The sequence below is a fragment of the Papio anubis genome, chromosome 13 (assembly GCF_008728515.1).
Source record: "Papio anubis isolate 15944 chromosome 13, Panubis1.0, whole genome shotgun sequence".
Classification (NCBI taxonomy): domain Eukaryota; kingdom Metazoa; phylum Chordata; class Mammalia; order Primates; family Cercopithecidae; genus Papio; species Papio anubis.
In genome coordinates, this window is record NC_044988.1 from 54,140,520 (window position 1) to 54,212,608 (window position 72,089).

Consider the following 72,089-nt stretch of genomic DNA (forward strand, 5'->3'; position numbering starts at 1 on the left):
AAGGCCAAAATGACTCCAAGGTTTCTGAGTTAATTGACTGACTAGAAAGTGATTGCAAAGGTGCTATATAGCATAGAGGTTAAGCCCAGATTCTGGAGACTACCTGAGTTTGGACCCCAGCTTTGCCACTTAAGTGCTTCAATTTCTTCTTATGTGTAGTGGGGTAATAGCTACCTCAGTAAGCTGTTGAGAGGAATATATAATTAAGTGTATATGAAGTGCATAGCAGATTGCCTGATACACAGTTAACTCTCAATAAACGTTACATACTATTCACTGAGAAAAGAGGAACAAGGATACGGGAAAAAGTTGGTGAGTAGAAATTGAGGCATGTGTAGGATGAGGTTCACTTGAATCAATGGGTCTCTAGAATTCAGGAGAGAGGTCTATGCTAAACAGACAGATTTTGGAGCCATTACCATATAGACAGTTGTTGAACTCTTGTGTTGTGAGAACATAGTAAAATAAGAGAAAAGCAGCATTTTAGTGATGAGGAGAATAAAATACTGAGAAACAATAATTAGAGAAGGAAGAGAAGAAGTCAAGAAAAGAATAGCTTGTGAAGTGATTAGGCGCTAGATATCATCAAATACTACAAAGGTTAAGATGTGCATGTCTAAGAGGCATTTCTAATGTAACTGTCCAAAAGAGATGTTTGTGATTGTTCCAGCCACTTTCCCAATCTCAGTAGATGGCACTAGTATTCTTCCAGGGGGTAAGGCCAAAATCATGGCGCCATTCTTGATTTTTTTTTCTCACTTCAATCTTGCAGCAATCAAACCTTCAAAATACAAGAAATAAAATTTTGAACTAACTCCTCATTGCCTACACGACTAATCCCCAGTCAAAAAAATAATACACAAATGTTCCTTTCTGTTACCGAGAACATAATATTAAACAAAGTCGAAAGCTCCATAGATGCTAAACCCCCAACTTAAGCTGTTTTCCTGGATTCATAGCATATAACAGAGTTCTAAACTAATAATAAGCATCCTGGAAATATTTATTGAATTTAAAATTAACCAGTGTATTACATAATGATGAGGAGATATAAAATCTTTATAGGCTAGTTAATTTTGGCCAAACAATATTTCTGAATTTACAATAATGCTAAACAATTAAAAAAAAAAACTTTGACAGACCAACATGCTTCTTAAGCATCTCAATAAATTGTTACAATGTGCAAACATTTTATTGAGAATTTTTGTTACCCAGAGCATCCTATTTACAATTGAGTTTATAATTTTTTATATATTTATTTATCTTAAAGTGTAGTTAGTATTTCTGCTTTCCAATAATTTAAATTATTTTTGCTTCCCTTTGATTCTGGCTTCCTGAAAGCTTAGAGAAAAATATGAATAGCATTTCTTGTGTTGACCTACTTTGAAATCTCTTTACTTGGTTCTGATGTCACATATTTTACTAGTTTATTAAATACACCTTTTATTACAAGCTAGCTAAAATTCCCTGCAGAAGAGGTACATTACAAGCAAATATATTTGACTTTTTAAAGTCCAAGAGGGAGTCTTGCATGAATCAATGCTGAGACACATGACTGATTGAAGAAAGGGTTATTATGTGACAGCTCTATAGTGGCCTTCTCTGTGCTCTGGGCAGATGGTGATTCCGAAATTAGTACAGAATGCTCAAGGACACCTAACAGGAAAAAAAGCAAAAAGGATTTTTTTCAATGACCAGGGTTTCATGAGAAAAAATATTTTTTATATATACATACACACACACACACACACACACACAGGCACGCACATACATATATATATAAAACACGATAAACAGGATGAAGTCTATACATATTTGATATGCTGTGTCTCCTAAAAGAAGCCAGATCATAGGAAAGAGCACTGGGTCCCCAAGGAAAACTCTGGCTAAGTTGGAAAGGACACTTGTGTAATGAGCCAGTCACAGCTGCCCAGCCTTGGAGGTTCTGGAGAGGGGTGGATTCTAGGTAAAGTATGAGCTATATTTGAAAGCTCTCCAACTCAGTCCCCAACTCAGCACCTGGACATCCTGGGGAGAAGATATGTGATACAACTTAAAGACCTGTGTAGAGGCACTGGCCTTCTAATTTTGTACCCCCTTTCAAAGGAGCTCATCACCATAACAGAAAGCCACTTCCTTGCAGATTGGAAAGAGGAGTAAACGCTGGAGAAAGAATGAGGTACTACAGGTATCTAGGAGGTATCACCAGTGAGAACAGATGTTTCCCTGTTTGGGAGACACCACCGGAGGCATGTTTGGAAAGTGTTTCTGGATCTGTCATTAAACGTAGAGGTAATAAGTAAGCAGAATAAAGGAGAAGTCACTATGATGACCTTGCATAGGACTCAGAAAGTCAAAGCCTGTGGGAAAGCTTATTCTGGAGATATATAGCAAAACCTTATAAAATCAGAGTGAGTTCTCATTTCCCATTCACTCATTACCCCACTGCAACCCTGCGTTTTTACTTTCATAATAAAATATTCTAGTAGTGGTCACTAATGGCCTCTCATTGTCAGATCTAATGGATTCTTTTTTGCAGTTTATTCAACATGTATTTATGCAATGCTTACTAACTTTCTGGAAGTGTTCTGTGCATCTGTAATACAATATATAATAATCTAGTGAAGAGGTTAGAGAGGCAGAGAATTGAAATTGTTTTTCTGGTAGATTTTTTTTTAATTGGTGGGCTTGAGTTTCCCAAAATTATATCAGATGTGAGGGAGAGATTATTATGGCATTTTGATATGTTCTTCAACAGCTGCTTATTTAGGTAGTAGTTAGGATTTACTTATAAAGGCAAAAGGAACTTAAGGCTATGTTATCTATTTTATATTTTCAATTTTTAAGCCATTACTAATCCAAAATATTGCTAAGTGGACTATAGATTATCCTTTTCCACAAGGACTATAGGTGTTTACCTAGTTTATTTAGGTTACGAAGAATCAAAGGTAAAAATAAAATTTCGAATGAAGAGTTAGCTGCTGCATGGGTCATACACCATAATTACTCAATAAAAGAGCTAGAGACCACTCCTGTGCAATATGTGTGTCACATTTTCTTGTGGGCATCATCAATCTTAAAATAATTGAATTGCTTATAATTTTTTCCCTAAAGATTTAATCACCTACAGCTATGTTCATGTGAATTCCCCATGTCTACTCACAGTAACCCAAGAGTTAAGTGTTCTACTAAGATACAGGAATTGTAAACATAGATTTCTAATATACAATTCTTGATCTAAAGGTTACAAGTTCAACTCCAATATAGATTAGTAATGATGTATTAACATTATACTTTGAAGGTCACTAGAAAGAAGTTGACAATTTGATGCTAGTTTCAGGAAACAAAAAGGTTACAGGGGTTTTCTATTTATCAGTAAAAATTGCCTAATATAACATAGCAAACAGGTTTCATTGAAATAGTGGCTAAAGCCTTAGAGAGCTCAAATTAGAGACAAGGATAGGAAAAAACATCAATGGCCAAGCTCTCACTGTATTTATATAAAGATGAATAATTTTACTTAACCTGTTATCAATACACAACCTCAGATGGAAGATATTTAACTTTTACTATATTTAACTGATACTGTACTATACTGTTTATTTACTAATAACCATCTAGTATTGCAAACTTACATTATTTCTCCATTTTAAATATTTAAAAAAAACATATACAACATGCCATAGGATATAAGTCTCTGGAAACAATCCAGTTGGAAACTACCTCTCTTCAGTAATCCGTGGGGAAATTAATCAAGTTGGCAGACTCAGTTACTCTAGAATTTATCAAGAGATAAGGTTTATAACCAGGTAAATGGTTCTAAAACTATAATTTTTCTTTCTTTCTTTTTTTTTTTTTTTTTTGCTTGAGATAGAGTTTTGCTCTTGTCACCCAGGCTGGAGTGCAATGGCACAATTTCGGCTCACTGCAACCTCCACTTCCTGGGTTCAAATGATTCTCTGGCCTCAGCCTCTGGAGTAGCTGGGATTACAGGCAGTCACCACCACATCAAGCTAATTTTTGTATTTTGAGTAGAGACAGGGTTTCACCATGTTGGCCAGGCTGGTCTCAAACTCCTGACCTCAAGACATCCACCTGCCTCGGCCTCTCAAAGTGCTGAGATTACAGACACCACAACTGGCCTAAAAATATGACTCTCAATTTGGAGCTGTGGAAACAACTTAATTGAGAATAACCAAACTACTATTGAAGAGTTTTATAACAATTTACCAAACTATAACTTACATGCCTTTATAACTAATTGCATTATATTTAGCACAAGTACAATTTGTATGCCTTTACCAACTCCTCCCAATTAAATGTTAGTAAAATAGCAATAAATGTAGGAAAATACCAATTCTATGTGTTACCCACTTGGCCTCATATGAGTCAATCACCTTTTTCTGTTTGTAGTAATACTCCTTGAAGCATAGTGAATCCAGAAGCTTTTAAAATTATGTTAGAATTTACATAGAATCGCTTTTCAATGTGGGAAGCATTTGCCATAAAAACTCGTGACATTGTATTGAATGTGTTACCCTTTATCTTATTCTATTTGACTACAAGGTTAAAATTATTAACTTATTAATTAAATACATCTGAGCACCTGTTATGTGTCAGTGTTCTAGGGGCCAAACATATAAAGTTAAATTAAATACAGACCCTTTTCTTGAGATGCTTAATCTATGGTTAAAAGGAGATAGAGAAAGGCTGGGCGCGGTGGCTCACACCTGTAATCCCAGTACTCTGGGAGGCCGAGGTGGGCGGATCATGAGGTCAGGAGATCGAGACCATCCTGGCTAACACAGTGAAACCCTGTTTCTAGTAAAAAATACAAAAAATTAGCCCGGCGTAGTGGCGGGCGCCTGTGGTCCCAGCTACTCCGGAGGCTGAGGCAGGAGAATGGCGTAAACCCGGTAGGTGGAGCTTGCAGTGAGCCGAGATCGTGCCACTGCACTCCAGCCCTCCAGCCTGGGCGACAGAGCAAGACTCCGTCTCAAAAAAAAAAAAAAAAAAAAAGCAGATAGAGACAGAGAGGTATGGGCAAGAGAGAGACAGTGTGTGAGTGTGTGTATGTGTGTTTGTGTGTGTGTGTGTGTAAAGTCTATGGAAGCCAAAGGAAGGAATGACTGTACTTTAAAATTGGGAATAAAAAGTGTTAAAGCAAAACATTTTCCTTCAGATTTAAATATCAGATTTAAATAAAAAATAAAAAGTTTCCAGAATAGACAAAGGGCAAGAGAAAGAAGTTATTCCAGAGATAGGAAATAACATTTTCAGTCTGAATCCCTCCTATTTGTACCATGTGTATTTTAGTACTCATATGCAATATTAACCAGTGGGAAACATAAACCTGAATTATATTCTTGTGCCATATTTTTTGGTAGTTTCTCAAGATTGTTCTCTTACAGCCACACTCTCCTAAGGAGCTGTCTCAGAGCCCACACCCTTAGCCTTTCAATGGATATCCAAGTTACTAAGCTACTTCATGGTCTTGCCAACTCTTCTAATTCCACAAAGCACCAGTCAGTCACCACTCTGGACTCATGGCCAATGACGCCTCACCTTGACCACCACACCTAACTTAAGGGGTATGCGACAATTATCCTTCCCACTTTTTCTCGGCTAATTATTCTTCTGGCTGTAGCATCCTGCCCTCTTAGAGTGACAATCGCATTCAATGGCTTTTTTGCAAAGGTGGGCCTCTAGAAAATTGACAATTGAAAGGCCATTCCCATGGCAAAGAAAAGAGTTTTATGTTTATGGTCTTTTATGGCCTTGTATAATATCATTTTTCTTCTCTTACATTTGAAGGGAACTTAGAACAAGTAGTCAAACTTTAAAACAAAACTTATTAACATCAAAAGTGCTGCTTCTTTTACAGAAGCAAACTAACAAGTCCTTAACTTGTTCATGTTCCATTTTATGGAGTTTATATGACATTGACTTGAAATGAAGAAAAATCAGTGTTCATGTGTAATATCTTTAAAAGATTTAAAAAATCACTAAAACTGGAAATAATGTATATATTATGTTACATATATATATCCATGCACATATTTGTATGTATGCATATCATAGACCAAAACTGATAGAATATCACATTTTAAAAATGCTGTTAATAGTACCAAAAACATTGAAATTGGTATATAGATAGAGACCTTTTTATGGTTAAGAAGATAAAAAGTTATTAAGTGAGGAAGGCCAGTGATTTTCATTTAATTTTAAAGGTCATATTCTATATAATACTCTTTTGACCATTATGATTTCTTATTTTGATATTTCAGCAACATATTTTATTTCATTCTATTTCTTATTTCTATTTACAATTTTTAATAGACACAATTCTCAGTCACTGGTTTCTCTTATAATGATTTTAGCATTCATATATTGGCATAGTAATCTCCACTTTGGACAGTTCTTTTTCTTATTTCTATAAGCTAGTTTCTTGAACATGTCTAAGTACTTCTGGAATATTTGGGTAAATGACCAAAGCGTACACTTCGAGGTTTTAAGTTTATTCATATGGCAGCCCTTTATTTTTGGTATCTAGTAAATATACTCATCAAATTTGAAGTCACAATGTAAAAGTATTAAAATTAATTTACATGTAACTCCCATCCTTCTACCCACACAAAATACAGAAATGGTACTAGGTAATATGTGGCCGAATTGTAGTAAAATTCTTTCTACATTAGTACAAGTAGTCCTTTAAATGCTAAGAATTCAATTCCCCCAGCTCCCTGGTATATTAGTTTTTAACACTTGCTATTAATTTTAATGAAAATGATTGAAAGTAATATTCACTAAATGTTTTGGAAATTTTCCAATCTGTGTTAATACTTAATTGAAATGTGCCTGAGGCACTTAACATATATTAGCCTTACACTGATGGTTGTTTGGTTAGGCATAGGACTAAGAAAAATTGTAAATAACAGCAATGCCTTTGGGCAAGGAGGTTGGAAATTACAAACCTAAGGCTAATGAAAATGACCTTTATGTACAAATGTTACCGTTAGAGGTAAAAACAATGAGTTATTTGCTAGTTATGAAAAATAAACAAAAAATAAGAAGTGCTCCCATATTCTTCTCTTATTTTCTATGTCTTGACCTTTTATTTCTTTTTTATTTGGAATGCATTCACTCTGTACCAAGTTTTGTTCTCACTTGTAGCATTCTATTTGTATCTATTTTCCATAGTTTTGAGTTCAAAATATTTATATTTATATTAATACTATATACTTTATAACATGCTAAAAAATTTCCTTTTAGGCCTTCTATAATACAGCCATGTCTGAGATTTTCTGACCAAATGTTATATAAAATAAATTGTGATGAATTGTGAATTATGCTTCAGTGACACAGAATTAAGATAAATAGAAAGGTACGTATATGTTGAGGATTCTTTTGCATCCATTTAACATTGTGTGTATAAACAAAATTCAGTTTATTATCATATCTCATGTGTAAGGTATTAGGCAGAGACATGGCTAATTTTTTCTAAAAAAAGGTCTCTGTCCTCAATAATCTTATTGTTAATTGGGTAAAGAAGATATATGTACTGAAGCAACTAGGGAATCAGCTAAAGTATTTAAAAGTAGCACAAACCAAGTAGTTCAAATTAGAGGCAAACTTTGTTCCTGACTTTTTCTTTATTGCTATGAAAAGAATTGTCTTAATTACTAAGTTTAACAAATCACTGAAAATAGTCTTAAGAAAATTGAAGCACAAGAATTCTGCAAGACTTTCTTATTTAGTTAACAAAAGTAGCCTTCCATTTAAATATTAAAGTTACCAAAGTCTATTATTATTGTAGACATGTACTACTTACTAATTTTTTGGAAGCCTTAGGAATTTTCCTCTAAACGATGCTACTCATTTAATTAGAAATGTTTGGGTTCATTTGAGATATCAAAGCTCTTGTTAGCACATCTTTTGTGCAAAGAACAACTGTGTTTATAATAGAATATAAAATTATATACAAGGCAGTTGAGAAAGTGTCTACAAAGATACATAAAATTAAAAGGGGCACATATGCTCTAGATTTTTCCTGAAATAACCACAAATGACATGGACAAATGTGTATAAAAAATACAAAGATATTTTTAAAACCCCATCTCTACTAAAAACACAAAAAACTAGCTGGATGTGGTGGCATGTGCTTATAGTCCAAGCTACTAGGGAGGCTGAGGCAGGAGAATCGTTTGAACCTGGGAGGCAGAGATGGTAGTGAGCTGAGATAGCGCCACTGCACTCCAGCCTGGGTGACAGAGTAAGACTCTATCTGAAAAAAAAAAAAAAAAAAAAAAAAAGATAGCCTTTCACCCGAAAAATCATCTGGGTGGATACCTTCTTTAAAATTTCAGGTCCTCTTTCTCTAACAGAAGATGCCTTTTCTTTCCTTTAAACCTCACCAAACAAGATCTCTTTTTGTTATTTGTCTTCAAGAATTATATTCTTAATTTTTATTCTTCTGGAAATAATAATGGCACCTTCTTCATCTGAGTATCTACCACAGTAACAACAGTGAACACTAATTCTTTTTATCTTATCATCGTCTTGTTCACATTCATAATCATCACCACCACCACCATCATCGTCATCATATTCATCATTATTCTCGTGTACCTTTCATGTGTTTGTTCATAAGTCTTTCATTTTCAAAGAATTTTCAAATGCTTACTTGTTGAAAAGGGTAACAACATTTTAAATCAGATTATTAATTTTTCAGAGGATAAAGAATAGCCTGAGGTACTTAGAAATATGTAACAATACAATGTTTCCTGAACTTAAGGTGTTCAAATTTCATAAACACAAGAACTGAAAAACATATGCTATGGGCTTTCAGATAGGATTTGCAAACATATGGATTAATTTTGAGTAATTCTTTACCAATACTCCTTGATGTATGTAAGGTTTTTCTCTTCTAAATTTCCTTCTTTAACAAGTCACCTGAGATGAAGGTATACTAATTGAGGTATAATAATATGAAAAAAGTAAAAGTCTCCTTATAACCTCTTTTTTTAGCCCTCAAATACCCCCACTGAGCCTGTGTTAGTAAAAAAATGCTCATGTAAAAGTACAGTCAAATAGGTACAGTACAAATAAGACACTGTGTTAATGTTATGTCTTTTAATCTTTACCATTTAGAAAGATAGATGTTATTGTCCTCCAAACACCGCATGTTCTCATTCATAGGTGGGAATTGAACAATGAGAACATTTGGACACAGGGTAGGGAACATCACACACCGGGGTCTGTCATGCGGTGGGGGAAAGGGGGAAGGACAGCATTAGGAGATATAGCTAATGTAAATGACGAGTTAACAGGTGCAGCACACCAACATGGCACATGTATATATATGTAACAAACCTGCTCGTTGTGCACATGTACCCTAGAACTTAAAGTATAATAATAATAAAAAAAGAAAGATAAACGTTATTGTTTTCTATTTATCCAAGGAAATAAAAAAATCAAAAATATTAAAAATTTGGAGCTATATTCAAATTCAAGTTTAGTTTTTAATCCTCTATAAATCTCCAGTGACCAATGAAACCAAATGTTAAGCAAAACAAAATTAAATCTAACATAAAAATTAAAATGTAGGCCAGGTGCGGTAGCTCACACCTGTAATCCAAGCACTTTGGGAGGCCTAGTCGGGCAGATCACTTGAGGTCGAGTTTGAGACCAGCCTGGCCAACATGGTGAAACCCCACATCAACTAAAGATACAAAAAATTAGCTGGGCGTGGTGGTGCATGCTTGTAATCCTAGCTACTAGGAGGCTGAGGCAGGAGAATTGCTTGAACCCCGGGGGACAAAGGTTGCAGTGAGCTGAGATCGCGCCATTGCACTCCAGCCTGGGTGACAAGAGTGAAACTCCATCTCCAAAAAAATAAAATAAAACGTAAAAATCCATTTATGTAATGAAAGCACAACATAATAAAATCTTGGGCTTTTTAACCTCTTTGCAATGTTTGGATTAAACACATAAGATGGAGGTTTAATATGATGACCAAATACATTCATTTCAAAACAGATAAAGAGTTGTTTCTCAGTAATCAAATGTTAACTTAGTACACAAAATCTATATAGTAACAGGTTTTGGAGATTCTGTAGTTATCCATGCAATTTTAATTAAAACAGGCTACCTAAAATTTCATGATATAGGAAGAAGTGACAAATGTCAATTTAGTGTCATATCAGAAATAGCAGCAATGGCAACAAATACAGCTTTAAGAAGCACATGAAATCCTGATATTCCAAAGCTTCCTTATTTGCTTAAGAATTTAAACAGTAACCTTTTACTATAATTACTCTTGCTCCAAATTTATGTCCAACATAAAATAAAAACTCTTTTGCACATCATAAGTCTTTGACCTATGCCTTTATGCATTCAGGCCTCATGTAAGACATCCTCCAAACCAATGAGTTAGGCAAAATATATTCAGAGATCTTGAAGATAAAACAAGATGGAAATCCTAAGACCTTTTGGGAACTCATGTTGCAAGCCATCTTGGCTCAGTATCAATGAAAATGGTAATTTTTATCATAACACAAATATAATGTTAATCATTTCATGATATTCAATCTAAATTCTATTTTATCATGTCAATAAATTTTAAATCTAGCTTGAAAGACAAAAAAAATGGCTTTTGTTTATACATGAAACAATGACCATCATGTCTGCTTACTAAATCAAATCACTTCAAGCTGTAAGGTCAGGAGGTCTTGACAGAGTTGGAGTCAGAAACCTTCAAGTTAAAAATTCATACACTCAAATCAAATACCTAATTCTTTTTGTTGACCCTGAAAAGTTAAATAAATAAGGTCATAAAGAATTAAAGTAAACATAGTAGTGTCAAACCTTGCTGTCATTTTTAATATGTCATACACAGAAGCTGAATCATTAGGTTCTGAAATTTTATTCACTTATAATTTATTTTAGAACCTATTTAATTAATATTCATAAGCATCTCTTTCTGTCCTTTGTTTCTAAAATTAATACATTTCTAAAACTGGAACTCTTATGTTTGCCTAAGAGTTTAAATCTGTGTTATTTTAACTTTTGCAAAATCAACAGGAGAACTATATAACTAACTATCCAAACAAACCAAAATCAGTCTTCAACACTTTTATGTAATGAATAAGTGAAAAAAAATTTTAGACAAAAAAATGTATAGGTAATACTTTCAGTTCTTGATTTTAAAGGTCTGAAACTTGGTATAGTGCTTAGAATTGAGCACAATGGTAGGCAGAATAATGGCCCCCTACAGATATCCATCTTTTAATCCTTGGAACCTGTAAATACATTATGTTACATAGCAAGGGGGAATTAAGGCTGCAGCTGGAATTAGATTACTAATCAGATGACCTTAAAATAAGGAGCTTATGCTGGTAATAACTAAGGAGATTATTCTGACCCAATGTAAAATCAAAGGTCCTTTTATACATATGAAAGAGAAAAGCAGGACAGTCAATGTCAAATGCTAAAGCATAAAAACGACTCCACTAGCTATTGAGCTGCTATTGAGCTCTTGGATCACCATGATCCAAGAAACTGAGCTGCCTCTAGATGCTGGAAAAGTCAAAGAAATAAATTATTCCCTGTAGCAGCATTCTCCAGACTTTTTGGCACCAGGGACAAGTTTCATGGAAGACAATTTTTCCACAAATGGGGGATGGGGCGATGGTTTCTGGTAAACAGTTCCACTTCAGATCATCAGCCATTATTTAGATTATTATAAGGAGTGTGCAACCTAGATACCTCACATGTGCAGTTCACAATAGGGTTCATGCTCCTATGAGAATCTAATGCCACCACTGATCTGACAGGAGCTAGAGCTCAGGCAATAATGCTGGCTGGCCTGCCACTCACTTCTTGTATGCGGCCAGGTTCCTAACAGGCCACAGACCTGTACCAGTCAATGGCCAGAGTTGGGGACCCCTGACCTAGAGCCTTCAGAAAAAACATATTCCTGCCACTCCCTCGATTTTAGTCCATTGAGACCGATTTCATACTTCTAACATCAAGAACTGTAAGATAAATTTGTGTTATTTTAAGTCACCAAGTCGGTGGTAATTTGTTACAGCAACAAGAAGAAACTAATACAAACACATTGTGCAAATATATTACTAGTAGCACCTGGTTGGTTTATTGATAGCAACACTCCTAGTACCTAACACAGTACCTGGCACATTGATGAAATAATTATATTTAACTGATTACTAGATTTAATTTTCATAGTAGAAAATTTAACCACACAGACACAATATATTGAGTTCACACTTTAATTCCTATATAAGTCACATGTATAGTATAAGGAGTTTAGAATAATAAAAAAAGAAGACAAGATTTTGTCCTGAATTTTACAGTTTGTTTTTTCACAGGGACAGTCAAGTTTCACATGGAAACAAAACAAACAAATAATATTACAATGGCATATACCTATCAATAACAATGCTGAAGCAATGCTACTGAAATATCACCAAGATAAGGAAATTCAGAACTAATTTTGTGGGAAAAATAGAACATTATTTCAGAAAATCTGTCCGAATTATGAAAGCTTAAATGAAATTTATAATTTTCATTTTTAACAGAGGTCAGCTAAACACTAATGGCAATTAATAATGCCTTCTAAAATGAACCTTTAAAATTGGTATAGTTATCTATATAATAGAAGTAATATTTTCATGACTGTTAATTATGAGGCATAATTCTCCTTAGAAATATATGTGGCTTCCTATTTCACAGTCAGTGCTGCAATGAAAATGCACGGATTGATAAAAAATAAAATTTTTATTTATTAGTTTGTCACTCTGTATATATAGCACTATTTTACTACCCTCAAATAATCTTAATGAAAAAAAATAATGCAGTGGAGGAAAGAGTCAATAGTCAGGAATCATAAAGAAAAATGTTTCCTGTCATTCTTTTTAACAACTAGCAAGGCAGAATTAAAGTTAATATATTTAATTTGGGGGCAAAGAGGAGTAAAATTATATTCCTAGCAAAGATAATAGTTGTGATAGAACAGAGATATAATTAGAAACACCAGAATGCATCTTAGCCATTCTGTTGGCCTCAGACACCTGAATAAAAATAAGACATTAGAAAAGATGAACATATAAACCTCCTACACTACTGTAAGATACAGAAAAAGTGTTGTTTGTTTTTGTGTTGTATTTAAACAAATCTTAGTCAAACTGTATCTATGTTGAAATTGGGTAAAGAGCCAAGTTGTGTTTCGTATAGAGTCCTCCAATGTCTTATAGGTCCTATATCAAATTTGCTAAAATTCCCCAAGTAAATGAAAAAGCTTTACCTTTGTCTATTCTACGTTTCTTCAGTATCCACAAAATGCCATTATTTCTAAGAAAAAGTTCAAACGAACTGAAAAGAATCCAAATCCATTATGATGGGTTAAACTGATAAAATCAAAGGATTATTTATTTAACTCTGAAGTGCTGGCAAGTATAAATTAATTGAAATTAGGGGAGCAGTTTAAGTGGAGTATGAAAGGAGTGTGAGAAAGTAAAAGCAGATTTTAACATAAAATGATAACTTTCATTTAAGTAATAGACTACATGCCAAGCCTACTCATGAGCATAGATGCAAATGTCAACGTTTTAGAGAGCTAAATTCATTACATAGGAAATATAGTACACCATGATCACTCCAGGTCAATCCAGTAATACAAGGGTGGTTTAATATGTATGGGTTTTTTAGCTTCTTTGCAAATTAAAGGAGAATACTGTATGATCATCTCAATCTTTATAGAAAACAAAATTCAATACATTCATTATGAAAGTTTTCACAAAATGTAAACTAGCAAAAATGAAAAAGAGCTAGGAAAGTGCTATCTTTCTAAAAGCAGACCTTTTAAAAACAAGATATAGTAAAGATGTACATTTTAATTGCTTCTATTTAACATACTTTCGGAAGTCTTACCATGGTAAAGGGAAAAAATAAGATTATTAGAATTGTAAACAATATAAAAAGTATTATAGTATTATTCACAGATGCCTTAATTACTATACTTTGAAACATCAAAAGCATTACAGAAAAAAATGTAGAAATAATAAGTTTAACAATATGCCTGACTACATGGCATCAATATACTACAATAAAATTCAATTCTGTACACAAGTAGGAAACACAGACTATAATAATCATCATTCATCATCATCATATCTATCATGTATCATTGCCATCAAATGTAAAGCACTTCATAAATTTCTAAGAAAACATGTAAATGCTATATAAAAAAATATAAAATGTTATTGAAATATATTTAAAATGTCTCAAAGGATAGATCACTCTCTTAGACTACGAGACCTACAAATTTATGTATAGATTCAATATATGAATCACAGTTAAATATTTTTAGAAATTGACAAGTTAATTCTGTAATTTATACCTTTAAAAAGGACCAAAAAGAGACTTACACAAAATATTTTATCTACATGAAAGTTAATCCATGGTGAAAAAATTAGAACATTGGCTGCCTCATGGAATGGTGCACAAACTGACATGGCGGGGGGAGGCATTAGAGAACTTTCTGGAAGGATGGTGATGTTCTGTAAGTGGACAGCCATTTGAGTCATGTAACAGGTGTATGCATATATTAAAACTCATGAAATGGCACACTATGGTTTGTGCATTCACTGCAAATTTTTACCTAGAAAAGCTTACTTAAATACATATTGAACTCAAATACTAATCTAGCTGATAATAATAATTATCTGAAGTGTCTGGTGTCAAAAAGTACTGATATCCTCAATTTAGTTAGAACAATGAAAATAAGATGAATTGATGGATAGAGGGATAGATAGATTGGAGAGATTGGTGATAAACCAACTAAATATATATTTTAAGTGATGGTAAGTTCCTAGAACTTTGGGAGCTGGAGACGAGAGGATCCCTTGAGGCCAGGAGTTTGAGATCAGCCTTACAGCAAGACCCCATGGTAACAACAACAACAAAAAATAGCTGGACCCAGTGTTGTGCACCTGTAGTCCCAGCAACTCGGGAAGCTGAGGCAAGAGGATCACTTGAGTCTAGGAGTTCAAGGCTACAGTGAGCCGTGATTGTACCACTGCAACTCCAACCTAGATGACAGAGCGATACTTTGTCTCAAAAAAAAAAAGATGGTAAGCTTACAGATTACCAATAAATCTTATATAACAATCAAGGGTAAATGGTATGATCATTTTGAAATACGATATAACACAGTCTTGTAAAATTGAAACCAGAAATCCTGTAATTACATGTCTTTGAGGTAAACTTGTACTAATTGTTCAGAATAGTACAAGATACAGCAGAGCTCCCAGTAGCCAAACAACTGAAAACAACCCACAAAAAGCTACCAAACAGATTTTATTATATTTACATAATGGAATATTTTATAACTAAAAGTAAACACAAAACATGAAAACTCATGGACACATTGTAGAAATATATTGAACAAAAATAATGTAAAAAAACTATTTAAGATTAAAGTATTATTTGTATACATTTCACAAAAGCAAAATAAAATATTTTAGGGAAACTTTTGTAGATGATAAAAGGTTATTTTTAAGGGGAGAATGACAAATTGAAACTTCAAATTAAGATACCCCTGAACATGAGGCAGAAAGATGGTGTATTAGTTCATTTTCTGTTCTTTGTAACAGAATACCTGAAACTGAGTAATTTAAAAAGGAATTTAGTTATTACAGTGCTCATCTGGAGGTGGGCAAGACCATAAAGGAGTGCATATAGTGAGAGCTTTCTTGCTGCTGCGGTCTCTCTGAAGAGTCCCCAGGTTTCTCAGGGTATCCCATGGGAAAGGAGCTGAGCATGTTCATGTGCTAATTCCGGTCTCTTTTTTCTTACAAAGCTACCAGGTCTCCTTTCATAATAACCCATTAATTCATTAACCCATTAAATCATTAACCCATTAACCTATGAATAGATTAACCTATCCATGAGGACAAAGCCCTCATAATTCAATCACCTCTTAGAGGGGCCACCTCTCAATACTGCTGCATTGGGAATTAAGTTTTGAAATAAATTGTGGGGGGACAAAAATATTCAAATAATACCAGATGGAAAAGCAACAGACACCTCATTGATGAAGCAGTGTTTGCTATATCCCAGTTTATTAATTGGGTGATAAGTTCACAGGTGTCAGTTTTACTATTATGGTTCATATCTAGCATATATATATATATACACACACACACACACACACTCTCAAGTGATACTAGGAAATAAAATGTAAATTGCAACACCTTACAAAAATTTGCATTTAATAATCAAAAATGAAAAGTCTAACAAGAGAAGTGAGGAAATTAAATATTTGAGAATGACTCCTACCCTGTGAAACAATTGCATGCTTTCCACATATGGTGCTGCAATTGCTGCCACTGCAAAGGCATGTTTGATACTTTGCAGAAGAGTTTAATATTTGCTTCCTCAATTTATCCTCACAACTCTAGAGGTGGTATTATTTTCCCCATATTGCACATGAGAAAACTTACTTCAAGAGAGGTAAAGTGACTTACCCAAGATTGCCAATCAAGTAAGTGAAGATAGCAGAACTGGAATTCAAAGTTGCCTAACTCTAGAGACCAAGATTTATCACATTATACCTAGTAACCTCCACAGATTTCCAGGGATCAGTTGTCTCATCCAAATTGGACATATTATAAATTTATTATAGGAATATAAGAGACAACATTATGAAGTTCCACAGGGATTGACCCAAAACACATTTAAATTGCACATCTAAAAATTTTATGTAATCACCAAATCTATTCTTAATAATAAAGAACAGATTTTTTTTTTTCTCTTTAGACTGAGTCTCACCCAGGCTGGAGTGCTGTGACTCAATCTCAGCTCACTGCAACCTCCACCTCCTGGGTTCAAACGATTCTCCTGCCTCAGCCTCCTGAGTAGCTGAGACTACAGGCACACACCGCCATGCCCGACTAATTTTTTGTATTTTTGTAGAGACAGGGTTTCACCGTGTTGCCCAGGCTGGTTGAGAACTCCTGAGCTCGGGCGATCTGCTTGCCTCAGCCTCCCAAAGTGCTGGGATTACAGGCATGAGCCACCGTGCCCGGCCAAGAACAGATCTTTAATACCAATTTACCAAATTGAACAATATGAGATATTGCAAAAGATAATAACATTTAGCTTTTTGGTGGTTTTTACAGTACTATTTGTAGTTTTCTGCAGATACGCTGATGTTTAAAGATTGATCAGTGTCCTCAAGACAAGAATTTAATACTGCTTTAATTTCCACCAGGTAAGAAATGACCGTTCTAGTACATAGGCTTGTAATTCAGTCTGAAATTGTCATATCAAGGTAAAACTATCCTTAAAAATAAATGCATTAAGATATAATCATCACAGTACAAGTACCAATGTTCATCTTTGTCTTTGGAAATCAGATTTTCTGTAGTTGCAAGGAAATAAAATAGATGCTATGAATCTAGCCTACTCTAGTTGTAACTTAAAAAAAATCTTTTATGTCTATGAGCAGAAATAGATTTTTTTTCAATTTTTACGTAAACATTGTTTCAGGAAAACATAAATATTAACCTCTTTTATTTTAAACCTCAGCCTACCTTTATATGAACTATCTCTTGACTGTTCTCCAAATTTGCTATGAATACCAATGATTCAAAAAATAAGAAAAGTGTGAGTGAAGTCACTTGGTGTATATTCCTGCTTCCACGAACCACCCTAAATCCTACAATAGGAAGTGACACAAAACTATCAAGCATCTGGGTTGTAGATAATCCTTCAATCATTTAGAATCATGTATACAGTTTCAAGTTTACTTGGAAGGAAAATGTAGTGTTCAACCTTAACAACAGTCAGACCACTGCTCTTTATTAAAGTCAATGACTTTATTGTTTTTGTAATAAGAGAAACCACTTCCTTCCATCTCAGCTGATGATTTTTCTTCACACTTTGTCACGAAAATAGGGAAAGAAATGAAGACCCTCAGAGTCCCTCCAACAAATCTGCCTACCCACTTGTATCTCTTTACATACTACCTGCTCTCCTCCTTAGGACAAAGACTGAAATGTCCCTGCTTCCTCCTGAGGCCAATCCACTCTATATACAGGTTTCCATGCTCTTTTTCCAATGTCCTCTTTTGGAGAACTTCTATTCATGAGCTTTTCCTTCAGGATCATCAATCTGCCCCTCTCCATTGTATCATTCTCATCATTTAAAAAACAAAACAAAAGTAAGTTTCCCTTGACTCTTTGTCCACTCACAAAATGATATCTTATTTTGCTGCTGTAGTTGTGGCTCAGGTGGTCAGAAAAGTCTTTAAAAAGTTGTTCATAATTGTGGCATCCAGGGTCCATTGTCACATTTTCCAATCTTTCTTTTCACCTAAACATCTGAAATCATTTTTTCTTGACGTCACCAATGACCTCTGTGATGACACATCATGGTTGCTTCTGTGTTCTCTTCTTACTCAGCCTCTGCACAGTATTTAACACACTTGATAATCCTCCATTCCTCTTATACGATCTTGACATTCATGAAGTATCACACTCCTAGTTTTCGTTCTATCTCACAAGTTGTGCCTTCTAACTTTTTGGGCTTTGGCATCTCTAGGAAAAATAAAAATATTTGGGAGTTCAGGGCCCTTCTCTTTTATATTTCTATTTACTCCCCAGAAGATTTATTCTACCCTCTATGTGCTGATGTGCAAATTTACGTATCTACCCTGATCTATTCCCTGAGCCTCAAACTCCTGTATCCAAGTAGCATGACATATCTCTATGTCTATGTCTAAAAGCATCATGTTGATTTTTTCCTTTGGTCCTCTACTGCTTACTTGCCACAGAACATTCAGACTGATGTTTTAGAATGTCAAATTACATTATGTATTTCCAGTGCTCAAAACCAATGGCTTGATATCACATTAGAGTAAGATAAAAACTTCTTATAGTTTACAAGGCAGATCTGGTTCTCAGCTACTTCTATATCATTTCCAAAAACGTTTTTTTCTTCCTTCTGCTCACTTCAGTTTTATATCTTTTTCAGATTTGATGAAAAGCAGTACATAATTTTTGAAATTTCTTATACTGATCCATTTCATGGATCCTTCACATTTTCCTAAAAACTGCACATTTTGTAATTGCCCCCACATTATATTTGTATTAACTTAATTGCTATATTTTATTTTTTATCACTCTTAATATTGTTGAAATTATCATCACTGATTCTTCAAATTTTTTTGGAATTGGATGAATGGGGTTCTGTTTTCTTTTTTTTTATTTACTCTTTTTATGGAGGAAAGATCTTGTTAGGTTGCCCAGCCTTGTTTCAAGCTCCTGGGCTCAAACAATCCTCCTGCCTCTACCTCCCAAAGTGCTGAGATTACAGGCATGAGCCACCACACCCAACATGAAGGGGATTTTTATTACTACTTTTCACATCACAATTATTTTAGATCAAAGATTCAAATCTTCTATTGAGACCATGCAGAGATATCAGTGGGATAAGTGGATATAGCAGCAGTATGCTCGTCAGGTATCCTGATTTTCATCACCTCTCCAGGATTTCTCTGCCATTTTTTTCTACTATACATAAAAATTTATGGAAAACCTTATAAGAACTACAGTTTCCAATAATGGATGAATCCAAATTTTGGTTTTACTATACCATAAACTAAGATGATGTTTTAAGTCTTTATTTTCTCCTTGCAAGAAACTTTGAGCTAAATGACTGATCAATTGCAATAAACATTTTATTTCATAATGATACCTATTTTCCCTCTATCTTGCTTTATTTCTATTTGACATTTTGGTAACTGCTGCATTTAATTATATTTATGACCATCTTTGTAATACTTTTGCAAGTAAGTGGGATATACACATTTTTAATATATAAAGTAAACTGCACGGCATTGTTGAGCTGCTTATGACCAGCTCTCTTAAAATGGAGCTCATGGTTTTAGTAAATGAAAAGTTCAATGTATACCTATGCTGTGTGATTTTTTTTTTAAACTATTTTAATCTAAAGCTCTGTTAATAGAAAATGGTGTTTTAAGAGGAGAAATTCCCAATGTATTCTGTACTTATTAGAAAGCACTGTTCAATAGAAACATAAGGCAGGCCACATGTATATTTCTAAATATTCTTGTAGCCACGTTAAGAAAGTAAGACAGATAAACTTAGTTATATTAATATATTTTATTTAATCCACTATATCCCAAAAGGTTATCATTTCAACATGTAATTAATATTACATGGTTAATGTGATATTTTACTTTTTCCTCCTAAGTATTTTAAATCCTTTGTGTATTTTGCACTTACAGCACAACTGAATTCAGACTAGCTATATTTCAAATACTAAAAAGCCACATCTGGTTAGTGGCTACCATATTGGCCAGTGTAGTATTAGACAATATCTGCAAGTACATAACAATCTAAGTCATGGGTACATTTAAAAGGACCATAGAGGAAGCAAACCACAAATTACCATGATGTGAAATACATGGAAAGTTTAAATAATAAAAACTGAAGACAGATGTATTCATTTCCTCTGAATTCTAGTGATTTTATAATATAGCATTTTAAATATTTTTATTCAAATAAACATGACTTTGTACTTTACCTCCTGCTGCAACAACTTTAAAATGCTGCAAGTAAAAACCTGCTAAAAATTACAAATTGCCATCTAAGCCTCCCTGCCTTCATGATGATAATTAGTCCTATTTTTGAAGGACCACAGATTATTGCCAAACAATTAGATACATCTCTATAAAAACTCATCTCTTTCCTTTCAAAATACATTTTTGGAAGAAGAGAAAAGTAATGCTTTCATTTAGAGTTGAATTTGTGAATCTTCACTTTTACATTGTCTCTAAAATTAAATGAGTTAGTGAAAATCTCTATACATCAGGAGACTTGAATGGAGGAAGAGTTTTGTGCATATAAACTAGAAAGGCTCAAAAGCAGTGTCTCACAACGGCATGCCTCTACTGTGACTCCATTGCCTCTTTAAGTGTAGCCTTCTTATTTCTTTCCATCCTCCCAATTAATTAACCTATGCCAGAACCTGAAAAGACATTTTATAGAACAAAACAGAACAAAAAACCAGTAAATTATGCTGGATTTAAATAAAGAGTGCACACACACACACACACACACACACACACATATATATATATGGATCTAAATATCTATTCGTATATAGTTTACCTTCATTCAATTATTTCTGGGCTTTCCAAGGTAGTGACAGACTATTTTTGGGATACTAACTGGCACTAAGCACAATGCTTGTCCCAGAGCAGGTGCTCAACATACATTTCACAAATAAATGATTGCTGACTTTGTTAATAGAATAATGGATATTTAAAAATACTTTCAATGTCTTCTCATATGTATGTTCATTGAGACCTGTTGTCCATATTACTAGACTACAAACTATTAAGGCGAACTGTTTTATTTCTTTTCCTGCTTAAGACAGCAGGAGGAACACATCCATGTTCAAAAATTATGTGTCAGCTGGGCTTTATGCTTCATCAATATCCATGTAGACCAATCGAGCAAATAATTCTCATTATGAAAGACTTACTTTCAGGTGGCACAAAAAGTAATAAGAAAAATAGTTCATATAAATTGTACATGATAGAAGCAGTGTAGGTCTGGTGGAGTTAGAAGTAATTGAATTTAGTTTTCTTTGGTGAATGTTGAATACAAACAATTGAAGAGTATATCCACAAACTTCATAACATGTAACACTCAGATATTATTTTAATCTCTTTAGAGTAGTGTTTTAGATTAATTGCTTTGATCATCTTGAGACAGAACCAGTTATTTTTAACCAATATGATAAGGCTTCTTGTATAATTTAAAAATAAGTTTTAATAAAAGTTATCTTAAATATTGCTTCCCTTAGCTTTGGCAAATCCTTTTCATTTTTATGTAGTTGTAGATTTTCAATGCACCTTCATGTTCATGCATCTCATTTGGTTTTCTCAACAATACTGTGAGTTGATGTTACTATGCTATAAGCAAAGTTATTAAGTTCAGCTGATTTTTCTTACTCCAGTATAAAGAGAGGAAATCCTAAGATTCATAAAAATCCAGTCTTTCTATGTAAATGTACACCCTCTCTGATCAGCTTCTTGCAGACATAGAGATAGTTTACCATCTCTACAGAAAACCCAGAATTCTTTCTCATCAATTTAACAATCCTGATGTTAAGCCTGATATAAAAAGAGAGAGAATTGTTTCTTCAGGGTTGTCTTTTGTATGCTTTATATCCTCAGGCCCAGTATAATTTTTTCTCTTTGTAATGTTTGTTTTTTTCTTTCCAGACTAACCTGAGCTTTCAGGATTATTGGGCCATCCTTTTATTTATCCCCCAGTTGACTATAGTTTAAATAATTTTCATTAATATTTGCACTTTTAAAACGCAAATCAGTTAATTCATGATTTCACTCCTTTATTGAGGAGAAATGACTTCACCCAAGTCTACCTCCCTTAAACTCATTTTTCCCTCTAAATTATCAATTTTCCCTTTCTCCTTATTTCCCCTTTAAAAATAATTTAACCTCTTCTTTTACTAGCCTATTATAATTATTTGTGCATTTGGTTCACCCATTTCTGAGACTGTGCTGTTTCAACCCCCATTAGATTGTTTTCACCTCCTTAAAACATACGTAAATCCATTTGTATAAAAATAATAATTTATATACACAACAATAGCAATTATTTTCCTTCAGCACCATTTACAACTCTGTTTTTGTCTTCAAAGAGACATTTATTGTAAAACATTATTTTTCATATTTCTGGTAATTCCTTAAGAATTGATATCTATTAACTTGCCTTACACCTTAACATCATTTATTTGAACCTGCCCTTGAAAATAACACTCCCTGTATCATTTATATATTGCTGCATAATAAGCATCACCAAAACATGACTTCAAATAAACATGCTACAAGTTTAATTATCAACGGTGAGTTCTTCTGAACAGTGACTTATTGAGCTGACCTCTGCAGGGCTTGCTCTTATCTGTGTGATCAACTGACTTGTTATCTGGGGACTGGCTGGTTCAGGATGGTTGGTTATTGGCTGGAGCAACAGAAGTGATCAGTTTACACTTCTTTCATCCAGCATGCTAGCCATATAAGCCTGTTCATATGGTGATAACAGGACTCCAAGAAAGAGTAGAAGTTTGCATGGTCTCTTGAGTCTTAGACACCAACTGGGACATCATCATTTCCACTGCATTTAATTGGTGGAAGCAAGTAACAACAAGAAGTAGGGAAAAAGAGTTCACCTCTTTATAGATGGCATTGCAAAATTACTTTACAAAGACCATGGATATAGGGATGGATGAATAATTGGACCATTTTCTTACTTGGATTCTTTCACATTTTGCTTAACCTCTTTGTAGTACGAAACTTTTCATTCTTTCCTCAAATCTGTCTTCCCTGGGTCTTTAAGCATTACCATTTCCTAGATATCGCCTTATATTTCCAGCCTGCTCTTTGCAATGTCCTTACGTGGGTTTGTTTGTCCTTTAAATATATATTTTTCTCTAATTCATTATTTGGCTTTTATCTCTTATAACTGAGCATGTTTACCCCATGATTGTGCCATCTTTTTCTATCCCCTTGCTTCAGGTTCTGCTTTCTGAGAAAATGAATTAAGAAACCTATCATTCTCCAACAGTTTTAAATGTGTTCAGGCCTTATTATCTCTTGACTGAACTATTGCTCTAATTCCTTTCCTGGTATTTCCACCTCCAGCTTCTTTCTCCTTTTCTCTGATGTAGAGCTGGTGGAATTCGAAGTAATTTAATTTAGTTTTATTTGGTGAATGTTGAATACTTACAATGAAATAATATATTCACAAATTTTGTAACCTGTGTGAACCCAAAGTATTTGAGACAGGTCTCAATCAATTTAGAAAGTTTATTTTGCCAAGGTTAAGGATGCATTGGTGATACAGCCTCACGCGGTCCTTGTGACATGTGCAAAGGGTAGTTGGTCACAGCTTGGTTTTACACATTTTGGGGAGACACAAGACACCAATCAATATGTGCAAGGTGTACATTGGTTCAGTTCAGAAAGGCAAGAGAAATCCTTTCTAGACCAAACCGCACAGAGGCTTCTAGGTCATAGGTAGATAAGAGACAAACGGTTGCATTATTTTGAGCCTTTGATCAGCCTTTTGCTGCATACACAATTTACATGTGTGAGGATGGTGGAGGAACAGTCACTTATACCTTAGTCTGACTCAGCAAATCTTCATTTTTATACAAGCAGTAGGGCAGAGGAAGCAATCAGATAGGCATTTGTCTCTGGTGAGCAGAAGGATGACTTTAAATTCTGTCCTTTGTCCAGCATCTGTGCAGCATCAATTTACATTGCCAGGGTAAAATCCAACAGAACTGTTTTAAGGTAAAGATCTGAGGCCCACAAGGAATTTCCTTGTGGACAAATTGTGAGGGAAGAATGTAGTTTTGTATCTTTGTAGCTATCTTATTTAGAAATGAAATGGGAGGCAGGTTTGCCTGATGCAGTTCCCAGCTTGACTTTTCTCTTTGGCTTAGTGATTTTGAAGTCCCAAGATTTATTTTCTTTTCACACATTTAACACTCAAGGTATTATTTCAATCTCTTTAAACAAATGTTTTAAATTACTTACTTTGATCATCTTGAGTTATTTTTATCTGGCCTGCCTCTGTAATCTTTCTTAAAACTACATCTGATCATGGTACCTATGTCTACCATATAATTCGAAGTTAATCACCTGCTAAAAAAACTTTGATTTTTCTCCATTGAATGATTAAATTTTGGAATTCAAGGCCTTCTACTATTTGACCCTGTCTACCTTATCCAACTTATAAAATCCTATATATCTTTTACTTCAGTCATGTAACAGTCTCTTTAATCCTAGAGCATCCTTGTACATCTCTATTCATGTCTCTTACTCATGTTCCCTTCGGCTTGAATAAACATTTGATGAGGCCCACCTACTTGATCCTCTTTCTGTCTTTTAAGACTCATCTCAAATAATATTTCTTCCTAGTTAGGAAAGTTAGTATTTTCTCCCTGATTTCCTATTTTCTATTATATGTCTGTATCTGCATTGAATGTCAAACACTTCAAGGAAGTAAATGGTCTCATAAGATGGCATTACCAATAGTCAGGGATTTTATGCATAATTTATTAAAATAATAAGCAATAACAAAAACGGGAGACTACTAGAAGAGTGAGAGAGAAAGGAAGGAAGACAAAGGTTAAAACACTATTGGGTTATGCTCAGTGCCTGGGTGATGGGATCAGTCATACCCCAAACTTCAGCATAACACAATATAGCCAAGTAACAAACCTGCACATGCACCCTGAATCAAAAAAAAAGGTTGAAATGATTTAAAAATGAAATAAATATCTGTGGAATAGCATTGAATCACTTTAAATTTACTTTTTAACTTGAGAAGTAATATCTTAGTATATTTCCAATTGTCAAAACCTCAGTTTACCTATGTACATTTTGAGTTAGTTAAATCAAAAAAGCATAAAGCTAGATTATTCAAAGATCAAAGTTTGAGATGTATCCTTTTGTTCAATGAAATCTTCCAAATGCATTAAATATAATATAAATTAAAGCATACCAACAAATGTCACTATCAATCATCACTGTTTATATATTGAATCAATTAATACCTCCACAGGAAGCAGATGGCACACTCAAAGTGAACTATTTTAAAATAGCTTAATAAAGAGCTATTTGCAAAGAATTGAGTAGGGTTAGGGAAACCAGAAGAGATACAGCAGTATCCCAAAGTCAATATTACCTTCAATGAAGAACTTTACAACTCTTTGGCTAGAAATGTTAAGGGGGTAGAGTCTTCATCAGAATCTGGAGACAGAGGTCTCCATAGACAAGGCAGATTTGCAAGAGCTGGGTCCTTTGGTAGAAGAATATCGCCAACCCAGGGCAAACCCAGCCTAAGATTCTTTCCTCCCTCTCTTTGAAACTGCCTTTGTAAAACTGTGACTGAGGAAATCATGACAGTGAAAGAAATCAGACCTAACTGACTCTACCTTGCTTCTAACCTTTAAGCTGTCCTTGTTCATTCCTGGTTGTAGGCTGAACTATGGGAACAAATTCAGTTCATGGTTTGACACTGAGACAAAACTGATAACAGCCCTTTCCCAAAAAGACCTCCTTCTTACCTAGGGTCCAGTCTGCATTTGCAGGACTAACAAATTAGCTACAAGATTAGAAATTACAGTTTAGAGGTCATGCAGCCTCTGGCTTCAAGAGTCTGAACCTCCCCAAATTGCTCCTGGGGGTAACATCACTATGTAAAATTTAAGATCAGTGCTTGAGATATTTTGCAGACCCTGCACTCCATGGATCAGCTGACATCACCCAGACTCATAATCTGACCCAACCAGTTCTGCCATCGCACTCAGGAACAGAAGACACCAAAAAAACCTAACTTGGGGCGGTGCACAGTGGCTCAGCCTGTAACTCCAGCACTTTGGGAGACCAAGGTGGGTGGATCATGAGTCAGGAGTTTGAGACAAGCCTGGCCAACATGGTGAAACCCCATCTCTACTAAAAATACAAAAATTAGCCGGGCGTGGTGGCACGTGCCTGTAGTCTCAGCTACTCGGGAGGCTGAGGCAGAAGAATCGCTTGAACCCGGGATGTGAAGGTTGCAGTGAGCTGAGATTGTGCCACTGCACTCCAGCCTGAGTGACAGAGCAAGACTCAATCTCAAAAAAAAAAAAAAAAAAAAAAAAAAGAAAATTTAACTTCAACCCCCTGGGATTCCCTCTCCAACTTGACCAATCAGCACTCCCACTTTCCTGGCTCCTACCCACCAAATAAACTTTAAAATCGGATCCCTGAATACTCAGGGAGACTTACTTGAGTAATAATAAAACTCTGGTCTCCCACACAGCTGGCTCTGCATGAATTACTCTTTCTCCATTGCAAATTCCCTGTCTTGATAAATTGGCTCTGTCTAGGCAGCAGGCAAGGTGAACCCATTGGGCCATCATATCTTCTCATGTTAGTTTTTCCTAATGGCCTAAACTAACCAGAAGCCAACTTTGCCCTGCAACCCAAGAAGCAAGGGGGGTCAGTAATATATAAATGCAGACTAGGGTAAAGAGGATGGAGACTGAATATGGAAGGCAAAGGTTTGATATCTGGTAGTTCATGTCTTGGACATTTTATTATCATTTGACTTTGCTTTTAGGCTGCTGAACCTCAGCTTCAGAAGAATAATTTATAAGAATTTATTTTATCAAGAAAGATATTGGTTTTGTAAAAAATGTGAAAACTTTTTAGTTAAAAGGAGTTTTCAGATCCAATTATTTTGCATTTTTTAAAGAAATTCAACATCTGCATCAATAATATTTTTAAAAACACTGTAGAAGAAAGTGGATTCAGAAACCTTTTTTGATTGCAGCTTTCCGCTTGAGTACATAATCAGCTTCACAGTCAGATGTTTTCAAGTCTTAGAATTATTAGTATTACTGATGTGCCTTATTAAAAGCATAAAAGTGCTTTTATTTTTCTCAGAAAATGTTGCGAGGCACATAGATTCAATAACATAACCTTTGAGATTTGCAAGTTAACTTGGTAGCCTTCTTGTACTTGACAGACACAAACTTGCCCTAGGTTCTCACCTGAAATATATAAAAGGCTGAGCAAAGAAATATACACCCCAAAATTCTGAGAAATTCATTCTCAACCTTAAGAAGCAGTCAGGAGGACAAATCAAATAAAAATCCAACATAATTGTAATGACTAATACTTTCTGTCCTAAAAACCAAGGGACATGAAGAAATTATTCCCTAGAAATAATAATTTTCTTTCCTTGGTATTATACTTTAAAAACTAAAGTGCAAGTACAGATATAATATCTAATTTAAGTCTCATATATTTGGGATACATTGTTTTCCAATTTTTATACTTGAAAAATTGTATAGAGAGATTAAATAACATTCCTAAGGTCTAAACCTAATAAAAGACAAACACATCAACTGAGCTTTCTGACTCCCAGTGTAGCTTTCTTTTGACTCTATAAAACATCTGTGAGCACATACTGTAGCCACATCAGACCAATCTTATTTACCTTTATGGTAACAAAGCTGAGAACTGTTTTGCAGTTGCTATAGACCCTCAGGCTGAAGATCTGTAAGGTAAGCATGTCCAGATGAACCCAGTATGCAAGAACATAGACAGGGGGTCGGGGGGAGGAAAAACCTAAGTGCTCTAACCAAGAAACAGGAACTGAATAAATAATTCAGTTAAGAAGCAGACACTGTAGGGCAGGATTCCGGATCCAATCAGATGGCGTAAAACCCTAGCAGGATCCAGTCAGATCATGCCTACCAGAATCACCTCATTGCAAGATCCAGTCAGATCATGCCTCATTGCTGTATGCTTTAAAAACTTGACTCACCCCCACTGTCCTGGGAGGCACTTATTTGGAAGCTCTCCTTGGTGTTTTCTTACTTGTTGCGAATAATAAAATCCCCTTGCTAAATCCTCTTTGGTTGTGATCGTTGGGCTGTGACCTGCCAAGTGACCAAAACCACCTGTTGTGTGGGTAACAATATCAAAATGTGTATATAATTTGCTATACTAAGAACATAACCAAAAAGTATACATTTAAAAAGTAAGATAAAAATAAATGAAAATAGAAGATCTAATTTTTTTCCCCTCTGCCCTGATATACATGATTGCCCTCTCTTTCTTTTTTTTTTTTAAATTTTTGAGATAGGGTCTTGCTGTGTCACCTAGGCCACAGAGCCATGGTGTGATCACTGCTCACTGCAGCCTCGATCTGCCAGGCTCAAATGATCCTTCCACCTCAGCCTCTTCAGTAGCTGAGACTACAGGTGTACACAACCACACCAAGTTGATTTTTAAATATTTTGTAGAAATAGGATCTCCCTATGTTGCCCAGGCTGGTCTTGACCTCCTGAGCTCTAGTGATCCTCCCCGCTCTGCCTCCCAAAGTGCTGGGGTTAAAGACATGAGCCATCATAGCAGAGCCTGCCTGCCCTACTTTGAAAATTATTGGTCTGTAACATATACCTCAGTTTATCCTCTGAACTAAAATAAATTGGTCTTTCTCAATGATCACCTTATAGGAAATAAAACTCGAAAGTCCTTAAAGATAACATAGTTCCAAAATGATGAAGGAAAAACTGTAACAGACATTTTTGTCAAAAATTATAGGATTTGATAACCATTTAAATATAAGAACCATTAGAGAAGATGTTCAGAATGTGTATTAGTCCATTTTCACACTGCTAATAAAGACATACCTGAGACTGGAAAGAAAAACAGTTTTTAAATAGATTTATAATTCCACACAGCTGGGGAGACCTCACCATCACGGTGGAAGGCAAGGAGGAGCAAGTTACGTGTTACATGGATGGTGGTAGGCAAAAAGAAAGAGTTTTTGCAGGAGAACTCCTCTTTTTAAAACCATCAGGTCTCCTGAGACTTATTCACTATGCGTGATCAGCATGAGAAAGACCCGCCCTCATGATTCAATTACCTTCTACTGAGTCCCTCCTGTGACACATGGGAATTGTGGGATTTACAATTCAAGATGAGATTTGGGTGGGGACACTGTCAAACCATATCACAATGACTTCTAGGTTTTGATTTATCTTCAGTCATTAGGCAAATGCTGAGTATTTAAGTTATTGACTACAAGAGATGGGATACCTAAGTTTAATGTTATATGAATATTAATTGGAAACCCTTTCCATAGGCTTATTGGCTCTGCAGTTATTCTCTAATATAAAAGACTTGTTAAGCCTTTTGTCTTTTTCTGTATGGGGATGACTTTCTATTTTTTATTTGACTTACACTAGTTCTCAACATTTCTAGATATTAGATTTTCACCCATTTTATATTTTTCAATTATATTCATCCAGTTCACATTCCACTCAATTTGTGCTGGCTTTTGAGAACATAATTTATTTTTATTGGTTGAATACATAATCTCTTGGTTTCAGGTATGTGTTGTTTAAGGAATATTTTTTCATTATGGATCATAAAGATATTCTCCAATATTGTTTCCTAGAATTTTATCAAACATTATCTTTCAAATTTAAGAATTTAATCTAAGTTAAAAAGTATGTATTTGATGTGAGGTAAAGGGCAAAAATAATTTTTTTTCCATAGGGGTAATCTATTTTTATAGCACTTCTATTGACAAGTTCATCTTGATTCCAGTAAACCTCAAAGGCAATTCTTTCATAAATTAAGTTTTCAAATACATGTGGGCATAGTTCTGAGTTCTCCATCCCATTCCTCTAGTCTTCTCACCCAGCCCTGCACCAAAAGATACTAAATGGTTATAAATATGTTATAATAAGACACATTTCAGGAATATTTTTTTCTTCTATAGGTTCTAATTTTTTTTGGAAGTCATTCTTATGTACCTTTCCTGTCAGTGTCTCTGCTTACCAAAGAACATCCACTATCCTGATTTCTCATATCATAGATAAGTGTTAACTGTTTTGTACTCTATAAATTGAATAACAGTATTTTTTGTGTGTCTGGCTTCTTTTCTTTATGTGTGTGAGACACTTGTATTTTGGTGTGTCATTGTAGTGTTCATTCTCATTGCTATATAATATTCCATTTTGACTCATATTAAGAAAATTCCCTAACTCACACTGGCTTAAACAATAAGAAAATATATTTTCTCACATAGCTGGAAGCCCAAAAGTAGAATAAACTCCAGACACAAACAAAGGTGCAATGATGTTTTTAAGAAATAAGTTTTCTTCCAGCTCCCCATGCTACCATTCCTAAGATCATATGAAAGCTGCCAGGGCACTACTGAGTTCAGCAACAGAGAGGGAGAACTTCTCTCTTAACCAAAGAACATACAGTTGTCCTCCAGCATCCACAGGATTGGTTGCAGGACCTCCCCACCCTCATGCCAGGATACCAAAACCTGCAGATGCTCAAGTGTCTTATATAAAATGCCATAGTTTTTGCATGTAACCTACACACATCCTCCTGTGTAATTTAAATCATCTCTAAATTACTTATAATACCTAATACAATATAAATGTATGTAAATAGTTATTATACTGTATTTTTATTTGTATTATTTTTATTGTTGTATTGTTATTTTTTATTTTTTCCAAATATTCAATTTGTCTTTTTTTTTTTTTTTTAATTTATTTATTATTATTATACTTTAAGTTGTAGGGTACATGTGCATAACATGCAGGTTTGTTACATATGTATACTTGTGCCATGTTAGTCTGCTGCACCCATCAACTCGTCATTTACATCAGGTATAACTCCCAATGCAATCCCTCCCCCCTCCCCCCTCCCCATGATAGGCCCCGGTGTGTGATGTTCCCCTTCCTGAGTCCAAGTGATCTCGTTGTTCAGTTCCCACCTATGAGTGAGAACATGCGGTGTTTGGTTTTCTGTTCTTGTGATAGTTTGCTAAGAATGATGGTTTCCAGCTGCATCCATGTCCCTACAAAGGACGCAAACTCATCCTTTTTTATGGCTGCATAGTATTCCATGGTGTATATGTGCCACATTTTCTTAATCCAATCTGTCACTGATGGACATTTGGGTTGATTCCAAGTCTTTGCTATTGTGAATAGTGCTGCAATAAACATACGTGTGCATGTGTCTTTATAGCAGCATAATTTATAATCCTTTGGGTATATCCCCAGTAATGGGATGGCTGGGTCATATGGTACATCTAGTTCTAGATCCTTGAGGAATCGCCATACTGTTTTCCATAATGGTTGAACTAGTTTACAATCCCACCAACAGTGTAAAAGTGTTCCTATTTCTCCACATCCTCTCCAGCACCTGTTGTTTCCTGACTTTTTAATGATCGCCATTCTAACTGGTGTGAGATGGTATCTCATTGTGGTTTTGATTTGCATTTCTCTGATGGCCAGTGATGATGAGCATTTTTTCATATGTCTGTTGGCTGTATGAATGTCCTCTTTTGAGAAATGTCTGTTCATATCCTTTGCCCACTTTTTGATGGGGTTGTTTGTTTTTTTCTTGTAAATTTGTTGGAGTTCTTTGTAGGTTCTGGATATTAGCCCTTTGTCAGATGAGTAGATTGCAAAAATTTTCTCCCATTCTGTAGGTTGCCTGTTCACTCTGATGGTAGTTTCTTTTGCTGTGCAGAAGCTCTTTAGTTTAATTAGATCCCATTTGTCAATTTTAGCTTTTGCTGCCGTTGCTTTTGGTGTTTTAGACATGAAGTCTTTGCCCATGCCTATGTCCTGAATGGTACTACCTAGGTTTTCCTCTAGGATTTTTATGGTATTAGGTCTAACATTTAAGTCTCTAATCCATCTTGAATTAATTTTCGTATAAGGAGTAAGGAAAGGATCCAGTTTCAGCTTTCTACTTATGGCTAGCCAATAAGTAGAATGAAAAGACACAGACTGGCAAACTGGATAAAGAGTCAAGACCCATCAGTCTGCTGTATTCAGGAGACCCATCTCACACGCAGAGACATACATAGGCTCAAAATAAAGGGATGGAGGAAGATTTACCAAGCAAATGGAGAACAAAAAAAAGCAGGGGTTGCAATCCTAGTCTCTGATAAAACAGACTTTAAACCATCAAAGATCAAAAGAGACAAAGAAGGCCATTACATAATGGTCAAGGGATCAATTCAACAGGAAGAGCTAACTATCCTAAATTTGTCGTTTTTTAAATTTGTGGATGTACAACCAGATAAAGAGGGCCTACTTGTACATTGCTGTCTTTAGTCAACTTGAGCCAAGTTTGTAAAGAAATACATTTCCACCAAATAAGTAGGCAAATTTTGAAAGATCTACTCTGTGCCTCCCAAAATAATCAATCTCAAAAAGCCCCACATGTGAAATTTACCAAAATATATACTCCATTACTATTTAAACTGTTCTGTAACAAAAGTGAAAAAAAAAACTTTTATGGAATAAGTATATAACCATAGTTATGATAAAGACTACAAAATTAGGAAATAACAGAGTAGTCACATCGTTCTTAATAGAGAAAGCAAGAAACATTCCTATTAATGTCAGAAACATTTTTCGTTATTCACCACCATTACTTAATTTTCTTTTTTTCTGGACGTGTTAGCCAGTGAAATTGAAAATGAGAATCATAAGATCACAGAAGAAAAAAGTCTAAAAATTGGAAAAAAATAAAGTAAAACATTTATACTGGAAAAAGTTATAATTTTAGGCCTGAAAAAAATTAAATATAACTTTAAAAATTAGCTTAAATAAGAGATAATTCAGCAATTTGGCTGAATGTAAATCTTTAAAATAGTTTTCTTCTATAGTGCTAAATTTAAACAATGAATCAGAAGGTATAATATAGAAAAGATACCATTTGTATTAGCAACAAGAAAGCTAGAATATTTAGTAATAAAATTAATTAAAATGCTCACGAGCCATATGAAGAAAATTTCACAAGCTTGTGAGTGAGAAAGAAAACAAGATTTGAACAAATACAGAGACATAACCTGTTTTTGGATGGATACATTCACTATTATCGATGTCAGTTATCTCTAAAATCTTACATTTAATTGCATCCAGATTAAAATATCAACAACACATGTTGGAGTTGTTTGTTTGAGGAAGGGTTTTACCCTGTCACCCAGGCTGGAGTGCAGTGGTGCCATCACAGCTCACTGCAGCCTCAGCCTCCCAGGCTCAAACAATCCTCCCACCTCAGCCTCCTGAATAGGTAAGACCACAGGTGCATACCATCATGCCCAGTTAATTTTTAATTTTTTTTTGTAGAGACAGTGTCTCCCTATGTTGCCCAGGCTGGTCTCAAACTCCCGGGCTCAAGCAATGCTCTTGCTTTGGCCTCTCAAAGCATTGAGATTATAGGCATATGCCACTGCACTCAGCCTAAGACATTTTGTTTTAGAATATTGTAAAGCTTTCATCTAAAAACATGCAAAATTAAGAAAATTTTTACTAACAAAGAGTACTGAGGGGCATTAACATTACTATAGATTGAAATATTTTATAAAGTTATAGTGATTAAGCAATATGGTACAGCTATATGAATAGATTCATAGAACAAAATAAGTAATAATAAACAGAAATAATAAACAATTATACCCAGAAGATTAGTATACAATTAAGGTAACATTACATTTTATTAAGGAAAGGATAAATTAATCAATGATGATCAACAGATATCCTTTTGATATAAAAATACATTTGGATCTCTATACCAAAATTAACATCAAAATAATTCCAGATAAATTAGATAAAGATATATATATAGTGTATATGTAACTCTTACATAAATCCAAAAATAATAAACGACTGAAAATGTGACCACATTGACATTTATAGATTAAAAGCAGCATACATTCAGAAGATTTCAGAAAAAAATACTTACATATCACTCCTACAAAAAAATAAGTTCACATTAAAGGAAATATAAATTTCCTTAGGTATAATCTACATGAATCTCAACCTCTAAAATTTTACCAAATGGTGATCCTAGCTTAATCTCAGTTGTAATAGGAGACATGTAATTTAAAACTTACAATGTGATTAAGTTTTCCAACTGTCATATAAGCAAAATGAACATTTGGTACTACACCATGTGGTAAGAATATCGGAAAACAGGCATCTCAAAGATTTTTGGGTGAAATGTAATTGGTACACACTCTGCAGAGAGCAGTTTGGTAGTCTCTTTTGCAATAAAAATCTGCAAGCTTTTAAAAACAAAAACACATTTATATAAATTTATTACAGAGACATTTGTATAAATATGAAATAAGAAACATACATATATAGTTAATGTAGCATTACTATTAAGAGCAAAAGCTAGTCTAAACCAGTAAGAGGAATGAAGTACCTAGTAAGGTCTTGATTTGGAATGATGTCCAAGTAATATTTTCTGCTCATGGGTGTGTGGGGAATCTACACAGTGTGTATAAATTCTTGTGTTTGTTTGCACATGAGCATTCGTATTCATGCGTGCACACATACACAAACACATAGAATTTTTAAAAGAATATATAAGATAGTGGTATCGATAGTCCCAGCTGTCTGACTTGGACAACTGCAGATATGTTAGTTCTGGCCACCATCCAAGAACATTAGTTTACAGTGCTGGTTTAAAGATATGGGGATATAGATTTTCAGATAGTTGCTGAGATAGATTTTAATATTTTCTTAGTTTAGCCATATAAGATAGTGTAAATGTATTGCATATTGTTGGTATCTTAATGGGAAAATTAAGATAGTATTTCAATGAACATATTTTGGAGTAAAGAAAACCCTAGTACATTTGCTCAGCATCATGTTATGCAGTGGACTAAGTGTTTATGTCACCAACAAAGTTCATATGTTGAAACTCTATTCCCAATGTGATGGTATTTGGAGGTGTAGCCCCTAGGAGATAATTAGGTCATAAGACTAGAGCCCTAAGAATGAGATTAGTGACCATATATGGAAAGAGGAGACCAGAGCTCTCTGTTTCAGATATTGAGGTTAAAATAAGTCAGCACTCTGCAACCCGGAAGAGGGCCCTCACTGGAACCCTAGTCTACTGGCATGCTCATCTCATATTTCCAGCCTCCAAAACAGTGAGAAATAAATTTATCTTGTTTATAAGCCACCTAGTTTATGATATTTTGTTATAGCAGTCCCATCTAATTAAGATATCCTATCTTGTTGTCGTATTTTATCTCCTTCCGGTTTTGAACCAGCCGTCTTCAACTCTTTGTTTCTGTGCTCATTCTATTTCTAAGCACATTCCTTCTTTTTTTGTATGTTATTTTAAACAACATACTTAGAAATGTAAGGAATCAGCAAAGGACATATTAATACAACTTAGTATCATTAACATTAATATGTGATCATTGCAATTTATTTAAAATATTGAAAATTTTTAAATATAATAGGATTATAATAGTATTCTACTATCCACCAGTAAAGCTTCCAGAACTTTTGAAGACCAAGTTTAATCTTGGAATTAGTTGAATCCTGAAATGTAGCACAGTGAAAGTTAACACACAGAAATTAGTTATGTTTAAAGAAATTGTAATTAACAGACTGATACTGAGAAGGATAGCACAATAGGTATAAACTATGTTGTTTTATCATACAAGTATATTTAAGTGTACTAATTATACTCTGAAAAACTGAAGCATCCCTACACATGTACATATTCAAGAGGGCAAGTGAAGAGGTCATAGCCTTCTCTATAGCACAATATTTAGCAAAATTTAAATTTTGTTTAGAGTTGATCAACAAATTGATTTTCAATCACTCACAAGCCAAATGTTTACATTTTAGAGTTAAATGGTTCTATTAGACTTTTAATTATTGAGCATTCACATTCAATTTTGGTTAACTATTCTTAATAAATGAATGAAGAATACTCAACTAGCATGCTATGTAAGATGTGAATTTCTTCAAAGTTGTTGACAAAAAAAGTTTAAAGGATGCTGGGCTAAAACCTGTAAGGTCTCTTTCAGCTATAAAAGTTGTAGAATTGTGGTACATAATAGATAAGACGAACAAAATACGTTTCCCCTCAAGTTTTTCATTTAGATATACACACATAATAGAATAATGCTTACTACTTATAGGCTCTAAACCCCATATATTTATAATATACAATTTTTACAGATAGTTCATACTTACAGGGATGTCCTATACAAAATTTACTAGCTATATTTCCTTACTTATTTTAAATACAAAGCAATATCTGATGTTTTGTATTCATAAGAATAGTGCATAGGTGAATTTAAAAAGTCAGATTTTTTTTTCAGTCTACAAAGCAATCATACTATATTTTTAACTACATTATGTAGTTTCAAAAATACTATACTAAGACATAAAATATTTTAAAATTCTAAATAGATGACAGCCTCCATTTAAGGTGGTTGTCCATAAAAAATCTGTTCTCCCATTCTTCTGTTATAATGAAATTATAGCTGGACCAAAGATTATACAACTTAATTACATTTTTTAGCCTCCTTTGAAGTTGAATGGTGATGTAATGATGTTGTACTGACAGAACGTGAGGGGAGAGATTTATGTCATTTTCAGATCTGGGTATGCTGCTTCCCATTTCTAGTTACTATTCTCATAGACTGAAACCTGGGTATGGTAATCTGTTTCTACCATACAGGTGAAGCAAAGGCAAGGCAGAGGCACAACACAGAAGGAGTCTGAGACCACAAATGATCATATGGGCACAGCTTCCTGACATCCTTAAGCACCCTAATTAGAGTATTTTGTTAGAGAAAAAATAGTTGTTTTTTATAGCTACTTAATTGTTGGGTTTCTTTTTATAGCAACAGGGTCTTCACCATAACTAATGACAAAGTCAATAAGTTTAAAATACAATAGAGGTTACATGCTTAAAATGATACAAATTAGAGTTAAAGAAAATACAGAAAAATGTAAGGTCAAGGAAATTGTGTATCAATTCTAATAGGGGCAAATAATGGATTGGATAAGAGAATTAAATGATTTAAGAAAAATGTTAGGCTTTACCCAATTACCAGGAATAAGATTAGCTTACAAAATACCATAATTAAATGATTTTTTAAAGCTTTTTAATACACATTATCACTTTTACACCAATGGAAAAGGACACTATGCATTGAAAATTCATATATATATATATATATACTACTTGCGTATCTGGTGACACATTAGATACTCAAAAAATAAGTTTATACTAGAAAAAATTAGAATTTTTAATCAATTCATCACTAAATAGAAATATAAAAAATTTTGCCATTCATGAAGATTTTCCAAACATTTTGTGACAAATTCTCAGTAAAAATCTATCCTTTTGCTAAAAATCTAGCAAAAGAGAAAATGGTCTTTTGGCACTGGGATCAAGGGCAGGATGCTAATAATTTTTCAGTATATACTGTTAATTTAATTTATTAAATACCTTGATATTATCTTTATCATGGCAATACTTGTGAATTGGCAAAACTATGTCTAAGAATATTTAAACATGACAAAAAGTTTTCAAATATTTTTCAAATATTCATAATATTCAAGATGTTTAGCAAAAAAAAGCTTATTCTATGATCTACATAAGTACTCCTTTTATATTGCTTTGATTCATTTTCTAATTTTTGTACAAGATATGATAAAGTGTACTTTTGTGAGTAGCAACCATAAAAAAAAGTTTATTAAAACATGCCAATCCCCCCTCGCTAAATTCACTTGCTAAGAAGATACACATTTTTGTCACTTATTTCTGTAAACTGTAAGCCCTCTTTTCATTGTACAAATAATCTGAAAGAATGAAAAGAAAATGTCATTGTAATCAGGTATGGTACACTGTAGTTTTTGTTTATTTTAGATCAAAATGCACCCTAGATCAAACTAAAATTTCTAGATTAGCGATAAATGTCCTGTTCACTTTTATTGCACTTCATTAATGAATTACACTTGACAACTAAGTAATGAAGAGGATATCATTGTATATATCCTTTCTAAAATCAACTTTAGATTTTAAAGCCTCCTCTACGAGAGGCTTTTCTAAAATCAACTTTACCCAATTCTTTAATTGCTACATACTGTGATATAACAAAACCTCTTTCACATTACTACATGATGCTTTACCAGTTATCAGCAGAGAACTTCATCGAGCTTGAAATAAACATTAGCTTTAACCCAACTTATGAGCATTTTGTTTTCAGAATTTGCAATGCCTTTTAGGAATTATGCTCAAAAGTTACCCTCATTTGTGTGTGTGTGTGCGCACACTTACATCCCATTATAAAAATGTTTTCACCAGTAACATTTACAATTTTTAGCATTCATTCATATGTATATAATTTTAAGACAAAAAGTGGTTAAGAACTATGTAAACTAAATAATTTGGTTGGTTAAATATCCCCAATTTTGTGACATGTGGCAATTTTTTTAAAACATATTTCATTATTCTTATTATATAGGTTTTTCTCTCTTCTATTTGCTTCTAAGAAGTAAAAAATGTCAATTTATTCTAAATTTATATATTTTTGCTAATACTTCTAAAGTCATAGAGAAGCAAGATACAGAAAGCAAGGGAAAAGTGTAAGAAAAATATGCATCTACAATTTTCACACTTTGGATTATAATTCTCACAGATATTGAACTTACTTTGAAGCAGGCATTTTGCTTATATTATCTCAATAACATTTTTGTAACATTTTGAGGTAGACCTTACGTTCATTTTACAAATGAGAATACTAAGATTGAAGCCTTAAGTTACAATTTAATAGCAGTAAGGTGGACAAACGTTTTTCCGTTCTCCAATTCCTACTGCCTCCTAAACATGTTTTACAGACATGGGTCTCTTAACAATGGGATGTGTTCTGAGAAATGCATCACTAGGCAATTTCGTTATGTGAACATACACAACAGTGTACCTACACAAACTTAGAAGGTATACCCTAGTACATACCCAGGCTATATGGTAGAGCCCATTCCTGCTAGGTTACAAGTTTGCAAGCATGTTACTGTACTGAATACTGCTGGCAATTACAACGCAATGGTAGTTGCGTATTTAAACACGTCTACACATAGAAATGTGCAATAAAAATACAGTATTATAATCTTACGGGCCATCATCATATAAGCAGTCCATCCCTGACTGAAATGTCAGTTAGGCAGTACATCACTGTATTTCTTTCACTCTTAGAAAATGAAGTCAAGGGGAATATAATTTATTTTCATATACCTACGTCTTCTCATCAAGTTCCTTCTTATATTTTTTGGCCATAGGAGAAGATTCTAATATTCACATCTGAATATCAATTACCTTTAAGCAAAATACAGTGTCTTCAAAACCCAGAACTAGACAAATCACAAAACTTGTTTTCCTGGTACATTGTTTTGTAATATATAATATTTAAAACTTTTGGACTATGCCATAACTAGTATATTTTATTCCCCTGACAATTATCTTCATGATTTTTTTCCCATGAAATGTTTTCCATCATTGAAACACTCTTAGACCCATGATTTTTTATCAGGTACAATGGTATCCTCTTCATTACTTAGTTGGCAAAAGTGTTACTAATGAAGCGCAATAAAAGTAATTTTAGGACATTTATCCCTAAACTACTCACTTTTTTGTGCCATTGAAATAACAACTGAAACTTCCATCACTTTGTTGGAGGAGCTTTTGATATACAAGTAATTTATACTTTATTAGAAGTCCTTAGTCAAAATAAGGTAAATTACGTACTAATTAAGCTAATCGAATATTAAAGATTAAAATAACTTTTAGACTATCTAATCTTTAGATTATTTTAAAAGATAACTGTTACATAAATCTAAAGGAACATGATAGTTTACAAAGGACAACTAAAACTACATTTAAATTAGTATATTCACAAAGGTATCTTTTAAAAAAATATAAAAATTTAACACACTTCAAATAATGCTCGTTGGAACCTTTCAGATGATTTTTAATGCACCAGATTTATTGACCATTTCAAAAGATCACGATATAGGCAGATACTTTAAAAATTCTCTGGGGGCAAACAAATCAGTATGTATTAGATGTACAGGGACTGCAGCCAAGGCAGGCATGAGTTCCCAGGTTATAAATATCATCTTTATAAAAATTGGGTATTTTATAGGACATCCAAGTAACACCGACTTATAAAAGCAAACACTGTACTTAAAATGTTGGCCACATAAGAGAGAATAGCTGAAGGCTTTAGAGGATTGAAGAATGTACAAACTCAACCAATTAAAAACGCATTACTCATCCCTCAGAACCAAAATACAGGGGAAAAAAGTACAACAGGTTCTCACAACATCTAGAAAAGTTCAGGGAATATGAAATGTTTCTTGGCACCCAGTTCTTGTTAAAATCCGTCCCTTCCTTGTTGGCTAGGCCTCTCTCCAGGGAAACTAGCCAGGGCAAGAGGTAGGGGAACCGTACATGTGGGAGGTCCCGAGGGCCCTTGCACCCACTCGACCTCCGCCAAGCGGATGGCCAAGCGCCACCTGTAAGTGTCCGCTGGCGGGGGCGGGAGGGCACCGTCGTCCAAGGTATCCGCAGGCAGGGCGCGGGCCAGGGCGTGCGCGAGGTGGGGGGCGCCGGGAACAGAGGAGGAGGGGCCCGCTCGAGGCCCCGCCTCTCTCTGGCTGCGGCCTCGGCTACAGCCAGGACCCGGAAGGCTCCGAGTCCTGGGAGCGGAAGCCGGAGGCAGGTTCCTGTAGAGGCTGCTCCTCCTTGTCCCCGCTCGTACGTGGTCCCCGCTGCTCCAGGTGCAGCTGCAGCAGGGCCCGGCGGTACATGGCCTCCAGCTTCTCAAGTCGGGCCCTCAGGGCCCTGGGGCTGCCCGGCTCGTCCTCTGGGCCGCTGTCTGTAGCCCTCCGGTTCGTGCTGGCCTCTTCAGGGACCCGGAGCGCCTCCGCGGGCGTCCCGTCGCCGCCTTCGCCGGGGAGCCGCAAAGCCTGACGGAAGAGGCTGCGGTTCTCGCGCTTCAGCCGCCGGTTCTCGAGCCGCAGGCGGGCGTTCTCCTGACGCAGCCGCGCGTTCTGCCGGTCCCACTCGTCCCGCGCACGGATGGCCTCCAAGTGGCTCGCCGCCAGGTCGGCAAACCGCTCTTCCAGCTGCTGTCGGGCGCCGTCCGCGCGGCCTCGCCAGCCCACGCCGCCGCCGCTGCTGCTGTTGCCACCCCCACGAGTCCGCCCCGAGCGGCCTGGCCCTCGGCTGGCCACAGTACCGTCCCCGCCACAGCAACTCCCGCGCCTAGTGGCGCCACCACGCATGCGCCACATCGGTCCCATCCCAACCGCGCCGCCAGCCCCGCGGGCTGAGGGGCCGCGCGCCCAGGCGCGGGCAAGTTCGGGGCCGGCAGGGCGGCCGGGGTGACGGCGGAGGAGGAGAGGAGGTGGCGGGCGGCGGCTGCTGGCTTAGAGCCAAAGGAGGCCGGGAATTTGCCCAGGCTGAGGCGTGTCCTGTCTCCTGTGGTGGAGCTGCCCCCTGGGCCTGCTATCTCCAGGCTGTGCTGACACACAATTTCTCGGGAAGCGCTTTGCTGTTCAGCCCTCCGGCTGCGCGGGAAAAAGCGTGTATACTCAGCTGAGTTCTGCCAGGGCGCTTCCGTGCATGCCCGGACACTGCAGGAACAAGCCGTCCTCGCCCGCTCCAGAGCGCAACCAACGGTGCTTTACACGGCATTCTCAAAACTAATGATAATAGAATGATCAGTTCTGGGACAAAGCTATGGGGCAAGTTGAAAAGCTCTAAGTATAAGTACTTCATTTAAAACCAGTGGTTTAACCCACTCCTATGTTTAATAAAACGTTCAACAGAATTGGGCTGAGCACCTGTCATGGGGTTCCCCAGTGGAAACACCTAGCTCTCCAAAGAATGCAGTCAGTTCCCAATTTGTGAACGGCCAGGAATTCACTTTTTAAATTGTTCAGAACTCTATAGAAACTAGGTCATACTTAGTTGACTTGTTCTGGCCAACCCCCAAAACATGAAACAAGATGTGCTCTGTTTATTGAAGAAACTGAATACTTAGTTCCAAAGTTTCTGGGATCAAGTATGAACATCTCATTGAATGAATCATACCTTCTTGTAGGGTCTCAACGTACATAGTAACTGGATTATTGCAAAGTAATGTAAGAATTAGGTACTGATGCCAGACACTCTTGAGCAAGATGCCCTAGGAAGAATCTACATATTTAACAAAGTCCCAGAGAATTCTCGGGGTAACCAAAATTTCCAAACCACTGCAGCAAGTAACGAACAAGAAAAACATATAAGTACATACATGGGGTTTTCATTGACCAGTACAAATAAGGGGAAAATACAGTTACTCAAATTTTGTATTTTTATTTTGTTATGCAAGATCTTAAGAGACCGCAAACACCAAATGTGTTCTCAATTATCTCATTTTATAACATGAAAAGGAAAGATATAATTTTGGAATTTCAAAAAATATAAATTTAGTTTTAAGGCGGACCATATCATTCTTGAGAGAGTTTCGCTCTTGTTGCCCAGGCTGGAGTGCAATGGCGCCCTCTCTGCTCACTGCAAACTCCACCTTCCGGGTTCAAGCGACTGAAGAAGGACCATATCATTCTTAATTTACATTAAGGTTGAGGCTGCAAGGCTGCTGTGAGCTGTGATCACACCATTGTACTCCATCCTGGGCGACAAAGGGAGACCTATCTCAAAAAATAAGGGAGGGTGAAGGGATGAAGGGAGGGAGAAAGGGAAGTTTGGAAGAAAAGGAAAGAAAAAAATGTGGAAAACAATGATCCAATAAAAAGGTATTAACACTCATAAAGATTGTCTTACGTAGCAGTGAACATTTGTCTTATGATTTGTTAATGGAGATTCCACCAATCTTTCAAATACGACATAGAGACAATGTAATTTCTAAGTTGAAAGTGGAGTTGAGACAACAGAGTGATTAAAATGATTAGTACCAAAAGTATATACTTTATTTTAATTTACTTAGAATAATATGTCAAGAATCGTATACTTGAAGATGGAAATTATAACTTTTCTGAGGATGGTAGCACAAACAGTAAAAACTCTTCTCACTATAGTTTGTTAATGGTCTACATATAAAAATATTACTACTGGGCAAATAATATGTACCTATATATGAAAATGGAAAAAATTTGGAAAATATATGGAACTCATCAAATTTAAAAGAAATGCAAGACTACAATAATATTTAAAAGAAAACATATAGAATAAGTATATAAGTGCTTGATTAGAAAAATAAAAGGTAGATAGATAGCTGTGCTGCTTTTTAAGACTGGGGGCTTCTGAACAGTAAAATTGCTTGCTTGCTAGATAGAAGAAAGTCTCAAAGTCCATGCACTTCATGCATGTATTTAGTATTTCTTACAACCACGTTTGAATTATAGCTGTTGAATTTATTGCCCCTTCCTTGTATCCCTCAAACAAGTTGTTCTTTCCAGATGCTGTAGCTGTTATATATTTCTAGATGTTGGCTTGAGAAAGAGGCCCTATGGATTGTTTCTTGTCTTCCTAGTTGATTTCTAATATTATTTTATTATCATGTTCATGTAACTCTCATTTGCCCATTTTGAATCACATTTCTTATAAAGTAAGTCAAACGTTAAGGTAATCTGTGGCACATTCACACTGGAACAAGTCATCCCACATTCAATTTCTCTTTGTTGCTTTTCTGTTTATAATATTCTATAATATTGCACCAAATGAATTCTGGAAAACAATCAAGTTCAATGAAATAATGATGTTAAACTCAGTAGTCTGGCATTTAGGACTATATACAATGTGGATGACCTGAGTATCTCTGTGCTTACCTTCCATTACTTTTCTGCTGCTCTATTCACTTTCCTACCAAGAGTCCTCACATTCTTTTGTCTAGGAGTTTGGTTGTATTGTATTACTATAGACTGACTGCTGTAGGTCCAAAATTCATGAGTTGAACCCCTGACCACCAATGTGTTGGTATTTGGAGATGGAGCTTTGGGAAGTGATAAAGTTTGGATATATGTCCCCACCAAATCTCATGTTGAATTGCAATCCCCAAATTTGGATGTGGGGTCTAGCGGGAGGTGAATGGATCATGGGGCAGATTTCTCATGAATGGCCTAGCACCATCCCCTTGGTGCTATCTTTGCAATTGTGAGTAAGTTCTTGTGAGATCTGGTTGTTTAAAAGTGTCTAGCACCTTCCCCATCTCTTTCTTGCTCCTGTTTTTGCCATGTGAAGTGCCTACTCGCTCTTTGCCTTCCACCATTACTAAAAGCTTCCTGAGACCTCCTGTAAGCAGATGCCAGCACTGGGTTACCTGTACAGCTTGCGGAAGTGTGAGCCAATTTCTTTTCTTAAAAATTACCCAGTCTCTCGGATTTTTTTTTATAGCAATGCAAGAATGGCCTCATACAGAAAATGGGTACCAAGGAGTGGGACATTGCTATAAAGATACCTAAAAATATGGAATCAGCTTTGGAACTGGGTAACAGGCAGAGGGTGGAAGATTTTGGAGGGCTCAGAAGAAGACAGGAAGATGAGGGAAACTTTGGAACTTCTTAGAGATTGGTTTAAATGGTTGTAACTAAAATTCTGATAGTGATATGGACAATGAATCCAGGCTGAGAAGGTCTCAGATGGAAATGAGGATCTTACTGGGAACTGAAGCAAATGTGGCGTGTGTTATGCCTTAGCAAAGAACTTGGTTGCATTGTGCCCTTGCCCAAGGTGTCTGAGGAAGTTTGAATGTGTGAGTGATGATTTAGTGTATCTGGTGGAAGCAATTTCTAAGGAGCAAAGCATTCAAGATATGGCCTGACTGCTTCTAATGATCTATACATAGATGCAGGAGCAAGTAAAGTAAAGGATGCAGGAGCAAATAAAGTAAAGGAGTAAGTTGGAATATATATTAAAAGGGAAACACAGTTTGGAAAATTTGCAGCCTGGCCATGTGGCAGAGAAAGAAAAAGCTTTTTCAGGAGATGAATTCAAGTGGGATGTGAAGCAACCACTTGCTGGAAAAACATGCATAACTAAAAAGAAAGCAAGGGCTAATATTCAAGAAAATAGGGAAAAGGTCTAGAAGGCATTTCAGAGACCTTCCCAGCAGCCCCTCCCATCATGGGCCCAGAAACCTAGGAAGAAAGAATGGTTTCCTTCCTTCTGCAAAGAATGGCCCCACTGCCCTGTGCAACCTCCAGACACTACTATGCACGTTGTGGCTGCTGCAGCCCCATCCTTGACTCAAAGGGCCCCAGGTGCAGCTCAGGCTGCCACTCCAAAGGGTGCAAGCCATAAGCCTTGGTGGTTTCCATGTGGTGTTAGGCCTGCAGGCACACAGAATGAAACAGTTAAGGAGGCTTGGCAGCCTCCACCTGGATATCAGAGGATGTATAAGCAGGGGCAGAACTCTCACGAGGGACCTCTACTAGGGCAATGTGGAGGGGAAATGTGGAGCTGGAGGCCCTACACAGATTCCCCACTGAGGTACTGATTAGTGGAGCTGCGGAAAGAGGGACACAGTCCTCCAGGCCCAGAATGGTAGATCCACTGACAGCTTGCACCCTCAGTGTGGAAAACCTGCAGGCACTGAACAATCTGTGGGAGCAGCTATGGGGATTGTACCCCGCAGTGCCACGGGGGCAGAGCTGCCCAAGGCCTTTTGAGCCTTGCACCAGTGTGCCCTGGATGTGAGACAAGGAGTCAGAGGAGATTATTTTGAAGCTTTAAGATTTAATGACTGCCCTCCTAGGTTTCAAACTAGCATGGGGCCTGTAGCCCCTTTCTTTTGGCAGATTTCTCCCTTGTAGATTGGTAATGTTTACCTAATGCCTATTCCTTTATTGTATTATGGAAGTAACTCGCTTGTTTTGGATTTTCCAGGCTCATAGATGGAAGGGATTTGCCTTGTCTCAGATGAGACTTCAGATTTTTGAGTTAGTGCTGGAATAAGTTAAGACTATGGGGGACTCTTGGGAAGACATGTTGTAGTTTGCAGTGTGAGAAGAACATGGTATTTTGGAGGCCAGTGCTGGAATGATATAGTTTGTATCCATGTCCCTGCCAAATCTCATGTTGGAATTATAATCCCCAATATTGAAAACAGGGCCTGGTGAGAGGTGATTGGATCATGAGGGTGGGTGGATTTATAATGAATGGTTTAGTACCACCCTTTTGATTTTATTCTCACAAGTGTGAGATCTCGTGAGATCTGGCTGTTTAAAAGTGTGTAGTACCTCCCCCCAACCTCTTGCTCCTGTTTTTGCCATGTGAATTGCCTACTCCCCCTTTGCCTTCCACCATGAGTAAAAGCTTCCTGAGACTTCCCCAGAAACAGATGCTAGCACTGTGCTTCCTGTGCAGCCTGCACAACTGTGAGCCAATTAAAAAAACTTTTCTTTTAAACTGCCTAGTTTTAGGTATTTATTTATAGAAATGCAAGAATGACCTAATACAGGAAGTATTAATTATTAAGTTTAGATGAAATCTTGAGAGTAGAGCCTTTATGATGGAATTAGTGTCCTTACAAGAAAAGGCACAGAGCATCTCTCTGTCTCTCTCTCTCCCAATCTCTCTCTCTCTCTCTCGCTCTGCTTTCCTCCATGTGAGAAAAAATCCAAGAAGGTACCATCTGCAAGCCAGCAAGATAACTTCACCAGGGAACTGAATTAGCCAGTACTTTGATCCTGGACTTCTCAGCCTCCAGAACTATAAAGAATAAATTTATGTTGTTTAAGCCACCTAGCCTATGATATATTGTTACAGCAGCCCAAGATGACTAATATAGTACCTTTTACTTTTTCCCCTCAATTATCTGGATTGTAAAGAATTCATCAAGGCAGAGTTATACCCCATCGTTTCATAAATCTGTCTTAGCTCTCTTCATCTCAAGCTACTTTTCCCCTCTTTTAAACATTGATATGATGGGTATGTGATTGTGGTAATCTTTTCACATTGTATAAGTATACCAAAATATCACATTGTATGTGCAGGTTATACAAATAAAAGTTTACAACTTTTGTCAATCATACATCAGTAAAGTTGAAGAAAAAAATAAACCTTGATAAAATAATCCCTTACCAGTAATTTGATAATTTGATGCTGAAGCCCTTCCCTATGTTAACATTTCATAAATCTGTCTTAGCTCTCTTCACCTCAAGGTGCTTTTCCCCTCTTTTAAACATTGATATGATGGGTATGTTATTATAGTTAGCTTGATTATGGTATAAGTATACCAAAATATCCCATTGTATATGTGATATCACATATCACAAAATATCACATTGATGTATATACTATACATCAATAAAGCTGAAGAAAAAATAAAACATGGATAAAATAATGCCTGGTAATTTGAAAATTTGATGCTGAAGTCCTTCCCTATGTTAACATTTCTTGTGCAAATGGATCTGCAAATAGGGTGTGAACTTTTGGAATTAAAGGAACAGTTTGTAGTGTGTGTGGTGTAATACAAGTGTCTCTTGGATAAGTAGGATGTTGAAATTATTTATTCCTCCTTTTCTTATATAATCTTAAAGGGAGATTTTACCAAGTAAAACTATTAACCACTTAATAGTCAAAGTTAGACTATCCAACAGGCCTAGCTAACTGAAACTCACCAAGAAAGGTGTGTAGAATGCTGAAATTATTATAGTGAAATAGGAGGTAGCACTGCCTTAATAATAGTAAACCTTGTTAATGACTTGTTGTAAGATACAGTGGATACTTTTTAAAAATTAATAAACAAGATGTGTTTTGGAGTCAGACATACGTGGATTTGACAAATACCACACTCTTTTTACCCCAGATATATGACCTTGGACATCCTCCTGAAGCCATAGTTTTCTCATTTGTCAAATGGAAATAAAAGCAGTTATCTACTTCATGGAATTTTTGTGAGCATTTGGGTATATATTAAAATACTCAGTAACTCTTGGTGCTACAGTTTGGTTTGTTTCACCCCTCCAAATCTCATGTTGAAATTTGATCCCCAGTGTTGGAGGTGAGACTTAATGAAACCAGTGTTGGAGGTGACTTAATGGAAGGTGTTGGCATCATGCAGCAGAACCCCGATGAATGACTTGGTGCCATCTTCAAGGTAATGAGTGAATTCCAACTTTTCTAGTTCCTGAGAGAGATGGTAGATAAAAGGAGCATCACACCTTCCCACTCTCTCTTGCTTCACCTCTTGCCATATGATCTTTGCACACACTGCCCCCTTACACCTTCCACCATGAGTGGAAGCAGCCTAAAGTCCTCACCAGAAACAGATGTTAGTGCCATGCTTCTTGTACAGCCTTATAAACCAATTTTCTTTCTAAATTATCCAGTCTCAGATATTCCTTTATAATAAAACTAAATGGACTATGACATTATTATTACTTTGTAGTTGTTTTTATTTTATAAGGTAGACATTTACAGGATGAGTTCTTTTGAATAGCCACTGCTATTTAAAATCCCAATTTGAGTTATTTGCCTGAGGAGCTACCCCAAATACAGTACATGGCCCCTTTAAGAATTTGATTCTTATTTCTTAGTAACTTTCATTAAGTGTTTGAGTTTTTAAATCCATATTTTGTTAGTACCATGTGCTGAAGAGTTGGTTAATCACATTCTGATCTTCGTGTTTGCTAACATTCTCTCTAAAGCCATAGCAGAACGTGGTTTATTTTCTGGGAGCAGATTTATTAGGGCTATGAAGAGCATATATTGATGCTTGGTAGCATGAATATCTCTTTATTAGAATGATTACTAGAGAGCTAGGAATTGGGAATATTGATTGCATTTATTTAGTCTTTTGATATGGACAAAAATATTAAAAGCCATCAAACACTAGCATTGTCCTTTGACAGCATCATTTAATTCTAGCTACAGGGAAAATTGTGACATATACAAAAGCAGCATGACTTATCTATCTTAATTAGAATACTTTGTACAGTAGGAGATATGCCCACCTTCCTTCACTATAAAGGCACTAGCCAGAGAAATAAAAGAGAGCATGTGCATTATACATTAACAGAAAGTAATGTAGCTTAAAGCAAAAGGTATCCACACAGGACGCTTGGCCAAAAGAAGCTTCTAAAACAGACTTTTTAATATGGGAAATGTTCTTGTTACTTCTTCAATAGTGCTGTTTTATGATACATGTTTGTAGATTAGCATTATTCTTTTTTATCATTTCTTTATTTTTATTCATTTATTTTATTATACTTTAAGTTCTAGGGTACATGTGCACAATGTACAGGTTTGTTACATATGTACACATGTGCCATGTTGGTGTGCTGCACTTGTTAATTTGTCATTTACATTAGGTATATCTCCTAATGCTATCCCTCTCCCCTCCCCCTACCCCATGACAGGCCCCAGTGTGTGATGTTCCCCACTCTGTGTCCAAGTGTTATCATTGATTAGCATTATTCTTTAAGGAGTCTGGACCTGTGCTGTCCACTAGCCATGTGTGTCTATTTAAATTTAAGTTAATTAAAATTAAATATAATTTAAAAATCAGTTCTTCAGTTGCACTGGCCACATTTCAAGCAGTCACTAGTCACATGTGGCTTAGTGGCTAGGATGCTGGATGGCACAGATATAGAGCCTTTCAATTATAACAGAAAGATCTACTGGACTCCACTGGGACAATTTGTATATCACACTCCACATTCTAATTATTGGTCTCAGCCTTCAAAAAGCCATGTTGAAATTAGTAACGAAAATAAAATAAAATAGATATTTCTGTATATTTTCAGCATTTTCTTATGCATAATTTCAAGTCAATGAAACAGTTCTTTCAACAACCTTCTACATATAGGGTTGTCTTATTCTTAAGTATGTGTAACATACAGTAGTGATTTGTCTCCATCTGATTTCTAAAGTTACATTCATACCATGAAGGTAGTAATAAGACTTGTAGAATAATTTTTAATTAAAACTAAGTTATTCATGAGCTAATTTCAAAATGGTACAAAAAACAAGTAATTTAATTTTTCTCCTACCACTGTTCCTTAAACCCATTGTGTCAGCTCTCTCTTCCATTTCCCTAGATAATATCTCAAAAAGAACCATTAATATACAGTTACTTCTGGGCACTAATGAATAATCCTTATTTTCAGATATTAAAGGTCTGCTGCAATATAATTCAAAACCTCAAGTTCTCATTCAATTCATGCCTTCTCCCTTCCTCAGGGCAGTACCATTCTCCATACCTTACATGGGAATTAACCAGCTTGGAATTCAAAAGAAGGGGAAACTGATGTTTATTTTCTTCCACACTTCACCTCTTTACTCTCCACTAACTGCTATTTCTAGCTCCTTCTAGAGCAGGAACAAGGACAAAGTCAAAGTAGAATTAAAAGAAAAGAGAAAACATCATTGCTGGGGCTACAATTTTCTTTCATTGAGGCCCTAATGGCAGATCCTGCCTTCAGGCTTTTGTTCTCTAAAGGTAACTTCGTGGTTCTTTGGCCATGCCATGCTGGTCTTCTGACAGAGACTATTCCCTTTTCTTTTCTGGTAATGAGTCCTTTTCAATCCTTGCTCTGGTGGTACACTCTGCACAGCCTCTTTCTGTGCGATTGCTTCACCTTCCACAGGTAATCCTTTTAGGTATGATCTTTTAGAAAATGTTAAAGCCAGGTATATTCCTTGCTTCTCACGTTAGTCCAAACTCAGAAAGTATAAGTGGCTGTGACTACAGCTTTGTCATTTTGCTCTGTTATCAGTCAGCCTCAGCTAACCTTTAACCTCTAGATTTAGCCAGGCTTTGTTTCAAGACCACTTTCATCTCACTCTACTTTGTGGAATTATATGCCAAAAAACATAGTTTGTGTTTCAGTTCTGGGTACGATTTAGCTCCTTTTAGAAAAAGTAGCACCTGGCCAGGTGTGGTGGCTCATGCCTGTAATCCCACCGCTATGAGAAGCCGAGGTGGGGGGATCACTTGAGGTCAGGAGTTCAAGACCAGCCTGGCCAACATGGTGAAACCCCATCTCTATTAAAAATACAAAAATTAGCTGGGTGTGGTAGAGCATGCCTGTAATCCCAGCTACTTGGGAGGCTGAGGCAGAAGAATTGCTTGAACCCAGGAGGTGGAGGTTGCAGTGAGCTGAGATCATGCCACTGCACTCCAGCCTGGGCAACAGAAAAAGACTTCTCAAAAAAAACAAGAAATAAATAAAAAGAAAAATTAGCACCTATAATCCGTATCTCTAGCTTTGTCACTTCAGCTGAGATGAGGAAGAGTTCTATCACATTTTAAACATCAAATAATGTCTCTCTTAGGGAAGTCTGCACATACATTCATTCAAGTAGTATTCACTGAAATTCAACTGTTAACCAGATACTAATCAGAGCCTAGGTATACAGCGGTGAGAAAAAGTAGATATATACATTGCTCTCATAAGATAGCAATTATTTTTCACTGGTAGCTAAAACAGTGTGGTCTTTGGAGCCAAACATATAATCCCATCAAATAAGCCCCCTCCCCTACCCCATTCTTATTGTGAGAGGTTGGATTTCATCTGTGTAATAGAGGTAAACTCTCCTCATTTCCATGACCATCCACATCCTATTGAAATACTTAAATACATAAACTACCCAGCACATTTGAGGAGCATAATAACATGTATCATCATTACAATTGTAAACTCTAAATTTGCAAACTTTCAGGTTGTGCTGATTTCTTATATTCTCTCTTATCTACATTTTCACTAAATAGTTCAGTCAACACAATGACCTTAAAATTTTTTATGTTAGTTTTTCAAAGTTTTCTGTTAGTTATTTCTAAATGTAAATCTCAATCCAAAAATTTTACTCTGAGTTGCAGCTTCATATGTCAAATCTCACACGACATGACTTCTTGACTCTCTCACAGGTGTTTCACATAATATTTTCAAAATAAACATCTTAAAACACTGCCTCCCTATCCTGTTCTTTTCCCAAACTTCTGCATCTCAATACTGTTGTGGGAAGTCAGGGACTCGGAACGGAGGGACTAGCTGAGGTTGTGGCAGAAGAAAATAAATTGTGAAGATTTCATGGACATTTATTAGTTCCCCAGATTAATACTTTTATAATTTCTTATGCCTGTCTTTACTTCAATCTCTGAACATAAATTGTGAAGATTTCATGGACATTTATCACTTCCCCAATCAATACTCTTATAATTTCCTATGCCTGTCTTTAATCTCTTAATCCCGTCATCCTTGTAAACTGAGGATATATGTCACCTCAGACCCTGTGATGATTGCGTTATCTGTACAAATTGTTTGTAAAACGTGTGTTTGAACAATATGAAATCTGGGCACCCCGAAAAAGAACAGGATAACAGCAATTTTCAGGGAACAAGGGAAGATAACCTTAAGGTCTGACTGCCTGTGGGGTCAGGCAGAATAGAGTCTTACTTTTCTTTTTGCAGAAAGCAAATAAGAGAAATATCGCTGAATTCTTCTCCAAGCAAGGAATAACCCTGGGAAAGGAATGCATTCCCAGGGGTAGGCCTATTGACGACTGCTCTGGGAGTGTCGGTCTTATATAGTTGAAGATAAGGGATGAAATATGCCCTGGTCTCCTGCAGCGCCCTCAGACTTACCAGGATTGGGAAATTCCAGCCTGGTGAATTCTAGTCAGACCAGTTGTCTGCTCTCGAACCCTGTTTCCTGTTAAGATGTTTATCAAGACAATACGTGCCCAGTGGGATATGGAACCTCATCAGTAATTCTAATTTCACCCTGGCCTTGTGATCTTGCTCTGCCCTTCTGCCCTTGTGATCTTTTATTGCCCTTTGGAGCATGTGATCTTTATGACTTACTCCCTGTTCATACTCCCCTCCCCCTTTGAAATCCCTAACAAAAACTTGTTGGTTTTGCGGCTCAGGTGGGCATCACGGAACCTGCCAATATGTGATGTCACCCCCAGAGGCCCAGCTGTAAAATTTCTCTCTTTGTATGCTTTGTCTTTATTTATCAGACCAGCCGACACTTGGGGAAAATAGAAAAGAACCTACGTTGAAATAATTGGGGGCTGGTTCCCCTGATACAACAGTAGTCCCACCATACATCTGTTGTTTAAGCCAGCTGTCTTCTTTAATTCTTCCCTTTTCCGTATCATTCCCACACCTACTACACAACCCATCTCAAGTCATTCATTTCTTCCTCTAATATTATCTTGTTTTTTCACAACATCTCCTGTGACAACATATTAACCCAAACTATTACCATCTACCACCTGGTTTATGCAGTAACTGCTTTATTGATCTTAATCATTACCCTGTCAAATCCATGGTACACAGATTGTCCAGTGTGACTTTTTGTCCCTGTTCCTGCCCTTGAAGAAGCCTGCTTCAAACTCTAATTGGAACATATTATTCCTCCACTCTGTGTCTGGCTTATTTTTATTATTTCAATCCTTTAGATCTCAGTTTAAACATTGTTTTCATCATTTTCTTCCTTGATGACTTAACCATTTCATTATCTATTCCTTCACTCTGTTCATTTACTTCAGAATGTTAAAAATTATTTACAATTATATTTTTATTATCTGCTTCATTAATCTGTGAGTTTCATTTCAACATGATATCCTGTTGATCTCTTCTACTAGTCTGTAAGTTACATGAAACAGAGACCATATTTGGTTTGCTTCTCTCTTTATACTATCTAGGACAATATAGATACCCAATAAATATTCACTGAATAAATGAATTCTGGGGTAACCAATCACTTTGTTTTCAGCTATTAATGTATAAAAATCCTTGCTTATTTAAAATAAAGTTTTTACTGAATCTTTGCCAAGCTTAATGTTTCTTTCTTTTCTTTTTTATTTTACTTTTTGAAATGGAGTTTCACTCTTGTCACCCAGGCTGGAGGGCAATGGTGCGATTTCAGCTCACTGCAACCTCTGCCTCCCAGGTTCAAGCGACTCTCCAGCCTCAGCCTGCTGAGTAGTTGGGAATACAGGCACCTGCCACCACACCTGGCTAATTTTTTGTATTTTTAGGAGATGAGGTTTCACCATGTTGGCCATGCTGATCTTGAACTGCTAACCTCAAGTCATCCACTGCCTCGGCCTCCCAAAGTGCTGGGATTACAGGCGTGAGCCACTGCACCCACCCACCAAGCTTAATTTTTTTAAACATTAGGAAAACAAGAGGATTTTGGAGTTCAAATGTTCATAAATACTGACTTAGTTTAATCATATCTATAGGAAATATCCAGATTTAGAGACAGACTGACAAAGAAGAGATAATCATTCACACATTAGCAGAATCTTGCTTATGATGAAATGGCAAGGCTTGGAAGAAAATACGATGGTGATGACTAAGCTGTTTAGTAAATGTTTGAGCATAGGGAACTGGTTCTACATGGCATTTTTCTAGTTCAAAAGCAACTTCAGTCTTAAGCAAAACAAACAAACCAAAACAAAGTTTTGTATGTATTTTTCTAATCATATCCTGTATCATTCCTGTATCATTGGATTCTTCCCATGATAAAACCTAAGATAGCAGATGGGGGAAACTTTGGCCAACAGGCACTTGATGAGAAAGCAATTAGGAAAATTTTAAAAACAAACTAAACAAAAAAACAAAAATCTGGGGATTGAGATGAAAATGTGGCAAGTGTAATAGGTGGAGTTAATTAAGTGTCTGTGAGGACACTGGGGAGATGCAGTAACTCAGTGACCACTTTACAGTTAAAGAAAAACCATATGGAAGAGTTTACCATTAATTACTTACAAGCCAAGAGACAGGTATTTGCATGAGATTATAGGCCGGGCGCAGTGACTCACACCTGTAATCCCAGCACTTTGGGAGGCTGAGGCAGGCGGATCGTGAGGTCAGGAGATCGAGACCATCCTGGCTAGCACAGTGAAACCCCATCTCTACTAAAAATAAAAAATTATCTGGGTGTGGTGGCAGGCACCTGTAGTCCCAGCTACTTGGGAGGCTGAGGCAGGAGAATGGTGTGAACTCGGGAGGCAGAGCTTTCAGTGAGCCAAGATCATACCACTGAACTCCAGCCTGGGTGACAGAGCAAGACTCTGTCTCTTAAAAAAAAAAAAAGAGATTATATAGAAGAAGCAGGGTAAGAAGTGGTATAGGGACATGTTCCTAAAAAAAATGTAATAGAGTGGAGAGAGGATATCTAAAAACAAATGCATGTCAAGTGAAGACATACAGGTGAGAAGTTGGAACTATATATTATTAAGTTTTAATGTTTCTCTAATACATTTTGACTAGACATATAGATTTTTATTTTCTGAGATATAACCCAGAAGTCAATATAGTTGGAGGTCAATAAAACATTTTAAAACAGAATGATAGATAGCTGAATAATAAAATGAATAGTAATAGTTACACCAGAGATGGCAAACATGGGGCACAAGGACTATTGTTACTTCCCTTTCCAGCACCCACACAAATATAACTGATTGTCCATGCGTGTGTTTCTGCAAGGCTAGGCATTGAATTCCATTTTAAAAACCTCAACATAGTGTTTCAAGCACCCCCACTAATGTGTGGGAGATCAAGCATCCCCCGCTAACATATAGGAGATCAAGTTCCCCTACTAACATGTGGGAGACCAAGCAGCCCCCACTAATGTGTGGGAGACCAAGCAGCCCCCACTAACGTGTGGGAGACCAAGCAGCCCCCACTAACATGTGGGAGACCAAGCTCCCCTACTAATGTGTGGGAGACCAAGCTCCCCTACTAACGTGTGGGAGACCAAGCTCCCCTACTAATGTGTAGGAGATCTAATTTCAGTTTCTTCCACTAGCAACTGGGAAAGCAGAATAGAGGCCGGCCCTGGCCCTTCAAAGGCAGCACTGTTTGCATACTTTGAAATTATGGTGCTTGAGTGTTGTTACTCAATATTTTCACTGAAACTAGGAGAAAGAGATTACAAAACTTCTTGAGTTGAAAATTTCAACTAACTTTGTATAAAATCATTGTCTATATTTTCCCACATTTATAATTTTGTGAACTACTTCAAACTCTGTAAAACAAAAATTATGAGAGGTCACTGTTTCGGATTGAGCTCCTGTACTAGGCCCCAACAGACCAGACCAAACCAAACGGAGCCACTTATGCTAAATGCCATATTATCACACTGAAACTTTAAGGAAGCAGATCCCAAAACAGACCACTTTTCCTGAAAACAGAAGACTCCAGTCTACCTGAATCAACATAATAAACCCCCTTTGCTTTAACCCTTACAAAAATGTAGCCTGATGTTTACCAATCAGCTTAAAAAAATTATTTTGTTTATTTGCTTCCACCTTTCAAAACTCAGTTCTGCAACTGCTCAGTGGGAAGTCTCATTCAATTAGATCTATAACTAAATGTGTTGTAACTTTATCTTTTAACAACTGCATGAAACATTTAACTTTTAGATTTTTTTAATTTTTATTTTTATTTTTATTTATTTTACTTTTTGAGACAGAGTCTTGCTCTGTTACCCAGGCTGGAGTGCAGTGGCGTGATCTTGGCTCACTGTAACCTCTGCCTCCTAGGTTCAAGTGATTCTCCTGCCTCAGCCTCCTGAGTAGCTGGGACTACAGGTGCGTGTCACCACGCCTGGCTAATTTTTTGTATTTTTACTAGAGATGGGATTTCACCATGTTGGCCAGGCTGGTCTTGAACTCCTGACCTCAAGTGATCCACATGCCTTGGTCTCCCAAAGTGCTGGGATGACAAGCGTGAGCCACTGTGCCTGGCCTGTTACTGTTTTTCAATGGGATGAAATGTTATGTATATGAAACATGAAGGCACTTAAGTATACATTTACAAGTAATTATTTCCATATACCTTTATCTTTTTGTGACATATAATAGTAATAGAAACACATTTGTTTGTTCAAGGTAATTTGAGTGACTTATAACAAGTAGAGGACAAATTGTTCGTCATTTACTTCACTTTATTTACTTGGTACTGAGAGATATACCACAATTTGGCAAGTTCTGTAACGTAACATTAATAATGATCCAATGAGTGGGATGAGATGGAAGCATCCCAATCACCAGTCGTAGTCTCAAAGCAAGCTCTGAAACCTTTTGTTTGAAAAGTTGGAAATAAATACGCTTTCCTTATTCCAGATATCAACAAACAACAAACAAAAGCCAAATCTTTTCTAAAATCCTCTTAAATGTCTCAGATCAGGACAGTCAGCTGAGCCTATTGTTGCTTAGAGATTTAGAGGTTTCAGGGGAGAGTCCAACAGAAGGAACACTGTCTGCTTTTAACAGTTCTGACTTGAAAAAAGATTTTTCTTTTCTCAGTCACCTCACAAGCAAGAGAGATCTGTCTAGGGATGAGAAAAGGGGGTGTCAGACAAAGCTATCCATCAGAATGTGACTTAAGGGAAAAGACAATTCATACTGAGAAAAATAAAATAATTGAAGTCCTTAGCATGAAAACTGGGAACAGACATTCTATATGCTAACGGGGATAACAGGACTCAATGGGGAGTATCTGCAAGTGCAAACGTGCTTCACGTTTCTTTCTCAGGGAATATACTGCTTGATTTGTTTGTTTGCTTATTTTTAAATTTATTTTGTGACAGCTTGGTGGTTACCATTTCAGTCTGTTCTTTCCTATTTTATTGTACATTGAGTGCTACTGCCCAAGAAAGTGGAAGGCATGTTCATGGCCTCTAGCAGGACCCAGGGCCTTTGTGGCAAGATACTCTGAGGCTCCCAGCCCTTTCTGGCCAGGTGTGGGGCAGGGTTGGGAGGCACTCACAGGCAATGTTTCCTCTGCCCTGTTAGAAGACACTGGTTCCTATCCAAGCTGAACCTTACACTGTTAGTAAGTACAACTCTAATTTCTTGTTCCCTGTATTGCTTTGTATCTTAGGGAAACTAATAGTAGACTTGGAGACTCCTGGCCTCCAACCCCCTTTAGCTCTCTAAATAGTGTTAATGAACTGGAACTAACTATGAAGTCAAAAGCAAACCTGACTGGGCTCTTCAAACTTGAACCTGCTTTGCTTGCTTTTAGCTGTTTTCTCAAAAAAGACTCTTCTGCCTCAGTCTAGATAATATAGCTGATGTATGGATCATAATGGTAACAGCTACCTAAGTTGTTTTTCAGAAATTTAGAGTCAACTCTTCTCCAGTTCAAACTGGGTGAGACTGCCAACCCTTCAAATGAGCCTGTGTGAATGTCCAGTGGGTGCCCCTTTGACATCAACCTGACAGCTCTACCCTCATATCATTCTAATGCTGCAAATTTTCAAATATGCATCCTATGAAAAGCCATGAAGCTTAACTACATTTGTGCAGAACATGGATTACCTCACTTTATCTTACCACCGATCACCTTTTTCCATGCCTCAGATCACTCTGCTTCTCTAATCCACAAATATGTTTAAACCCCATCTTCAGGGAGGCAGAGTTGAGACTTGTTCTCCCATCTCCTTGCTTTGCTGCCCCAGGAACAAACCCTTTGCTGCAAAACTCGTTATCTCAGTGATTGACATACTGTATAGTGGGAAATATGGGCTTGATTCGATAACAACCATTGTTTTTCAGAGGGTTAAAGGGCAAAGAGGGGAGTTAAATGAGATGATATAAATACTGGTAGATAAAGATATCATTAAGGAAATTACAGCCAAATTAAAATTCCCTATTATTATTTCCCAGTTATGTGTCTTGTCTCACAGCAGTTATCATTTTTCCATTCCCATTCCCATCTTTTTTTAATGCAATGAAGTGTTTTAATGAATATCCTGAAATGATAATATTAATTATGGTTTCAGAATATTCTTTATGTGTCCTAGTGGCAAATGATAAAAGCTGAATAAATATTTAATAATTTCCAATCAATTCCTGTGCTTGGGGCTCACCTAGCTGTAAACTTTTCTGAACTTAACATGTTTTCAAAGTAAGTAGAAAATTAGTTTGACTCTTTCCTTTAGCTTCTGACACTGTCTCATTGTATTTTTATTATTTCTTATTCCAATGCCAAGTTTCAATTCCAATCTATATCCATCAAATTGGAACTTCTATTTTAATATTTTTTGCTACTTCTATATAAAAACTACTGAAAAATTATATGTAAGCTTAAGTATTTAAAAAGAAAAACATATTTTAGAGTAAGTAAACACCAAACATACAAATATATGTATGTTTCCTTTTAACATACAAAAAAAAGTCTATTTGAGTGTTATCACTGTGTTTTCAAAGAAAATTCTCACATACATTGGGAATCCAGATTTGCTCCCAGCATAATAAGCATGACCTCTGTTGAAATTTCTGCTGGTTTCAAATGAGACAATTTTGAATATGCCGGCAGCTTCTGATAGCATTAATTTATGAAAATGTCACTCTCTGACCTTGGCAAATTGCAGTTCAGTTTTTCAATGAACATCTAATTCTTAGAACTTCAAATTCCATGTTATCACTAGAGACCCATCAACTTGCTTTTTTGTCCTGTGTTCTGGATCTGACAGAACTGTTTGTGTCAGATTCGGAGAAAACACATGACAAAGAAGCCAAGTCTTTTTTCTACTAAATAAAGATTTTCCTCAAATTCATAAACACCCAAATATGCTATATGCTACTCAATTCCTCTTTTGAACATCACGGTTTGCTGAAGAAAATTAGTAAACAGAGTTGAAATCCCCAGGTTTTCTCTATGCCAATTAAAATAAACTCATCTTTGTCTTTAACAGAAACTCATGATCTCTTTCCTCAAGATGTTTACAGTAAAGAGATCCGACATTTCAAATCTGGCTATAATGTAGGTAGTAAACATAGCACTGAGTATGACTTTGAATAGGGTTAATCTTTCACTTGTGACATTGGTATATGTGCTTCATTTCAACTCTAGTTCCAGGCATTAATGCTAATTGGTCTTTCTACCTGAATATCTGGAGGCGCTACACAAACTGGATGAAGTGGGTACTTATAAACAAGATTGTACAGAGATCATTCGGTTAGTACTTATATTTCATTGTAGCCTGAGCTAAATTCTTTCCTTATGTTTACATGCACAGTATTCACAGGTCTTATTTTATATTCTAAGCTAATTAATGCTTTCATAATATAGCAGATAGTAATACATATTATACAGTACAGTATAATCACATAAGAAATTCATTTTATATAAAAGCTCAGAATATATACAAAAATGCATACAGGTACAAGTACATACATTGAAGCAAAGGTTTCACAAAATAATACTTAACCTATTACATATGATATATTTTGTTTTTTATGTTCTATTTAATCAGGAAAATGTTTTAAGTCATAATTCATGAACACATTGCAACCCACAGTTTCAAAAACACTATAGCAGATATATAAGAAGTTATGCTATGTCATATAACTAATTGCAAACATGGCTTTGAAATAAAAAATATAAAACATTTTAATAGAAAATGTTATTGTTAAAAATTAAATTTATTTTGCAGCCTACTGTGGTTTCCTTTGAATAGAAATAATTTAAATGTAATAATGCTCATTTTAACTGAGTTTGTTTTTCTTTTGATTAGCTATTTTATTTGAGAATTTTAAAGATACTCAAAATAAGGGGGTTTAAAAATCTCTTAGATTATTTCCACAAGGGCAGGGTAAAGTGGTAAAGTGAAAATATGAGAAATAATGAAAAGAGCCATCATCAATTTCAAGAAATCTTCAGCAAACTATTTGTAAGTTGTTGTTTGTTTGTTTTTTATGTTGCCTATGTTAAAACATTATAACTTGATTTGAGGTATATGGAAAAGTTCCTACACAAATATCCATAGAAGTGATAGCAACAGGAAAGTTGTATATGGAAAGACCTCAAACAATTATTTTGTAGTAGGGGAAACTGAGTCTTAAAGAAGACTGTACAATTGAACCTAAAGCCTAAAGCTGGTTAGCAGAGAACTGGGCCTGGAATCGGTGTTTCCTGACACATAGTATGATATATCTCTACCACATCAACATTTCCCAGTCTTGCCTGATTTTTAGAATTATTTAGGACACCTTTTTAGAAATAAAAATTTCCAAACACTGCTCCTGGAGATTGTGATTCAGTAAATCTGGAATTAGACCCAAGAGTGTGCATTTTTAACAAGCATCCTAGAGGACTTTTATACTCAAGCAATTTTAGGAATCACTGCTTCTGATTATTTTAACGACTGGATTGTTTCCGCTACAATATGGAGTATTCATTGCTGTTGGCAAAAATGACAGTTTCAGGTGAAGTATAACACATTTCTTACTATCTCATGTATATGTGGAAAAAAACAAAAATTTTCAATGTTTTAAATATTTTTTTTTTTTTTTTGCCCATTTAGAAATTAGTACAGTTGTTCAATCACAGAGCGCAGTTTTGCTTTCTATTATACCTAACCTAACTCAAAGACCCAGAGGACAATCTACTTAACATCTGTCTTTAACATGCCTTGACTTCTGCATTTTTGATAACTTTCACAATGTCTCCACTTTAGATATAGATCCTCAAAGGTCACATCCTGAACTTGGCCATCATCTGGAGCTGCTATGCATCTGAAAACCTAAATTCTGCTCTTCCAATCTCTGACAACTAACTTCTGTTTTTCCAGACGCCATCTACTTTATTCGTATATTTTATTCACTGAGAACCACAAATTCCCTCCCATTTTAAAAATGTTCTGCCTGACCTTCCTTGTACTGTATATACTCGAGACACATTAGCCTCCTTTCAGATTCTCGAACATGACAAACTCTGTTTTATATGCAGAGCATTCTTCTGCTAGCTTTCATATGATTTCTTCCTAACATTTCAAGTTCTAAAATCAGTTTTAACACTGGAAACATTTTTCATGACTACCTACATACCTGTAGTAGTTGACCACTAACTCAACTAGCTATCTTCTTGGCATCCTAATGATGTCCCTCATTTAATAAGCTGTGTATATTTTATATACATATTTGTTTATTTTGGCTACACAAGATTATAAGTTCTATAAGAGCAAGGACAATGCTTTGTTTATTATAGTATTTCTGGCACTTAGCATCATGTCTGGCTTTTAGTAGTCAGTCAATACGTTCAATACGGCCATACATTTCTCACACTAAACTGTTACTTTTCCTTCACTTTTTGTTTCAATGAAGGGAACAACTGAGTACCTAAGTAACCAAAACAGAAACATGGATTAATACTCTAATGAATGAGTCTACAAGATGTGTCAATAAATTCTTCTGATATGTCTTCAATTGTCCTTTCTTCCTTCTATCCTTCCATCTCCTTTCTTCAAATATTTATAAACTTCCTATGTATCAGGCACAATTCTAGGTTCTTAGGACTTAGAAATGAATAAAAGAGCTAGAAACCCTTGCCTTCAAGGAGCTGACATTCTACATTTCCCATTGTTTAAAGCTTTATTTATTTCTCTCCAGAATTACTCTGGCAGTCCTTCACTTCAAAGGCCCTTCACTGATCTTCCCACATTTAGTTTCATACTTCTCAAGTTCAATCTCCATAGTAGTCTCCTAAATGTGACAGTATACTTCCTCTTGGTTTGAGTGATTTTTCTTTCCTTTAGAGTAAATACAGATGTATTTGCATTGTTTTGTAAGGTGTTTTGTTGTGTGATGCCCGCATGCTTTCCAGACCTCTCATCGTTTACAGGCTCTCATTACATATTTCACCATCACAAGTAACTCCCAGGGGACAACAGTCCCCCTCCCAGGTCTACAATAAGGTTGATTTGTTGCATCTGCCTCGTGTATGCTTCTTATCACCTTTCTCTGGCGCACTCCTATCTGTGAATCAGAACTCAGCTCATGTTTTATACCCTCTAAGATATATGCCTCCACTCCTCCTAGTTGGGTCCCTTTTCATTTACTTTTAGCACAGAACATCTATCTCTCTCATAACACTGATCAAATAGCACTATCATTGTCACTTTCTTTCTTTAAGTAGATTATAAACTCCTTAAGATCAGAAATTTGTTGATTCTCTTATCTCCCAATAAATTGAACACAAATGAAGTTTTACATTCAAATTTGGGTATTTTTAAAAATATGAGTTGTATTCCTGGGTTTATAATACTGGATCTCAAAATAGTAATATCTTTGTATAGTCATGAGTCATGGTGATGATAAATGGCTCTGGCAGGAAGATAGTCTTGCTTTTTTTTTTTTTTTTTTTTTAAGATGGAGTCTTGCTCTGTCGCCCAGCCTGGAGTGCAGTGGTGTGATGTCTGCTCACCACAACTTCCGCCTCCTGGGTTCAAGTGATTCTCCTGCCTCAGCCTCCTGAGTAGTTGGGACTACAGGTGCACACCACCATGCCCAGCTAATTTTTATATTTTTAGTAGAGACGGGATTCCCTTTGTTGGCCAGGCTGGTCTCAAACTCCTGACCTTGTGATCTACCCACCTCAGCTTCCAAAAGTGCTGAGATTATAGGCTTGAGCCACTGTGCCCCGCCTAGTCTTGCTTTTTAAAAAAAATATATATTTGCTTTTAAGGCAAATTTGGTGCCTCAAAAGTGTTCTCAGCCAGTAAAAAGCAAAACAAAACAAAACAAAACAAAAAACAAATTAACTGAGTATAGCTTAAGGAGTCTTAAGAACTCAGTGTTAATTTCAGCTGTCTACCTAAATTTAGGCTAGCCACCACTCCTGAAATTAGAATCCTTGTCAAAGGTGGACTTTTTGGGAGATGGATTAGGGATAAGATTTGTCAGAACTGGCTTTTATGAGACAAAGCGAACTTGATGCTTCAGAAGAGGTGGCCTTGGGAAGCACATTGGGTTAAAGGACAGGACATATTCAAGAATTGGACTGGTGGGTAAAGGATCTGGAACTAAGGCAGAAGGGCCCATAGAAGGCAGATTATAGATTTCCCGGACAAAAGTATGGGCAATGCTAGTATTTTAAATGGGAGCTGTTAAGGATGTTAAGTGGCCTGTTTAGTCACTTTTTATCCAAATAGATGCAAAACTTTGGAAAAGGAAGAGAGAATCTTATAGTTACATTACATGAAGAATGGTTAATGATTGGATATTTTAAACAAGTAGTTACAATCTAACCTGCAAAAACAGGTATCAGGTTTAGTTTAGTGGCTCCAGAGGGCAAATATAGGATTAACGTAGGAAATCGCAGAGACATACTAGCTAAAATTAAAGAACTTTTTAATGACTCAGAATGTCCAACAATGGAATGGTAGAATGCATTGCCTTATAAGTAAATGAAAATGGTAAGTTATACGTTGGTCATTGCATCCATCTGGGGGTTGTAGTGAGATTTCTTCTCTGAGCTAAATTCTTTTGAGTTGGATGACTGTTCATATTCTCCATGTAACTGAATTCCACAATTTACATTCCCCCTCTCACTTTAGAACTTCATTTTTGACACAAAGTTTCCTGATCTCCAAGTATAATATAGAGGACTATCTACTAATAATGAACAGGATCCCCAGCTCCTGATGGTTGACAACTGCAAGGAAGATGGGGTCTCTCAGAAATTACTTATAAGAACGAGCCAACATCTGCTCTGTTTGAAACAAGATTGTCAAACAATGAGAAATGCAGAGGGAAACAGACAGATGATCATGAATCCTCTGTTCATCAACTAGGCAATGCTAACCTTAAAATGTCTCAGCATATTTAACCTCTGTGGTTTATTTTTAAATACTATATTTATTTTAGTTGCAATTCCATTAGATATTCAAATCATTTTCACCTATCCCAAACATTGTACAGTGACTCATCAGACATCTGTAGCAAGTAAATATACACAGTGTATTTTTAGAGTAGCAAATATCTGTCTATGCATTTATAGTACAAGCAAAATTAAACCTGATCTGAGAAAAGTGAATTATTCAGCTCTGACCACTATTGCGCCATTTTCACCTTTAGAACTTACATTTCCATGCTGCAATTTTTAGATCACCTCCAACCTATAAATGCCAGACTTAAATGAAAAATTGTTCTTTTTTTTTTCTATGGACTATTTGCTAGAAGAGTCCTTCTGCAGTGAATGTTGAATGCTGTTAATTCCTATTTATGGCTTTAATAGCTTTGCATTAATGAAAAAATCAGATACCCTTTATATACCCACCTCAGGGCTTCATCTAGGAGATGTTCTATTGATGTGAGAAAGAGGCAAATTGATTTCTGCTGAAAATGAGAATGTAGTAAAGAGGCTCCAACTGCATGTGGATAAAGAAATGGCTTGCTTTATCACAAATATTTGTTGCATATGTTTTGTACTTATTTCATCTAATGGCTGCCCCCTGCTCTTTATATAGCTAAATTTGATGTCTAAACTGTTGCATGTGTTGACAGAAAAAGGAAATAAAGAAGATCTCATAATATTTTAGTAATAAGAGAGTTCAATGTAGATATATTATTTCTGCATTTTGATTTGTGCTGTTCAAGGTTATTTGAATACTGAGAAGTTTTCTTTTCAGATGTATGAGACTCCCTGGGACATCTGATCAGGGTCTTAATCATTGCATCTGTAAAAATGAGGTAAGATGTGGGAAACTATAACTTTTTACCAAAGAAGCATAGCTTTTTTTCCCTCTTCTTTTTAAAGTATCAGGAATTTCCAAGCTATCAACATTTGCTGAATCTGCCTATGCATAGTTTTCAAAAATAGTCTATGTTTAATTTATTTCCAAAATACTTTCCATTTCAGCAGGTTTCTATGAAGTGAAACATTTACTATAAATGGATAAATTTTGTCAGGGAGCTGCTTCAACAGTGTCCTAAATGAATAGTCAGAGTAAAAGCATAGCACAGATATAGTCAAAAAGAAGTAACTCTCTTTTTTTAGGAAAAAAAAAAAAGTGCTAAAATTTAAAGCACAGCTTTATTCTGCAAGTTGGACAGTATCCCAGGTATCTTGTTCAGAGTATGTGAGTACTGCAGAGAAGTCAGAGAGAAAAGATAGAAGCTGGAGTAGAATCAGCTGGATTGGACCCAAGTAGACTAGGCCTAGTGTAAAAGTAAGACCACTACGGCTGGAGGAGTTCACCAAGAAACTGACACACAGACTGGGAATCATGTTGCTGCCAAGGTGGGACCAATACTGATGAAAGGTGCCCCGAACTAGACAGAGGAGGGGAGAATCAGAGACTCACAGACTCAGATTCAAATATGAGATCACAAGATGAAGCAGAAGCCAACTCAAACAAGAAGTAACAGGAAGAGGGTGATAAGTATCAGTCAGCACATGTGCATGAGTCTAAGACATGTGTATTTAACTGATACATGAAGCCAGGAAAGGGATAAAAATTCAGGCAGCAAGTGTCGTGGCATTTTATTTTGATTTGAATGTAAGCAGTCATCAAAATTAATGAATAAAAATAGTTATCATCAGTTTGTATGTATAGACACTTAATATGTGGTACTCCATTTGCAGCTGTAAAAATGAATAAAAAAGATTTCTATTAACTGATATGGAGTGATGTTCAGGATGTATTTTCAAGTGTAAATACCAAAGTGCAAAAGAATACCTATAGTGCATTGCCTTTTATATAAGAAAAAAAGAGTAAATAAGAAAATATGAATACATCTGTTCATTTGTTAATAAAGTAATTCAAGTAGTAAAAATAAAAAATTAATGAGAAGTAATGAGGATGGAATGAAAAAAAAAGGAAATAGGAGTTAGAAGAAAAGGGGAGAGAGAAACTCTAGGTATACCTTTAAGTATAATTCTGCAGCTAAGGATCACAGCAACATTTCACAAACAGAACCAATATATTAATAAATTCAAGCTGTATGTCTTAAGGGGAACCAAAAATGGAATAAAACAATAATGAATAAGCCTAACTCTATTACAGATTGATAACATAGCCCTACCAAATGGGTCAGGGAAAAATAACTAGATTAAGTAACTTCTGAAAGAGTATTTTGACAAGATACTGTAAGGATAAAGACAAAAATAACTGTATATGAATAATAATATACTCTAGTTAGTAAATTTTGCTTTTACTGGGGTATGTATTAGTAATTCTGAAAATATGTAATTGTGTCTTACAGAAATAGACTGTGAGTAACACCACAAGTTTCTATCAGAGAAAGGAGTTACAAATAAGGAAAGGGGAAGGCTAGAATGAACTCTGTGATGTTGGACTGGAATTGAAATTATTTGTCAAAACTCATGGCTTTTATTATAAATAATGTGAATAAATAAGAAATAGATGTAGATGTGTCTACATACGTGTTACTATACACACAAATACTTTCACGTTTTGTTTACAGAGAAGGCATAACAGCAATAACATCCTAGTAGCAGTGAGAACACCAAATGTTTAGATTCTGGTTTCTAAATGCAATTTTCTAATAAAAACAAACAAGAATCCTTGAGAAAAATGGTTGATTACAGGGTTGGGCAATTGCTGAGGAAGTACAAGATGAGTCCAGAATATCTTAGAATGCCAGAAAAGAAGAAAGTGAAGAAACAATTTTTTAAAAAAGATGAGGGTTCACAGGAACCAATTTAAAGAAGCTCTCAGTAGCCCAAACTGGGTTAATTTGAGGAAAAAACGTAAATAATGATAGCTATGAATTATGGCCCATCAAATAAAATAAATGAGTCTATATTGATATAAATAAATAATTGAGTGCATATACAAATAAATAGAATAAAAGAAACATCTCTTCCTTAGAGTAGAATTCAAATTAATAAATACAAGAGAAACAATAAAAATTCACCACTTGATAAACAATTTAGTCATACATATTGCAGTCAAAAGTCATCAGTGAATGCTAAAATTAGTGGACAAAGTTATAACTAGAAACAAAATATTTGCACAGTCTATAGTTATCTTCCCACAAAATATTAATTTCAAAAGGAAAAACAGAAATGTTATAATATCATCCATTTGATATAATATCAAATGTTATAATGGCAAAAAATATCAAGTTAACCTTATTAAAAGCAAGACATATCAACATCATGTACACCTTCAAATGATACATTGAGAAGGGCATAATACCGTTTTGAGTATACCTGTCACATATACATAATCTGAATCTGACCCTGAAAAAAAATCCCCAACTTTAGGAAAATGCTAAAAACTAAAGAAATAGTACTCTATCTGTCAGGGTCATGTAAGACAAAGAAAACTGAGTAACCATCCAAGACTGTAAGATAATTAAAAGTCCTGACAACTAAATGCAATATAGGGTCTGGAGTTGGATCCTGCATCAGGAAAAGGACACTAATGGGAACATTTGAAAAATTATAATAAGGTAGAGAGACCAGTTAACACTACTGTATCAATGACATTCCTGTATTTATATAATTAAGTTTATGTAAGATATTTTCAATAGGGAAAGTTACATGTAGGGTTTACAAGCACTTTGTGTTATTTTTATAATATTTTAATGTCTAAAGCTATTTTTCAAATAAGAAGCCAGATGATGATAGGCATCCATAGCATGAACAGCCCAGGTAGTACAGCAGAAAACCATTTGCATTAATGTAATATTTAATTAAACTTTTCCACTCGTTGACCTACCACATCAGGACTTTCTCTACATTATCCATTAATTGGCAAAATCTTTGGTTTACTGAATGTTTTCCTAATCTCTAACCATTTGTCTGACAACTTTACCAACATGAAAACATTACTTCCATTGGAGTAATTTTCACCTTTTAGGCTTCTCAGGCACAATATTCCACAGAATGTACCCAATGGGCTAAATAATTTTGGGGACTTGTGTGCCTTTTCAGTTTGGTGACAAGGAAACTGTCTGGTTTCATGTCTTAGAGTTTACTGGAAGGCTGTGACATAGGAGCTGTTGTTTAGACTGACCACATGACAGTTCCTCCCCATTTAGGAAGAAGAATGTGACAGGTAATCTGATCAACTAAAGGAACCCTGACAATCATTAGGGTGATGGATGTTGCACCTGTTTTTCTTGTAGCTCTCAGATCATAGCTTCAAAGGCCATGTAAGAAAACTTAACCCACTACTTACACAAAGTTACTAAACATCTGCCAGGAAGTTCCAAACACCACCACCATGAGACAAACAGTATCGCCCATGACAAAGCACCTACCTTGATTATATTATTGGCAATAGCCATTGCTATAAGGTGTAAATGTATTTCTCCAAAACTATTCTGTAGAATGGTTTTAACAGATGTTCAATGATGTTCTATAAAGAGAGAGAGAGCTTTCATTTGTAAATGTACCTACATTACAATACATCCACCTATTTGACTGTCCTTATAAAAAAACAAAACAAAACAAAATTTAAATTATCACCTTTGATATTTAATTCTTAATTCAAATATCTAAATTCAGATGTAATTAATATTATGTATGATTGCATTAAACAAAGAATTGTTTTAAGTTTCTGGAATACCTAGTTAAAATTTTTTCTTTAATGCATGAAGTCTTAAAGTCTGAATTGTCTTAAAATTGCGCCATATATTTTCAAAATGAAGAAAATAGCGTGCAGCATTTCACAAACTGATTTGATCACATTGGTTACCAACACCTCTGCTTTTTCTCAAAATGTTTTAAGGACTAGCATTTGCTGAAACAGAAACATATTTTGGAAAATAGTGTATTCAAGTAACAACAAATCAATCACCAAGTCTTCAAGTGTAATAAATAACAAGAGAAAAATAATGTCCTTGTGCTTGCAGGTATGCTAGGAAAGTAAGGTTTTCACTTAGAAATCAATAAGTGATCAGTGACAAAATATTAAAAAAACAAATAGTATGGTTCAGATGATCATCTTCATAGGTAAAGTCAACTTGATTTAGAATCAATATTGAAGGCAAAGGAGGGAAGACTTGATCCAAGCTTTGATGTGTGAGTAGGTTTTGCATAAATAAAGAACAGAAATGCATATAGGGTGCATGACACACAGTAGGTGTTTATTAAATGCTTGTTAATTAACCAATTAGCGTAAACTGCATAGCTCTTGGAGGAGGCATGGCCTGGCTCAATCTGGAGAGGAGCCACTAGTAAATTTTCCATCTGGCAGTGATACAGTGGAGGAGTCTGCAGGAAATTTATTAGAGCCACTTTGAAGAGACTGCACAAGTACTTTCTCCTGCAACCTGCAGTGAGATCATTCAGGATGTTATGCTTGTCCTGGAATTCTTCTTTCAGAGATGAGAACTTGTCTGGAATGGAGAGTGCAGCCTATTATCTCCACCTGTCTCAAATAGCATATATTAATATTTCCCTCCTAAGGGGGAACTAGCCCATTCAGTTACAACTTGGTCACCCCTCTGTCTACCTATGCTCCACTCAACAAAATCCAAGGCACTACGTTCGGTAATGGAAGAGGTGGGAGTACTTCTGCCAATTTATTTGGAATGAAGGAAGCCCATATATAATTGCTTAAAGCTTTCTTCAGTATATAGTTCAAATCTTGTTCATTTCTGTTTTCTGTTGTCATACATTGACCATAGTGTGTATTCAGTAAATACCTTTCTCCTTAATTAGCTAGGACATGGTTTAAGTTAGGTTTTGAAAACAACAAGAGCAATATAACTAGATCATAAATGATTAAGTTGTTTGAATCAATATTTGGGAATTCTGGCCACATGACAGAACAAATAAACACTGACAGGAGCATCCACTATCCACTGCAAACATTTAAAAAACACCCTGAAAAACATGAGATAATATTACTATGAAAGATACAAAGAAAAATAATTAAATACACCCAATCAATTCCTTTAAAAAGATAAAATGAAGGAAAGAAAATCAGGCAAATGAATTTCAACTAAAAAACATTTTAAATGAAGGTGGTAGGTATTATAATAAAACAGTAATAACAAGATATAAAAATTCATTACTTTGTCTTTTAATGATGAAGATTCTCAAATGGGTTAGAAAATAAAATCCAGCTTATACTTTTATGACATAGAGTCATAATAAAATATACCTGTTAATACAGAAAGTTGAAACAAAAGGATTATACCCACATGCACATGTGTATGTGTGCCTGTGCATGTCACACAAATACACAATTTCAGTGAAATATGCAGCCAAAGAACCCTGTCATAGCAAGCATTGTTGTCATATAAAATCTACTTAAAGGGAAAAATATATTGATTTGAAAAGATTGTTACTTAATGATAAAATGAAAGACTCACTAAGAAGATAAAACATTTATGAATCTGTATGTGCCTGTCAACCCAGCTTTGTAATATATATCTTAGTTTGTTTTTGCTGCTATATAACAAATATCTGAAAATGGTAATTTATGAATAATAAAAACTGTTTTTATCATAGTTAGGGAGACTGAGAGGTCTAAGACCAAGGCTCTGGCACGTTTGTTGTCTGGTTAGGGCTTGCTCTCTGCTTCCAAGATGGAGCCTCATTACTGCAGCCTCCAGAGGGTACCAACACCACATCCTCATATGGAAGAAGGGAAAAAGGGTTAGGCAGTTCTCAAAAGCCTCTTTTATAAGGATATTAATCCCATTCATATGGGCAGAGCCCCCTCATGATTTCACTACTTCTCAAGGGTCCTCTCCTCTTACTAACATCACCTTGGACTTTAAATTTCAACATGTGAATTTTAGAAGAACACATAAATTCAAACTGTAGCAATATAAATAGAAAAAAATAAGCTAAAAGCTAAACTGATAAATTTCTATAGTTATTAGGGAATTTGAACAA

The 72,089-nt window shown here is 35.8% G+C and overlaps 1 protein-coding gene across 1 annotated transcript; it reads right to left on the reverse strand.

The window, feature by feature from the left end:
- Window positions 1-35,898: 35,898 nt before the first annotated feature.
- On the reverse strand, window positions 35,899-43,202 carry TUSC1 (tumor suppressor candidate 1). Its single transcript, XM_017949812.3, has one exon. It carries the CDS (start codon window positions 41,812-41,814, stop codon window positions 41,179-41,181), a length of 636 nt encoding a protein of 211 aa, XP_017805301.2. The 5' UTR covers window positions 41,815-43,202; the 3' UTR covers window positions 35,899-41,178.
- Between the last annotated feature and the right edge of the window lie 28,887 nt (window positions 43,203-72,089).

Coding starts and splice junctions, on each gene's coding strand:
- TUSC1 (XM_017949812.3), bottom strand. CDS start 41,814: ATGGGACCGATGTGGCGCATGCGTGGTGGCGCCACTAGGCGCGGGAGT.